Source organism: Artemia franciscana, chromosome 21 (genome assembly GCF_032884065.1).
Source record: "Artemia franciscana chromosome 21, ASM3288406v1, whole genome shotgun sequence".
Lineage (NCBI taxonomy): Eukaryota > Metazoa > Arthropoda > Branchiopoda > Anostraca > Artemiidae > Artemia > Artemia franciscana.
Genome location: NC_088883.1, coordinates 26,006,170 through 26,068,524, shown reverse-complemented (window position 1 = coordinate 26,068,524; position 62,355 = coordinate 26,006,170). Strand labels below are relative to the sequence as shown.

The window sequence follows — 62,355 nt, the reverse complement described above, 5'->3', positions numbered from 1 at the left end:
CTTACTAAGGATTTTTTGTCTGCAATGGATCCTTCAGCTTTCCTTTAAAGATATGGGGAAGACTGTTTGAGTTTCTTGTGGGAAAGAGTTTCATTAACTACATTTCAAAACCTTATATTCTGCCTCGCGTTTCTGCATGTTGCTAAAATTGGCTAATTAAACTGACAAGTAGTAATTATGCATCAGATTGCTTGGGAATATAGGGATCAAGAGCGAACATTTTTGATATTTATTTTTTTTCATCCAGTACTAAATATAGCCTACACCTTGCTGCAGTATTTAAGTTTTTCTGTTTTTTATGGCAAGTTCTTCTTGCCATAAAGTTTTTTTATGGCACTAGTTTTTTTTTCAGGCTATTATTTACTTGTTTTTTGTTTTTTTTTTTTTTTGTCAGGCTTGTTTTTATAGCACTTGGTATTAACTAAATGACATATAGCAATCGCAAATTCTGTCGGTCTGTCTGTCTATCGGAATGTCGGTCCTGGTACTTAAGGCACTTCCAGGTAAGCTAGGACGATGAAATTTAGCAGGTTTATCAGATATCAGACTTGATTAAATTAGAAATAGTCGTTTTCCCGATTTGACCATATGGGGAGGAGTGGGGGGCCGGTTAATTTGGAAAAAATAGAAAAAATGAAGTATTTTTAACTTACGAACGGTTGATCAGATCTTAATGAAATTTGATGTTTGGAAGGATATTGTGTCTTAGAGCGTTATTTTAAATCCCAACTGGATCTGGTGACATCAGGGGGGGGGTTGGTTGGGGAAACCTAAAATCTTTGAAAAAACTCAGAGCGGAGGGATCGGGATAAAACTTGGTGGGAAAAATAAGCACAAGTCCTAGATACGTGATTGACATAATCGAAAGGGATTCGCTCTCTTTGGTGTAGTTGGGGTAGAGGGTTAATTCTGAAAAAGTTGAAAAAATGAAATATTTTTAACTTACGAACGGGTGATCGGATCTCAATTAGATTTGACATTTAGAAGGATATCGTGTCTCAAAGCTCTCATTACAAATCCCAACTGGAACTGGTGACATTAGGGGGAGTCTGGGGGGGGGGCCTAAAATCATGGAAAACGCTTAGATTGGAGGGATCAGAATGAAACTTGACGGGAAAGATAAGCAGAAGTCTAAGATACGTGATTGACATAATTGGAACTGATCCGTTCTAATGGGGGGGGGGGGGGGGTAATTCTGAAAAATTGGAAAAATGACTTACTTTTAACTTACAAAGAATTGATCGGATCTTCATGAAACTTCATATTTAGAAGGACCTCGTAACTCAGATCTCTTATTTTAATTCTCAAACGGATCCAGTGTCATTAAGGTTGGGGGGGATTGGAAATCTTAGAAAATACTTAAAGTGGAGAGATCAGGATGAAACTGGATGGGAAGAATAAAAACCTTTCTAATATACGTGACTGAAATAACCGGATCTGCTCTCTTTGGTGGAGTTGGGGGAGGGGGGTAATTTGGAAAAATGAGGTATTTATAACTTACGAAAGGGTGACCAGATCTTAATGAAATTTGATATTTAGAAGGATCTTGTGCTTTAAAGCTCTAATTTTAAATTCCAACTAGATCCTTTGACATTGGGGAGAGTTTGAAGGGGAAGCCAGAATTCTTAGAAAACGTGAAAATTGGGGTATTATTGTCTTACGAATAGGTGATTGGATCTTAATGAAACTTGATATATATAGAAGGATCTTATGTCTCAGATGCTCTATTTTTTATTCGAATTGAATCCGGGAACATAGGGGGTTGGAGGAGGGAAAGAGAAATCTTGGAAAACGCTGAGAGTGGAGAGATCGGGATGAAACTTGATGGGAAGAATAAGTAACTTACTACTTAATCCTTACTGCCGATGGTGCCAGGTTGAGAGAGCAGGAAACCCTGTCTTTAGCAGACGCGGGAGCATCTTCAAAACTTATTCCTATCTTGTTTAGGAAATGGTGCTGACTATAAGACCATCCCATTCATGGACGGCCACATGATCTTTTCCTAAGCCATCAAGTGGTTGGTATATTAAAATTGGCAGTTGAATTAACCCCACCAGGGACTAATCTAGAGCAAAATCTTGGGGGGGATTTGCCAAGGGTGCCAATGAGCATATTTTTTGTGGGGAGGGGGGGGGGCTTAATGTGATAAACATGCCAATAATTGACCAAATTACCAGATTTACTCTAAAAAAGTGAAAATACGTGGAAAGAGGGTGCCAGAAAAATATTGGGGGTAGATGTTCTCAGCCTCCATGGATCCACGGGTGAATCTTTTTCTGTTATTTTTCTCTGTTGTCTGTTTACGAAAGTGTGTTACTCCTTGGAATTTAGTCCTAATTTCAGGATCTTAAAAGGTGTGTTGGCATTAAATATTACCCACAAAAAAAATACTTCAAGTATAGTAGACCAGGGCTTATCGCCGTTAAGGAGAACTCGAGCTGCAACGGCACTTTTGATTCTCATCTTTGTTTCTTGTTTGATGTTTGACCAGACTAGACATTATAATCAGACGAAAGCCGAAGAATGAGTGGTAGAATTGATGGACAGTGAGACTATTCTGGTTCTCCTTGAGCAGGGAGACTATTACCAGTCATTTTTATCCGCACTTTCTATGCTTCTTTCTGTTCTGATCCTCAACTGTTCTATTAGTCAAGGAGTCAGGATAGACTAGATTTGCTCAATGTTTTGCAGTGAATGTACAGTGTATTTCCAAAATATCTTTAAGGTTATATACGTCTATAAGAGCTGTATTAACAGGGTTAATAAATCTCTAATTGCTACCTCTCGTTTCTAATTGTTCTAACAGCTTTTGCTTCTCATTCTCTTATATATTGACTCATTAAAAATATTAGCAAAGATCTTTCAATATTATGTGGATTTCTATATTCAAAGTAGCTAAACTATGTAACAATTTTTTTTTCTTGTTTCAGGCATTCCGGTCATCTATTCATTTAGTTCAGAAATATTGAAAAAGAGGGATTTTGCAGCTTATATAGCCAGCAATACCAATTATCCTCTCATCCAAGTATGCACTGCAATGGACATGATTGTAGTTCCACCATTATATAAGGACCACGCTATTAAAAAGGTAAATTAGTTCAAACTGAGAATTGGTGAGACAATTTTTAAAAGACAATGAGTTTGCACATGATTTAAAATTCATTTTTTCCTTGTCCTCGCTGGTTTCTTTGACCCCTTTTTATTACCTATATCTTAGCTGTTCCAGACGTCGGGTGACCAGATCTAAATGAGATTTGATATTTTGAAGGAACTCCTGGCTCAGACCTTTTGTTTGAAATATTGACCAGATCTGTTGACATTGAGGGGAGTTGGGGAGGGAAACTGAAAATCTTGGAAGGCGCTTAGAGTGGAGAGATCGGGATGAACATTGGTGGGTGGTAGAACGAGCAAATGTCGTAGATACGTAAGTGACGTAACGGGACTGGATCCGCTTTCTTTTGGGGAGCTAAGGGGTGGGGTTCTATGCTGTATCGAGTTTGGTGCTTCTGGACGTGCTATGACAATGGAATTTGGTAGGTGTGTCAGGGAGCTGCAAAAATTGACTTGATTAAGTCATCTTATCCCCGATATGACCATCTGGGGGCTGAAGGGAGAGGAAAAATAAAAAAATGAAGTAATTTTAACTTAAAAGTGGGTGATCGGATCTAAATGGATTTTGATATTTAGAAGGACTTCGTGACTAAGAGCTCTTGTTTTAAATCCCGACCGGCATTAAGCCTCTGATTTTCCTTTTAGTTCAACCTATTGATTCTTAGAATTTTGCTAGAGCGAATGTTACTGAGAATATAAGGAATTTTTGGTTGAATCCAAAACTTCGCATAATTTAAGGAAAATTGTGGGATATCCTCCTCTCCTCCTCGTTCGAGTGCAAGACTGGAAGGATGAAGATGAATGGTAATAGAAAACTAATTAGAGGTCTGGGTTTTTAATGTCATAGTGGAACGTTATATTAAAACATCCTGTCTAAACCAGAACATTCAAGCTTGTGATTATATTTTACAAGAGCCTCTTCAACATTCTTTTATAATTAAGAAAAATTTTATTGTTTATTTAATTAAAAATTACTAACTAATTATTTTCCAATTAATATAACCTACTATTTTCTATCCACTTAACTTTTCGGTGGGATGATCCAGAAGATGATCCTGGCGAAGCTGGAGACAAAGGTTTTGAAATATTTTGTGCTGTGCATCCCATGCTTAATAAAGTCTAATAGGGTTAATTCTCTGTAAAGTATAAGTATTCTGGGTCTTCTGCTAAAATAAAATACTGAAACGGTGCCTGTTACTGCTGCTAGAACATTTCAGGTTGTCAACGTGCGGTTGCACGATCAGGGTGCTTGCTTGGCTAGTATACTCTAAAAATTTTACGTTAACACTATCATAAAAAGCAAAAGAGAGTGAGAAAGAGGATGATGATGAAGTGAGAAAGGGAAGTGAATCAATAACATAGCTCTTTTTAATGATTAGGACAAGAAACTACGTAGCTACCACCACTCCTTAAACAAATGGCTGAATTTGCATTTCGTGTCAAAAATAGAAAAAAAATTACTACCTAAAGAAATGTAAATTTCCGATTAATAGTATTATATATGCATGCATTTAAAAAAAGGAAAAAAAAATCGAATTGGCGGAGTGATGGAATATTATTAATGACCCTTCTTATACTAGCAGTATTATTCGCAGTGGTAAAGTCCGTAAGTAAAATTGTTGACCCAATTCTTTATTTAATGCCACAAAGGGGCGGATCTACAGCAAAGTCTTGGTTTAGGCCCAACGTGACAAGGACGCCAATGAGCAAAATCTCTGGGGGGGGAGGGATGCGACAAAGGTGCAGATAATTGACCAAATTGACAAATTTATTCAACAAAAAAAAGAGAGAAAATAGGAAAGAAGACGTCAGAAAAAATATTCCTGCTTCTTTAATTCTAACTTTATTTGTTTTTACGAGTTAAATGTTTCTGTCATCGCAAATTGCTGCATCTACGACAATTTTTTTTCCAGTATTTTCTTAATGCCTACGAGAGTGATGTGAGTTGCATTTTGTTTGACGATGTTGGTCCTACATACAAACCGTATGAGATGCTAAAATGTTATTTGAAGAAGAAACCTGAAGGAAAGAAATTGCTGGTTATTGGCACTACTAGCACAAGGTACTTGGGTTTTTCTTATTTCTCGAATGCGGAGACTATATGAAACTTGCAAGACTTCAAACTCTAGCCAGTTTCTCACAAAACTATTTTAGAGTAGTGTCTTTTTATACACGAACCTGACATGAATTTTTTAGGTTATTTTGCTTCTTCTTTCTTCTATTTTTCCCAAGATGACAAATTTGGAAATGACTAGTGCTAATTTACAGTTAAATGATAAGCAAAGAATTGAATAAATGTATTGAAATAAAATTTATCGAATTAATCAAATTAATTGCATTTATTATTATCTCTTTGGACTAAATTATTTGAAAGACCCTACTGAACGACCAGTGACTAGACTCGGACAGATTAAAAATAATTGTCGACAGTTAATGACTTACCCTGCCTCCAGTACCGACAGATATTGCAAAACATTTGTCTCTTATTTTATTTGGTATTTTGATAATATTACCATGACAAATATTTAATGTTCGGCGCAGTTTATTTCAGGTATTTGCCTATGAGTATTTTTGGATACACCAACTATTTATATACTTAATTATTTTGAAATATTCTACATGAAAGGTCGCTATTTTATTCGTAAAAATAGGTTCTTGACTTATTTTAAGTTTGTTTTACGACTCATTCCAATTTATTGACCTTGAATCAGCCCTTGTTTCCTTAATTTTTTGTGTTTTATGGTTTCAGGATTTAGCTCTATACCTTTTTTTTCAAAATGTTTTTAAATTCGTTTTTTATGGCACTTGGTATTAACCAGGTGACATAGCAATCGCAAATTCTGTCGGTCTGTCTGTCTGTCGGTCCCGGTTTTGCTACTTTAGGCACTTCCAGGTAAGCTAGGACGATGAAATTTGGCAAGTGTATCAGGGACCGGACCAGATTAAATTAGAAATAATCGTTTCCCCGATTTGACCATCTGGGGGGAGTGGGGGCCCGGTTAATTCGCAGAAAATAGAAAAAATGAAGTATCTTTAACTTATGAGGGAGTGATTGGATCTTAATGAAATGTGATGTTTGGAATGATATTGTGTCTCAGAAATCTTATTTTAAATCCCGACCGGATCTGATGACATTGGGGGGAGTTGGAGGGGAGAAACCCCTCCACTCTCTTTACTACTACTACTATGAAGAACTCACCGCAGCACCAAGCCACTGGAGTCCAACACAGCTACGCACGCTCCTCTACTTCCAATTTATTCAGAGCCTCCCTCTTTACACCCTCCCAGGAATTTTCTGTTCCCTTTTAATGACATCCTCCCACCTCAACTGCGGACGGCAGCACCAAGCCACTGGAGTCCAACACAGCTACGCACGCTCCTCTATCCCAATTTATTCAGAGCCTCCCTCTTTACACCCTCCCAGGAAGTTTCTATTCCCTTTAACTCTTTCTTTATGACATCCTCTCACCTCAACTGCGGACAGCCTGCTTTCTGTTTACCCCTAGACAGTTGGCTGAAAAGGACATTTTTTGGTAATCTGTCATCCTTTATCCGCATATTGTGCCCCAGCTATATCTACCTTTCTCTCATTACAGCCCTACAAAGCGGTATTTACCTACGATATTTGCACCACCTACTGTTGAAATACGGTCTGTCAGAGGGTTTCATTAGTTTATTTATAATGATTTATTTACGTTTTAAGCATGACTTTTTTTTTCACTACTTCTGCTCCCCTTTGGTTTAAATTAGTTCTGTACTTATTTTAAAAAACTTCTTTTGTTGAAACATCTTCTGTTTGTTAAGTTAAATTAGTAAAGTTAAGTAATTAGTTAAGTAAAAAAATTAATTTCTCTAAGTTTTGTTGATATTTTTTTTATTGATGAATAAAAGCAAAAAGATTTTGGGTTGCTCTTCATATTCTGGACAAAATTTTGCTAGGAATTCTAAAAATAGCTATATTATAGAACTACAAATGGTTGGGTACGGTTACTAGTATTTTAAAAAATGTGAACAATTTTGGGAATTTTTGGGGGGTGAAGCTGTTCCGTCGTATCTACTGTTACAACCTTTGATATAGACGAATAATGATCAAACACTTCGTTGTAGGAATTTGTGTGTGTGTGTTATATTTTGCTTTAATAGCTTGGTTGTTTACATTTATGCATTTTGAGCTAGTATATTAGCTAATATAGTTCCAATTTGTTGTAAAAAAAAAAAAAAGGTGATGAAGAATCCCTGACAAGATTTGTTTCCAGTTGCGATTCCCTTGGTTCTGAAACTTTTATTGAGGCGTCTTCAAGTCCTGAAATTTTAATGAGATCAATAAAAGAGATCACACTAAGAATATAAAAACACTAATAACACACACTTTCAAACTAAGAATCAATACAACCATTTTTTTTCAAAGATTCTTTGTCGCTGATGAGCTCCCTTCGGTCAACAAATCAAAATTTAGTATCTACTTGTCCTTTCCGTCCAATATTCCCTCACAGTTTCAGCTAGGTCGCTTAAGGCGTTAATCTATACCATTAACCGTATATGAACTATTGAAGACGTCTTGTTCTGATATCCTGGATGGAGATAGTGTCATTTGATCTAGCTGAACATCGCCTTCAGTATTTACAGAAAGTTTCAATTATCTTAGCCGTTCCTGCCGTATTGCAGATGAACCATTTTGACACCCTGGATGCATACAGTTCACCGATTTAGTTCAATATTAAACAAAAGAACAAGTTTTTTGAAATGAAAGTAAGGAGCGACATTAAAACTTAAAACGAACAGAAATTACTCCGTATATGAAAGGGGCTTTTCCTCCTCGACACCCCGCTCCTTACGCTAAAGTCCTTTATTGTTTTAAAAAGTAGAGTTGTGTCAAAGAATCAAAAGGAGGAAAAGCCCCTTTCATATACGGAGTAATTTCTTTTCGTTTTAAGTTTTAATGTCGCTCCTTACTTTCATTTCAAAAAACAGGTTTTTTTTTTATTTAATTTCTGAAAGTTTTTGAATTAATGCATGTCTGATTTTGGCTCTCCGTACATAAATTATTAAAATGAAATTTGCATATTAATTCTTTTTTTTTGGCTAAATGGCTTTCTCTTAGTTTTGATCAGACGATTTTGAGAAATAAGGAGGGGAGGCGGCCTAGTTGCCCTCCAATTATTTGGTTACTTAAAAAGGCAACTAGATCTTTTAATTTTTAACGAACGTTTTTATTAGTAAACAAAATACGTAACTTAAGAATTAACTTACGTAACAAACTTTTATATTCTTATATTTTTTGATTATATATATGAGAGGGTTTCGCTTTTTATGCTAAAGTATTTTTAGAAACCCTCATATGCGTAATAATCTCTGTTGTTTTAAGTTTTAATGATTCTCCTTACTTTCAATTGAAAAAAAACTTTTTCATGTTTATATTTTCATTGTTTTTTTTTTATAGTAATTCTAGAAAGTCCTGCGCCCTTTTCATTGAATTTCTCTTCGCCCATGAAATATTCCTCCAAGGAAAGATCCTCCCATATAGCCCCCTCCCCTGAACCCCACACCCAAACCAAAAAAATCCCCTTGATAACGTCGGTACACTTCCCAGTAACTATTACTGTATGTAAACATTGGTCAAAGTTTGTAACTTGCAGTCCCTCCCCCAGGAACTGTGGGGGGTAAGTCATCCCCAAATACATAGTTATTATTGTTTTCGACTATGTGGAACAAAATGGCTATCTCAAAATTTTGATCCGTTGACTTTGGGAAAAAAATGAGCGTGGGAGGGGGCCTAGGTGCCCTGTTTTATCGCTCGTATAGTTGTGTTATTTTCAAATTATACTCCATAATTGAGAGGCTCCGAACACCCAGCATTGTATATTAAACTCTGAATTTGATGTTTTTTTCTAACGTGACCAGATTCGTCCTGCGCCCTTTTCATTGAATTTTTCTTCCCCCATGACATATTTCTCCAAGGAAAGATCCTCCCACATAGCCCCCTCCCTTCAACCCTACCCCCAAAACCAAAAAAATCCCCCTGAAAACGTCTGTACACTTCCCAATAACCATTATTATATTTAAACACTGGTCGAAGTTTGTAACTTGCAGCCCCTCCCCCAGGGACTGTGAGGGAATAAGTCATCCCCAAAGACATGGTTATTATGGTTTTCGACTATGTTGAACAAAATGGCCATCTCAAAATTTTGATCCGTTGACTTTGGGAAAAAAATTAGCGTGGGAGGGGGCCTAGATGCCCTCCAATTTTTTTGGTCACTTAAAAAGGGCACTAGAACTTTTCATTTCCGTTAGAATGAGCCCTCTTGCAACATTCTAGGACCACTTGGTCGATACGATGACCCCTGGAGAAAAGAAAAAAAAAAAAAAAACAAAAAAAAACAAACAAATAAACACGCACCCGTGATTTGTCTTCTGGCAAAAAATACAAAATTCCACATTTTTGTAGATAGGAGCTTGAAACTTCTACAGTAGGGTTCTCTGATACGCTGAATCTGATGGTGTCATTTTCGTTAAGATCCTGCTACTTTTAGGGGGTGTTTCCACCTATTTTCCTAAATAAGGCAAATTTTCTCAGGCTCGTAACTTTTGACGGGTAAGACTAAACTTGATGAAATTTATATATTTAAAATCAGCATTAAAATGCAATTCTTTTGATGTAGCTATTGATATCAAAATTCAATTTTTTAGGGTTTTGGTTACTATTGAGCTGGATCGCTCCTTACTACAGTTCGTTACCACGAACTGTTTGATCCCCATCGGCATTCCCTCAAGACAGAGTGTTTTTTGATTTAGTTTAACATTTCTCTCAACTTTCGGTGAAAGTTTCCACTTAATACTCTTAAATGTTGCCGAGTTATTGCATATATGCCATATTGACATTCATAATGCGTTTAATGTCTCCTGAATTAGTTCAATATACCTCTCGATATTCACTCGAAATTTTTACTTAATGCTGTTAGTTGTTCTTGAAATGTTATAAATGCGCCTTTTTTTTACCTTTATGTTCACAGTTGCTTTTGACTTTGTTGTACAATGTTTGTTTATTCCCTGAAAGTTTCTACTGTGGTCCATGGAACTTCCTGAGATACTGTCAATATGTCTTTTTGGCAACTTTGATGCCATAGTGCGTTTTGATTTTGATCAGTAGCATCTGTACAATTATCTAAAAGTCGCCTTAATACGCTAGGAAGTTGCTGAGATATTTTTGATATGCCCTTTTTTCAACCTGAATGCAGGTAGTATTTTATCGTTGAATTCAATTTGCTCTCTGATCTTTCCTTGAAAGTTAAACTTGATATCAAAAGCTGTTCGTGACATGTTGCGGATACTGTCTTTTGACAATTTCTTCGGGATTTATCTCAACATGCACCGAAGGTTTCAGCTTTATACTTTATACTAAAAGCGATTCTTGTTATATTATAGGTTCATCATTTTGACGAAATGGATGCACATAGTGTCTTTCGATTTTGTTTAGAATCCTCCCCCAGCATCCTCTGAAAGCTTCTACTAAATACTCTTAGCCGCTTTTGATATTTTGCAGGCGCGCCCTTTCGACTACTTAGGTGTATATAGTATACTTTGATTTTGTTCGACACCCTCCTCAGCAATGATTGAAGGTTCCAACTTAATACCCTTAGAAATTACTAAGATATTGGAGATGTGCTCTTTTGACTACCTGGATGCACATATATTCTTATGATTCAGTTCGATTTTCTTCTCAACCTTCTCCTTAAAGTTTAAACTTAAAACCCCTAGCTGCTCAGTTATTGTATACTAGCCATTTTGACAATCATGATATTAGTCTACTTTTAGTCTACTTTCATGTTTAATTCCTGGTCTGACATGTTGAGAGCCAAAGTAATTGGACAATATCAACGCGGTAGCTCCCGAAAATGTCTGGGACAGCACTGCAACGCAACTGTGACCATGACTGGGGTCTCATTCGTAACCGGTTTTAGACTGATTGGAAACCAGTAACATCTGGATTGCCTCGTGGGTTGGACCTCACTTCCTCAAGGCCATTGTCACACAACAGTTGCATGCGCAATCAGTTAGCAATTATAGTCTCAAAATAGTTGCCCCATGGCCGCTGGGCCTTAGTCGCTCCTGAGCCGTTCTTGATAGTGCAAATGTGTCTTTCTTACGACCTTGTTACACGTAGTACACCTTCCTGACTCTCATACAGTTCACCACCCTTCTCACCATCCCCCAAGACCTGACTAAATTGGATTTCAAAGGATTTCAATAAAAGGGGTGCCAGAATTGATAATAAGTAAAATACGCTTAGCTACATATATATATATATATATATATGTATATATATATATATATATATATATATATATATATATATATATATATATATCGTATAATATATTAGTTTTTCATCACTTATTCGATGGTTTTATCTCCGTGGGGCTCTTAGAAAATGTAAATTTTTAAATCACACCTTATCTACCCATGAAAGTTTTTGCCCATAAAATTTCTTTTCCGCCAAAAACTAATCCATGATACCCCCGCCCCTCCTTAGGTAGTGCTCATTTTCACATTTAGTATTTATCTTGTATTGACTAATTCAGTATTCAGGAACATATTTGTATCTGTGCTTTTCCTATATCACAAAATGTTCCAGGAAAGTCTAAAAGGATTTGTTAATAGCAAGCATAATTACATGTGAAGAAAAAAGGTTTTCTTCACATGGTCTTGAGGTTTTCGCTCTTGTAATGTATTTAGCCAGTGTTCAAAATTTATCCTTTTATAAATTTGTTAGTTCGGAAATATTTATTGTCTATTGTCTGCAAATGATTGACTTTTCTTTTCTTTTCTAGATAATGAAGTAGTTGGGCAGTAAATTTCGGAAAGTAAATTTCTCTGTATAAGCCTGTTCTCTGTTGCATTCGTCTTTTTGTGTATAGACGCTTATATTTACATAAAAAGACAGTGCAGCAGAACTGGTTTCTTATAATTTTAAAGTTTAAATAAAAAAAACAAGGGTTCTAAACCTCAAGTTAAATGGAATCTCAGTAAAATTTGCGTATATTTTTTTTGCTCCTCTTTTTATATTTTACTAAAAAAAAATAGAACCCTCAAAAAAATTTTAATCAATTTTGCTTCAATTTTTTACTCATCCTTCACCTAACGAATTTACTGCTCATTGAAGCTGTGCAATTATGTGGCCTCTGCTCCTGCCAAAGAACCTCTTCCTGACTCAACATACAAAAACATTTTTTTATTTTATATTTTAATATAAATTTAATCAATAAAATATTGTTTCTTTGTATTCTTGCAAACTGCTTGTTGTTCTTAGAGCTAGGGATAGTTCATAGGGACGGAGTACAAGATAGAGAAAATTAAAATAAATACATTAACTGCCGATTATTGCATATAATGTTGCCGAGTTATTGCATATATGCCATATTGACATTCATAATGCACTTAATGTCTCCTGAATTAGTTCAATATACCTCTCGATATTCACTCGAAATTTTTACTTAATACTGTTAGTTGTTCCTGAAATATTATAAATGCGCCCTTTTTTTACCTTTATGTTCACAGTTGCTTTTGACTTTGTTGTACAATGTTTGTTTATTCCCTGAAAGTTTCTACTGTGGTCCATGGAACTTCCTGAGATACTGTCAATATGTCTTTTTGGCAATCTTGATGCACATAGTGCGTTTTGATTTTGATCAGTACCATCTGTACAATTATCTGAAAGTCGCCTTAATACCCTAAGAAGTTGCTGAGATATTTTTGATATGCCCTTTTTTCAACCTGAATGCAGGTAGTATTTTATCGTTGAATTCAATTTGCTCTCTGATCATTCCTTGAAAGTTAAACTTGATATCAAAAGCTGTTCGTGGCATGTTACGGATACTGTCTTTTGACAGTTTGTTCGGGATTTATCTCAACATGCACCGAAGGTTTCAGCTTTATACTTTAAGCAATTCTTGTTATATTATATCAACTTTATGCGATTCTTGTTATATTATAGGTTCATCATTTTGACGAAATGGATGCACATAGTGTCTTTCGATTTAGTTTAGAATCCTCCCCCAGCATCCTCTGAAAGCGTCTACTAAATACTCTTAGCCGCTCTTGATATTTTGCAGACGCGCCCTTTCGACTACTTAGGTGTATATAGTATACTTTGATTTTGTTCGACACCATCCTCACCAATGATTGAAGCTTTCAACTTAATACCCTTAGAAATTACTAAGATATTGCAGATGTGCTCTTTTGACTACCTGGATACACATATATTCTTATGATTCAGTTCGATTTTCTTCTCAACCTTCTCCTTAAAGTTTAAACTTAAAACCCCTAGCTGCTCAGTTATTGTATACTAGCCATTTTGACAATCATGATATTAGTCTACTTTTAGTCTACTTTCCGGTTTTAGACTGATTGGAAACCAGTAACATCTAGTTTGCCTCGTGGGTTGGACCTCACTTCCTCAAGGCCATGGTCACACAACAGTTGCATACCCAATCAGTTAGCAATGCTAGTCTCAAAACAGTTGCCCCGTGGCCGCTGGGCCATAGTCGCTTCTGAGCCGTTCTTGATAGTGCAAATGCGTCTTTCTTACGACCTTGTTACGCGTAGTACACCTTCCTGACTCTCATACAGTTCACCACCCTTCTCACCATCCCCGAAGACCTCACTAAATTTGATTTCCAAGGATTTCAGTAAAAGGGGTGCCAGAATTGATAATAAGTAAAATACGCTTAGCTACATATATATATATATATATATATATATATATATATATATATATATATATATATATATATATATATATATATATTGTATAATATATTAGTTCTTCGTCACTTTTTCGATGGTTTTTATCTCCGTGGGGCTCTTAGAAAATGTAAATTTTTTAAATCACACCTTATCTACCCATATAAGTTTTTGCCCAGAAAATTTCTTTTCCGCCAAAAACTAATCCATGCTACCCCCGCCCCTCCTTAGGTAGTGCTCATTTTCACATTTAGCATTTATCTTTTATTGACTAATTCAGTTTTTAGGAACAAATTTGTATCTGTGCTTTTCCTATATCACAAAATGTTCCAGGAAAGTCTAAAAGGATTTGTTAATAGCAAGCATAATTATGTGAAGAAAAAAGGTCTTGACCAGACATCGCAACCACCTCGAGGTTTTCGCTCTTGTAATGTATTTAGCCAGTCTTCAAAATTTATCCTTTTATAAATTTTTTAGTTCGGAAAAACATATTGTCTATTGTCTGCAAATGATTGACTTTTCTTTTCTTTTCTAGATAATGAAGTAGCTGGGCAGTAAATTTCGGAAAGTAAATTTCTCTGTATAAGCCTGTTCTCTGTTGCATTCGTCTTTTTGTGTATAGACGCTTATATTTACGTAAAAAGACAGTGCAGCAGAACTGGTTTCTTATAATTTTAAAGTTTAAATAAAAAAAAAAACAAGGGTTCTAAACCTCAAGTTAAATAGAATCTCAGTAAAATTCGCGTATATTTTTTTTGCTCCCCTTTTTATATTTTACTAAAAAAAATAGAACCCTCAAAAAATTTTTAATCAATTTTGCTTCAATTTTTTGCTCATCCTTCACCTAACGAATTTACTGCTCATTGAAACTGCAATTATGTGGGCTCTGCTCCTGCCAAAGAACCTCTTCCTGACTCAACATACAACAACGTTTTTTTATTTTATATTTTAATATAAATTTAATCTAAAATACTGTTTCTTTGTATTCTTGCAAACTGCTTTTTGTTCTTAGAGCTAGGGATAGTTCATAGGGACGGAGTACAAGATAGAGAAAATTAAAATAAATACATAACTATGTTTATCAAAACAATTTATGAAGAGCACTTATTATACACGAACAACTATTGTATACTTTCAACTTTAAGCATCCCCTTTTAAGAAGGGGATGCCATGAAGGAAAAGTGATATTGTGGCTATGTTTCAAAAACAGTTTCGACAGATTTATTTTGGGCCCGCCATTTTATATTTGCGGATTAATGCTAAACTTAAAAAATGTAGCTAGGACTTTTTTATATATAGAGTGAACCTGATAAAAGTAGGAAAGGGGATCTTGCTTGTCCAAAAACCCCATTGCCAGGGTTTACTGTATCTATATGCTTACTAATGGCGAAGTAATAATAATCATAAAATGACTAAAATAATTAATTCTTTCAAATATATTGACCATCGGGTAAAGAATAATTTCAATTGAAAATATATTGCGTATTCATTGAAGAGGCAATGCTACTAATTGTTTTGGGGAGTTAAATGAGGGTTCCACAACTCATATTAATGGCCTTTTCCGTTTCTTTTTGTGCTGGATTTCTTCATTCAATTTAGTCTGTTTGGTTTAAGATTGTTAACTTAGAGGATTCGACTTATGCCCGCTCTGATCTCTAAAATTGTGTCTTTTCTTTCGCGAAAATGCATCGTTTTCATGCATTGAATTTTTAAATCAAATAACAGTGTATACAGTACTTTTGCGTTGACGATAGCTTCTGGTCTATGGATGTGCATCCTAACCCCAAAAAACCCTTGGGCGTTTTCATGAGTATCTAGGCTTGTATGAGAAGCCTAGAGGAAACTTTTAAGAACCTAATAAAATTATTGAAGAAGAATTTTTATCGTCCTTCAATAGAACTATACAGTAAGGTCGTGGAAATATGGCATATATTTTATGACATTTTACAAAATGTTGAAGATTAGCAAAAAAATATATATAAAACGCCTTTTAAACCGTCGATTGTTGAAAAGACGCTATACTTTTGACTGTGGGGGAGACCTGTACTTAACGTTTTCGGTCTCTAAAACTCATGAAAATTTGGTTATAATAGATTTTGAGTTGTTTGTAAATCGAAAGTAACCCTAGAACAAAAGAGGTATAGCATTAAGCGTTAATTATTTATAGCATAAGTGCAACAGCATTTTTCATAAACTTGCTCTTTGGGAAACAAGTTCTTTCTGCTGTTGTAATTGAAAACGTTTCCTGATTATGCTCCCTGGGAATCTTGGTCTACTAAACAATCCATGAGAGCCTCTAGCTGATCCAACAACCAAGACCGAACATAGCTGCTTTTTCGACCTGTGAACATAAGCTAATTTACAAATATTAAGGGCTTTGTCCCTGGGACTGTTAGGGTGATGTACACCCCGGAGTTCTTTTCATTAGACCTCGGTTTGTTTCTTGATAAAATAATCGTATCAGAATTTTCATCCGATACTATGGGGGCTACGTGGGCCAGAGTAGCAGTAAAACGGCACAGAAAGGAGGCTGGCTACCTTCCTATTATTTTTGCCCCTTTAAAAAGGGCACTAGAGCCCCCAATTTCTAATTAAATGGTTCCGTCCGAAGTTTCTGCATCCATTCAAAGTGGCCAGTGGGAAAAATAGTACATGGAAGGCACACGGTTCTTCACGTAGGCACTGCTACAGAGCTAACTTCTATCCGCCCGTTATTTAATTGTATTTCGTTGAAAGGTCTGAATATTTATAAGATAGATTTGGGTTTTGCCTTCATGATCCAAGTGCTAGAATGACTGACGTATGGAAAAAACCGGACGGTAACTTCTTGGATTTGTTTTCCTCAGATTAAGATACTGAAGCTGAACCCCCTACTTCGGGTTGATTTCATAAAGGCCATCAGACAGTTGCTGAATCGCTCTGCAACAGTGGCAGTTTTAGCAGGGGCAAAGAGGGCACTTACCCCGGGCGCAGAAATTTTAGAGGCACGAAATTCCAAAAAAATAATTTAACGGGTATAATGATTTTGCAATTTTCGCAATTTTATTTTTATTAAAATAAAGTAGAGGGCGCAATTCTCGGTAAGTATAAGCAAATTGATTCCAACATTCTTATTTTTCTCACATCTTCATCATTATACCTTGAAAACCAAAGAAAGTAACACAATAAAAGTATAAATATAGCAATGATAAGAATCCCTTTCAGTTGTTCCATGAGTTCTAAGAAAGGAAGAAAATAATTCAACACCGACACATTTCCTTAAAGAAAGATGGTGTTAGATGTGTTAGAATTAGCAGTGCAATGCAGAGATGAAGGGGTTTTCACATAAGTAAGAGTTGCCTATTATAAATTATGTCATTAGCGATTGCAGTGTCGTTGGTCAATACTAAGAGGTCGTTTACCATAGATTGTAGATATTCTAGAGCCGGAAATGGCGCGTAGGGCATCTACGAAACCTCACAAGACATCACGGAGCTGAACTGCAGCCCTGGCGTCCTTCCACTGTGGCTGAAGAAGTATCTCTCCTCTTCTCAGATCCTGTTCATACTGTTGTTGGAAGGCTTGTCTTGGAGGACCTCTTTCGTGCCTCCCTTCAGGGTACCACTCATAAAATATTACATAGGAGTCGATCCTCTGGCATATGAAGGACATAGCTAAGGTACGTCCATCTCCTACGTTTCAGAAGGTCAGTAACTAATGATTGACAGGTTTACTGGCTAACTCTTATGTCCGTATCCTTTTCCTGTCACGATATGTTCAGTATTCTTCGAAGGCATGTGTTTTCATAGGCTAGGGTGCGTTTCTCCTCTTGGATGTTTAGTATCCAGAATTCACTTGTATTGAGGAGAATGGACATTGCTATTTATGAGGTGGAGCTTCAATTGCATAGAGTATTTTTTACTGCGTCAGATTGGTTTCTACCTGTTAAAGCCAATATAGCTTGTCTAATCCTCCTCTTTATTTCATTGGCTATTTCACCATTGTAGTTATTCCAACTCTCGAGACACTTAAATTCATTGACCTGTTCAGTTGCTCTATCTTTGTATTTCAGTTTCAGTGGAAAGTCAGATGTGTCCATGCTGTTTGTCTTACTGATATTACTGATATTCCGCTGATATTATTGATATTACTGATACTGATATGATATTACTGATACAGAGATTACTGATATTCACTGTAAACCCTACTTTTTGGATCTTTTCATCTCTAGCGTCGAGTAGCCGCTGCAGTCGCTGTTTCGCTTCTTCGAGAGGAACAACAAAGTCAGCGAAGTTCCGGTCAGAGATCGATCGGTTGCAAATCTTCACTCCAGAGTCTGAAGACTAGAATGTAGTCCATAACAATTATAAATAGGAATTGGGATAGGACACATCCCTGTTTGACACAATACTTTATCTTGAAGAACAAAAACATTCATAGATTAGTGTATAACCCCCTTGAAGAGTTTGACCAATATGCCCCTGTTTCTATCTATTGAGAGTGTTTCGCTATTCCATGTCCCCAGTAGGAGAGCAGTCCAAGCAGTTATGGTGGGTCGAAGGGATGTCTTCGGGACATCTGTCGTAATCCCATGGATTGCAGATGAAAGTCCTTTTTTCAACTCTCTCACATCTGTCGTTACTTCTTTGGTTGCGGGGGGGGGGGCATCACTTATATGAATTAATAAGAAAGGTCAGGTCGACTATGGGCCAGGAGTGACTGAAGGATTTATGGTTAAAGACTGTAGAACTTAAAGAACTAGAAACAATCATTGGGACGAGGTAATTAATGATTTTGCAGAGGCTAAGTAATGAAAGCTAAATGTAAATGGAAAGAGTCAATGTAAAAATTTGTTAATAAACAAAAATTTTGGCGTGAAAATTTTGGGAGACAGAGAAGGGGGCGCTAATCTAAATTTTGGCTCGGGTGCCACTGCTCTGCCATCATAGGTACACTAAAATTGCTGTGTAAGAGCTAGCTGAGAGCTATCAGCCTAAAAAAGCTAGGTTTACAGTTGCAATGAAAGGAAGATTTTTTCAGCACCTCTGAACACGTATCGAAATATCTCAAATAGCTCTTTAATATGAGCTTAGTAAACAAACACAAGAAAAATTTTCTGTTTTATAGGAATGTTGCGGTAACGGTACGTGTAAAATGGACTGGTTTGTTCTGATACTGAGCGATCCATCTCTAACGATCCCCCCCCCTAAAAAGTTGGAAAGGTCTCGGGAATAGTTCGAACTATAATCGGATCATGTTCCGTGCAATCGACTTTTTTTAATTTTTGGTTGTCGACATTTATTTTTTGTTTGTTAATCGTCATTCATTTTTTGCAGGTTGAATCAGACCTTGAAGTTACAAGAGACCGAGTTGAAGATTTAGAAGATTTAGATTTAGAGTTCATGTTAACGGAGAAGTGTAAACTAGTGGAAGAACTTCCCGAAAAAATACACAAGAAGGAAAAAGGAGTGCAGACAATGAAAAAAGAAAAACATCTGATGGAGCAAATACATAAAGATTCAGAAGCACAAATAATGGAAGTAAGTTTTCAAGCGCCTCTGAACACGGTTTTTAATTTTTGGTTGTCGACATTTATTTTTTGTTTGTAAAGCACGGGGAAAATAATGGTGACAGAAAGTACGTCGAACGGATGCTCTAAAGCATCTTTACGAGCGCCCGAAGTACTAAGAAATTCGCAAGTTTCCCAGCATCTTTACAGAAGCCTCAAAACCTCTGAAAATATATTTTAAGATATGGTGATCCCAATGATGGCTATATAGAAAGTAAGGGATCGCTATGAAACGCGCAATAGAGCGCTAAAAAAGCACGTAAAGCAAAAATAGGAGCGCCTATCCCGTGTAATACCAAAACAGGCACAAACGTAGTTTAGAGTCCAAGTCCGAAGACTACAAGCAGCACCTCGATTCAGCGCAACACAGTGCTAATTTGCGTGCTCAAAAGTGCGCAAAAAGCGCAAAACTGATGGAAAGGTTAAAGAAACTCCGGAAAAACTGGTAATGTAGCACATAGTATGGGGAATCACAGGTAGAAAGTCGAGCGATCGCTTTATCGCATCTTTGCAATCGCTGGAAAGTGCGCTAAAAGCGCAAATCTCATCTGCTTGTTACAGAAAGTTTAGATTTGGTAGAAACACGATTTGAAATACCAAGAGTTTGGGGGTTTTGATAAGAAAGTAAATCCGTAAGCCAGAACTCGGTTCTGGCATGGCTTAATGCCCGCTTCAGGTGTAAAAATAGAAAAATTTACAAAACATCAGTTTCTTAAAACAAGCGATAATTCGATATGACATCGAACCTGCAAAATGAAGCGCGATTTAGAGCGTCCAGCAGACCCCATGACGCTTAATAACACGAAGAGAATGAAGGTTTTCGAACAGAGACTTACATGGCACTTTATTGGAGATGCGCAACCAAATAAGTCATTTCCGTTTGCTACTTTAGCTAACTCGTCATGATTGTCACTGTTTTTGGAAAATGGAATACAAAATAAGGCAATAATTATCACATAATATGGTACTTTGCTAAGATATCACATCACATGTTCAACAATCGAGATTCTAAGTTAGGCTTAAGCCTTAAAAGGGACATCAGATACATAATACATACAAATTCATTACCTATGGCAGGACCTGTTGCAAGAACATAGCTCGTTGTACTCAACTAAACTGCTCTTGCAGTTGCAGCGCCCAGAACATTGCTTTTTGCAACTGCAGCGTATAAGCTATCGACAGGTGACAGAAGCTTATGGCAGGGTTGACTATCGGGGAGTCCAAAGCCCATTGCTAGTCTGCTTTTTGCGCTTTTTCAGCGCTTCGGGTGGGCTTAACCGCTTGACTTCCTACTCATCATCATTGACGCACTTTGACGCGCATACTCGAACTGCTTTTTGTAATTGTTGGAATTCTAGTACTCTAAACTATGTTTTCGTCAGTTTTTGTATTCCATGGATTTTGCGCTTCCATGTGTGCTTTACGCGCTTTTATTAGCGCTCTACCACGTGCTTCAGAGCGATCTTTTTCTTTTTGTAATGCCACCGTTGGTATCACCATATCTTAGAATGTTTTTTCAGAAGTTTTGATGCTTCTATAGAGAGGGTGGTAAACTTACGCTTTTTTAGCGCTTCGGGTTTTTTATAGGGTGCTATAGAGCATTCGCTTGACTTCATACCTATCACCATTGGGTTCCCTGTATTTCATACTATATTTCCACTTTTTCCAGAGTTTCTCATAACTTTTCATCAGTTTTGCGCTTTTGAGCACGCAAATACGCGCTTGGACAGACGAACTCGAGCTGCTTCTTGTAAAAGTCGAAATTCTAGTACTCTAAACTATATTTTTGCCAGTTTTTGTATTCTATGGAATAGGCGCTTCCATTTTGTGCTTAACGCACTTTTTAGTGCTCTATTACGCACTTTTTTTGGGGTTTTTTGGTGCATCGTGCTCTCGTAAAGGTGCTTTCGAGCGTCCGCTTGACGTGCTTCCCGTCACCGTTTGATTTCTCGTGCTTTAATCTATATCCTCGCCAATTTTGGTGCTTTATACCAGAGGGGCATGATTCTAGTGATTTTTTCCGCCCCACTATAGCAACAATAGCAGTGATAAAAAAAACCTCATTAATATAATCATTCAAGTTATGGTAATCTTAAAATTTGTTTTTAGGTCCTTTTATCGGATTAAACGGATGTTCCTTTTTGCGGATTAAAACGGATATGAGGGTTTCAGACAGTAAAATTCCAGTACGACGTGGGGTCCGGCAAGGTGCTGTCCTCTCCCCCTCTATTTTCAAATTTTGTATATCATCTGTCCTATATTTCTTATTTTGCCTATGCGGATGATATTCTTTTGATCAGTAGGAATAAAAAAAGGGCTCTCTTTGTCTGTTTCAACAGTAGCATCTAAACTTCATGCGATTGGACTTTCTCTTAATCTTAATCTCTTATTCAAAGTGTGAATATCTTTCATTTAATAGTAATATTACTACTCCTCTAATCTGTAGATCTTTTTCCATCCCGTCGGTCTCTTCATTTCTATGGCTGGGAATTAACGTTAGTAAAACAATAAAATCCTTATGGACTCTCGCTGTTGCTGATTGCAAGAAGAACATCCAATTAAGTTACTCTAAAATTGTTGCTAACCGAGGTAGATACAATAGAAAGTCTCATGCTAAAATTATACTCGGTTTTTACAGATTATTCGGTTTTGTTTCTTTCTTGTATTTACCTTATTTTTCATAAGAAGATATCAATTCAATTCGTTCTTATTATTTCCGGTTTTCCCGTTTTCTATTGTATCTGCCCCCATGGTATAGGAATAAGAGCCTCATATCTGTTTATAGTTTCCCAGATATTGGGTCGAAGCTCACGGAGCTTGCTGGCAAATTACCCCAGTCTACTTATAAGTATCTGCCCGCCTACAGAGGCCTTACTCGTTTGCTTTAGTTTCTTGTTTTTTCTGTTTTCTGTATTGTTTGTTTTTGTTCCTTTTATTGATACTCCGCTTTGATTTTTTGTAGCGGGTCAAAATTATATTATTATTATTATTATTCAAATTTAAGTTATTTCCAAGTAAAAGTTATTAAGTTATTGAATGAAAGGTTAGAACCTTTCGTTTGCATACGCCATATATCCATGCAACCGTGTTTTATGATTCTGATTCCATTATACTCCCACCCAAGAGAGAGAGAAAGAGAGAGAGAGAGAGAGAGAGAGAGAGAGAGAGAGAGAGAGAGAGAGAGAGATTTTTAATCATAGTTAACATTGTATCGAGCTTTTGGCCGTATAATATTGAACGATAGCTGATTAGGATGGGAATTATAAGCTTTAGTGTCTCTTGTATATAACCAGAGAGACTGCACAACAGCAAAGCATTAACTCGCATGGTGAAGAGCCGATGTCTTATCGAGCAAAAAAAACCTTGTTAAAGCCAATCGGTTCATAACTATCAAAAGTTAGTGACAAAGCTTCCCAGTTTAAGTTGCTAAATTGTCGGGCAGTGGCAAATTCGTCCCTAGCCAAATACAAACTGAACAGCCAAAGCACAAAATGAACAGTCATTACGATAAGACATTAACAGAAGTGATACAGCATTAATAGTTGCGCAACCACAATCAGAGGAAAGGATAGTTGATCTTTTTGTAGAGATTTTACCCATCCAAAGTTACGACCCTGGGAAAAGTTTCCTTATTTTCGAAAAAAGGGGGAAACAACTACTAAATTTATAGGAGATTCAACGTATCAGAGGTTTTAAGCTCCTCTACCCTACTGTAGAGGTTTCAAGCTCCCTATCTGCAAAAATCTGGAGTTTTGTATTTGTTTGCCAGAAGAAAGATAACGGATGCGTGTGTAATTTTTTTTTTTTTTTTTTTTTGCAATAGCAACAAATATATATTAATACTATGGTTTTTTGGTAAACAAGACGAGATTCTATAGTTAAAATTAAGTGTGTAAAATATGACCACCCTGCCATTTTTTTTTTTCAAAAGTGACAAGTCCACTAGTATTTTTGTCAATATTTTACTAGCTTATAATATGTATGGATGAATTGAGTGTCAACTACATTTGACTGCTACTACTATGAAATTATTTTGCCAAAGAATTGTTATCCCCATCATTGAATTTGTATTGTCAGAATTAGAACTATTTTTTTACGGAGTTTTTTGGGTTTTTACGGAGTCGGTGCTTGGAGCTTAAAAACTATTAAAATAGTTGTTCCATTGAAGAATTCCACTAAATTAGGGGTATTATCTTCTACTAAGGGCCTGCAATGGTGTTAATTCATGGAAATTTAGTAGGGAGGATATATTTTCTAAAATCTAGGGATTAGGAAACATGTCTTATTGCAATGAAGACACCAAAAACAAAGGATTTTTGAATGAAAATATCCCCTCAAAAAGGTAATTTCAAAGTATTGCGGGGCCAAATTATCACTGCCCCTCCAATTGACGCCAAAGAACGTCTTATCTACCAAAGACCCTTCAAAAATTTTTAGAAAAACCAACGCTGTGATTGGCTACTAACCCAAACCATACACATAGAAAATGTATTAAGAAGTCGTTGCAATACTTTTACGAAGTTTTCCAAATACATTTTGATTCAAAAAGCTGTTTTTATCTCCATCTCTATCTTTTATCTCCAATCGATTAACGTCCTTTTTCTTTTCTAGGTTGAAAATTAAGCTGCAGCAGTAAATTTTGGAACTAAAGCTGTGAGGTCTGTGTACTGTTGCCGTCTTTTTGTGTGATAGCATTTATTTTCACAGAAAAAGGCGTTGCAGCAGACGTGGCCCCTTTTAATTATAAAGTTTAAATAAATACCAAGGGTTCTCAACCTTAAGTAAAGTTAATTTTCAGTAAAACCGTTGTTTATTCTTTTTATCTCTCCTTTTCATGTTTTAAAAGAAATGGGACCCTTAACATTTTCAAATCTATTATATTTTTTGCTCATCCTTTGCTAAACGAATTTACTGCTCATCTAAGCTCTTCTGCTCCCTGTGTGGCCTCCATCTAAGCTCTTCTACTCCTTGTGTGGCCTCTCCTCCTCGGCCAAGGAGCCGCATCCTGAGTCAAGAAACCATAAAAAAAAAGATTTTTTTTTTGTTTGTTTTTTCATCTTAATAAAAATGTTCGCTTTGTTAAGTGAAACTTTCTTATTTTTTATATTACTAGATTATCGTATACTTGCTACTTGCCGATCCTAAAGAAAGGAATTATTTAATTAACCCTGATAAAATGATTGAGTCAATTGGAAAAGTGATGTTGCTCAAAATGATAGTCCTGGAAGGTTTTTTTTTATATTACAAAAAGAAGTACCGCATCTTTGCGCTAAATTAATAGAATGTTACTTACAAACTGATAAAATAGACCAATACTCAAATATAACTATTGAAGCAATCAATTAGTGAAGCGATTCTCAGTAAACTTCAGTTTTAAGTTTATTAACTTAGAGGAGTGGATTTATGCTCCGGAAGTGAGTTCAAAGCTCGAAAACCGGTCACTTCTAATTGGAATATTTTGTGGTAATCTAAGAATATTCTAAAACAAACTCTTGGATAAAAAGGATGTACTAAAAAAGACCATTAAAACAGGGTGCTGTTAAAAGTTTGGCATCAAAAGAGTAAGACCATTTAACGACTGAAAAAAGGGTCGAACAAACATGTATTGTACCATTAGTTAGCTATATCAAATAGTAACAAAGATGTGAAATATCATTTTTGGGAATATGATGTAAATCGGTAACTTGGTGGTAAGCCATCAGCCAGCAATGACGCATGTTCAAAGTTGACTGACGAAGTTGAAAACTTGGACTGTGAGAGAGGGGAGAGGGGTGTAATTATTACAGTATTGATAATAGCATTATCAATGGCTGCAAAATTTTCTTTGTAATTCATATGATTTTTTCTATTAATTTTTTTAAGCCTTTTTTATTAACATTTGTAAAAATTATTTTTCGAATGGGTGATAGTAATACAGAAGAGGGCCCAATAAATTATATTCAAGTGTTTTGGAGCAATAAGTATAAGTGTGTCCTTGGGAGGGGGTATATTTTCACATATAATATATATTGTTATGTGTATATTTTTATTTGTTGTACGCAACAAATAAGAATTTTTAACATCTCGGTACTTCGACGTTACATTGTCCCAAAGACTCTTCCCCCTTCATGCATACATACCTGATTTAAAACACATCGCCTTGAGACAATCGATTTCACCACATAGAGTATATTGAAAGATTGGGTACACTTTAAATTAGCAAGGTCATCAAAACAGAAATACTTTTTTGCTTGTTCAATCCAGCTTAGCTGGCCAACAACAAGGATTCTCTTCTATTTTCTTTTGGTTGTTTCAGGCTGTGAAATTTTTAGTACAATAAATTTTTGTCTATGTACCCACATTGAGCCAAATAAATGAATAAGCGAAGCGAAGTAGTTAAGTTTTACAAAGCTTTTTGATACATTAAATGTTAGAGAGAGTAAGGAAGTGGCATAATGTCAGGAATGAAATTGCCTGCTCAAAATTGAAAAGCCTACTTAGACCTGCCAAGATTTTTCTACCCTAATCCATGCCTACTTGGTGAAGCCGTCCTGGCTAAGTGGTTGGTGCGCTGGTGTTGGAATTCTTTGTCCAAGGGGTACGGGTTCAATCCCAGTTGTGGCCAGTTATTTAGTTTGGGACGGGGGTTAGTGGCGTGACTTTAAGCTCAGCCAGGGTCGACCCAGCTCTAAATGGGTACCTGGAGAAATCTAGGGAAGGTAAGCAGGAAGTGTGTGTCAAAGCAGAGGACAGTTGACCCCCAGCCCCCCATTGCACTTCGTGGCTGAAGAGTCATGAAACGGAGATCAGCACCGCCGGTTTGGACCTTACGAGTCTAGTGAACCTTAAGGACCTTAAGAGTCTCTCCCATCCCAAATTAATTCAAAGCTTCCCTCTTTACACCCTCCCAGGTATTCTCCATTTTCTTTAAATATTTCCTTATGACATCCTCCCATTCCAAACGACTTGAAATAATTTTAAAAAATAATGCCGATTAGATATTACTTCAAGAGAAATTTCAGCTTTGGTCCTGTAACACTACTAATTAGTTCTGTCAATTATCCAGCTGGCTTTGATTTTTTTTTTTATTCTTGTAAAGATGTCGCCAGACGCAGCAATGTTAGTGGTGCTAGGGAATTTTCACCATGTTAAATTACCTAAGATCTAACTCTAATGAGTTTCCCAGTCTCTTTGGTACAATTAAATAAAAAAAGTTTTTTTTTAACTGAATGTAAGGAGTGACATTAAAACTTAACACGGACAGAAATTACTCCGTATATAAAAGGGGCTTTTCCTCCTCAACGCCCTACTCTTTACACTAAAGTTTGACTCTTTCTCTTAACTCCACTTTTTAAAACAGTAATAACTTGTAAAAAAAAAAGTCGGTTAGTGTGTCAACACGTGGTTTACTGACAGTAAAATTTATTACTTTCCTCAATTTTCTTCTGTAGTTTCCATAATTGTGATAATGAAGTATTATTTTTTCATCCTTTTTTTGTATATTTCACCTAACTTCACTTCTTGAATGGGGTCGCTATAATACATAAGTACCTATGTCTTTAGGGACAAAATAATCCCCCAATGTCCTTGGGCAGAGGGCTGTAAGTTCAGAAATTTGCCCATTGTTAACGTATGGTATTTGTTATTTGGAAGTTAATACATTTTTTTGGGTGGGGGATGGGGTGATTGGAGTTGGTTTCCATATGGAAAATTTTCAGTGGAGAGAGAAATTCACAGGGGTTTAACTTTTCAGGCGAAAATTTACATTAGAGAAGTTTGACAGAATTCCTGTACGAAATTCTTTTTAATTGTCTTATTTTCTTTTTACCAACTAAATTGTGCATGTGGAGATGATATGGGAATTATCTGGGGTATCCTCAGAGTGTTTCAATTTCTGGGAAAATATTTCCGTGGAGGGGGATGGGGATTTCCGAAGTGATCGAGAAAACGGTTATTAGTCAAGGTATATATCCAAAGGAAGTAAGTTCAGGTGAATTTTTCTCGCTGAAATGTCCACACAAAATTTTCGGCGAGGATGGAACTGTCTCGAAGGAATTTTGCAGAGGGGTGGGGGTGTATTTTACCACGAGAGAATTTCCCGTGAGGGAGAAGGGAATTTTTCATGAAGAGTGAGCCAGATTGGCTGGCCTTATTTGAAAAACGATCACTATATAGATTCAAATTATCAAGTTGTTTTTTTTAATAGGAAGGAGTAACATTAAAACTCAAATCGAATAGAAATTGCTCTGTATATGAATGGATTGCGTCCCTTTTCAATGCCTTGCTGTTAAGGCTAAAGTTTGACTGTTGTCCCAATTTTTTTTGGAACAGATACTGAAACGCAAGGGCAGTTTAATTAGATTAGGAAGATTTTTTAAATTTGCTAAAACTTAGTGTAAAGAGCTATGTATTGAAGGGGGCAACCTCTTATAATGCAGAATGATTTCTGTTCATTTTGAGTTTTAACGTTGCTCCTTACTTTCAGTAATTTTTTTCTTTTAATTCAGTTTCTTATGACGAGTATCCAAGGCAAATTCAAGAAAAACATACTTTCAAATTTAATTGCCAACGGTAAAATTTCTTGGAAGCGTTATTATTCGGAATGGTGGAGGGATATCACGTAATATTGCAATTAGTGAGCCCATTTCTAGGGAAGCCGAAGGGTAAATGGAACTGCATGCTTTGCTTCAAAAAAAATGTATTCCAGCATTAATTTTTGTATACTGCACATATAAATTAAAACTCGTGAATTTATACTTATATGTACTGTATATTACGTTGATGTACCTTGCGGTCCTTATCATAAACTTTCTATTCAGGCTAGGTTAATACCCTGGTAAGGTTTACCTCAAAATTACCGACAAATTTATTTTTAATTTAGTTGTTTATATATCCATAGTATCCGGCTACCCCCCTCCCACATATTTTACAAGCATATTCTAAATCTTACAAAGAGTACCCTGGCTGAACCCAAAGAAAAAATAATAATAATGGCCTACAATTCAAACAGCGTCTATTTAAAGAGGAACCATAATCATTTTTATCAAGTTCAGATGCAGCTTAAGTATTGCGACCTCGACCTAAAATTTTTGTTGTTTACTTTGGCAAAGGTGATATCCACAAGGAAAATTCAAGCGCCACAAATATTTCTTTTGTTCTAATATGCCCTGTTAAGTCAGTCAGCCTTTTAGTCCCCAGGTACAGTTGACATTGTTAGATGTGTAAAGGACAGTATTGCAGTGGACTTGCCAGGCAGAAAAAAAAAAATGCTTGGTAAAACAAACATCAGATAAGGAAAGAGTTCATTCAAACGAAAACTAAAGGTCTAATGCCCTTTCTATGTAACCAAAAGGATTTGAGGACAGCTCCCCATGGGCCTATGTCATATATATATATATATATATATATATATATATATATATATATATATATATATATATATATATATATATATACATGTATGTGCGATTAATAGCCCCCAGACACAGTTGATATTTCTTAAAGGTGTAAAGGATAGTTTTGTAATGGACACATCAGGCAATAAAAAAAAAAACATGCTTGGTAAAATAAACAGACAGGGAAAGGGTGCATTAAACTGGAAACTCAAGGTCACTTAGTCCTTAGTAATCTAAATTTTGTGACCTAAGATAAGAACTAGAATATTTGCTACAGACAACTGACGAGAAAAAAACTGTTAGCTATAGAGGAAAAATATAAAGATAACAAAAAGAGGTCAATGAACGGATAAAACCCGTCGAAAGCATTACAGAACAGGCTAGCTTATCTCTTACTTTACTAAAGCTCATTTCTAAATTTAGATTCTCATTTAGCATCAGAGGGTTGAGGTACATCTTACTTCACTTTCGACCTCTTTTAGGGGGGAAGTTAAATAACTTAATATTTTTGAATTATATATAATAATGATATTGTACAATAATTCGTTTTTACTCGAAATACTGGAGGGATATCACGTAATATGGTAATCTGTGAGCCATGTCTAGCCCAAGTCAAAGGCAAACACCAAAAACAAGAAGAACATTAGGGAATTTCTCAAGACAGTAGGAAACAAATTAGAATGAATATTTCGGCCCTATGTCCAAGGGCCTTCCTCAGCAATACAAAAATATATAACAAGAAACAACTTACAACAGATAATATCAATAAAACTAGAATGAAAAGTTTTTCAAAACAATCCTATTATCCTAACCTCAGCGAAGTTATCCTTACCTTAGTGAAACAATCCTTAGCAAAGATAAAAAACCGCGTGCTCTACTGAAAAAAAAATAATGTATTCCAGCATTAGTTTTTAAATATTGCACGCATAAAAAAAATCGTAAATTTATACTTATATATGTTTCTACTGTGTATTGTGTTAGTGTTTTTTGTGGTCTTTATCAACTTTTTCTATTTAGGCTAGGCTAAGACCCTGGTAAGGTTTACTTCAAAATTACCGACAAATTATTTTTTTAATTTTATTGTTTATATATCCATAGTATCTGGCTACCCCCCCTCAAATTTTTCAAAAACATTCTAAATTTTTGAAAGAGTGCCCCGGCTGAACCCAAAGAAAAAAAAAAACGGCTTACAATTTAACAGCATCTATTTAAAGAGGAACCGTAATCATTTTTATCAAGTTCAGATGCAGCTTAAGCATTGTGACCTCGACCTAAAATTTTTGTTGTTTGCTTTTACAAAGGTGATATCCATCTGGAAAAAAATCAACCGCCAATAAAAATTTCTATTGTTCTAATCTGTTCAGACGTAAAGAGACGTTTTTGTTGAAATTCTGTAGCGAATCCTGGTGACGGCTCTGGTGCTTTGAGGTAAATTAATGGTAGTTTGTTTCAGGGTCATTTTTTAGTAAAATTAAATGATCCATAATAATGTAAGGCTTAAAGGGGCTTTGATGATATAATATATATTTTATTAAAAAGGTAATAACCAGAACTGTCTTTTTCCCGTATTTATAGTATCTATTTCTTCTAATGTTTTCTATATATATATTTCAGGTCTATTTCCATCAATTTTCTAATAGCCTATTAATTTGCTAATTTCTGCTTATATTAATTTGGTAATTTTCTAATAACAACTCACTGCAGCACCAAGCTCCCTGAGACCAGCACTGCTGCATACACCCCTCTTACATACCAATTTACTCAAAGCTTAACTCTTTACCCCGCTTCTGATTTCCTATTTTAGTCAAATTGTTCTATATTTCAGCGTTTACTTTAAAAAGGTATTTCTGCGAAAATTATAGATGGCATCAAGCACATTTCATAGTTGAAAATCTCTGAATATTCATTCTCGGCAACCATGGAAGAATATAAACCTTTGCCATACTTCAGACAAAAAAAAATTAAAGATGCGTATAAATAGTCATTTAATAGTTCAGTTCATAGTACATTTGGTTAACAAGGTAAAAAAAAGACCCCCTCCGCACCACGTATTTTCCCAAAATATATCTGATAGAAATTTTAAGATGTCTATTTGTTGTCGTAGAAACTTCAAAAAAGGCTCATTTGATTGAAAATTGAAAGGGGGGCAACTAACGCCCCCTCACGGACAAGTTTTTACTTCTCGGGGTGGCTATTATTACTGTTTTGTATTTTTTTAATAATAAATGTTTTTTCACTCTCTCACACCCACCATTTCCCCAAACACATCCAATCAAAATTTTAAAAGGGCTATTGCCCTTTTCAATATTAGAAAGTGATTGGAGGGCATCTAACTCCTCCTCCCACGCCTATCATTTCCCCAAATACATCCAATTGCAAATTTGAGGTAAAATTTTGTTCAACGTAGTTGAAAGGTCCGACAAACCACCTCACAGCCCTTAGGGCGAGGGTTGTATGCTATGCCCTGGGGGTATATAAGGTTTATATAGAAAGGATGTTCCAGCTTCCTTTTTAAGATTGAGAGTGATCGAGGGGTGGATACCCCCGTCACCACTTGTGAGTATATATGCTATGCCCTGGGGCATATAAGGTTTACATAGAAAGGGTGATCATGTATATTTTGGAGGGGGTTCTTTGGATTGGTAATCAGAAGTTCTAGTGTTCTTTTCAAGACTGAGAGTGTTTGAAGGGTGTATATCCCCCAATCCTCGTATTTTTGTGAAATGCATTGGATAAAAATTTTGAGATGGCCATTTGTTGTCGTAGAAACTTCGAAAAAGCCTCTTTCGATTGGAAATTGAAAGGGCTAGTGCCCTTTTTATTAGTAAAAGTGATTGAAGAGCAACAACAACAACCCTCCCCCCTCCCTCGTACGCCCATTAATTCCCAAAGCGCATCAAATCAAAATTTTAAGATAGCTATTTTGTTCAGCCTATTTAAAAGGTCAGGAAATTATGTCTTTGACAACCCCCATACCTTCTCAAGACTAGAGCATGATTTGCACTTTGCTGTACAAAAAAATGGATGTGGATTATCAGTTTAGTATGCATAAACTAATATATATTCCTTAAAGTTTGAATAATTTTTGTTTATTAAAGTTGAAAAAGCAAAAACATTTTAAATATCTTTTGTTGTTCGATTTTGTAGGATGGTTGTTGAGTCTTCAACGGGAAAGTGAACGCAAAACAGATATTTTTGTTTTAAAAAAAATATGACAAGTTTGTTCTAAAATAAGATTTATGACTGATCATTATATTACTAGTAATATCAATACTACTACTGTGACTATTATTACAACTATACCTCAGGGCATGAAGGTGAAAATTTCAAGAAATTGTGAGGGGGAAAGAAAAACTGAATCAGATCTGGCCCTCGGTATGCAGGTTGTCAAAAAGGATGTAACAGATATATCTTAGGAACAGTTAGGTGTCTGAAGTTGAAACTAACATGGCTTGTTGTGAGGAATTTTAACTAACCGAAAGAAAATATTTGCATCCTAATGCTTCTGTATCTACTCGTTCTATTATTACTGTTTATACCTCTTTAACTGCTACTGACACTACAGTTTAGGCTACTAGAATTAATTCTACAGTTACCAATAATATTGCTATTAAAACTAAGGATATTAAGCCGATAGATTTGGAATATATAGAAGCTGTATGGAACTACATCGAAACACGCTATGCCCACACAGATTGTCAAGCGGATGAATCAGAATTGCATTGGAATGGTTGATGGTATGTATTAAGCTGAAACTTTCTGTGTGTGTTGAAGGGGATGTTGAAGAAACTAAAGGTGCTATTCCCATACTGCTTCTAATGCTGCTACAACTATTGCTGCTGCGAAAGCTAAGGGTATTAAGGTGAACATTTTTAGGAGTATTTAGGCGGATCTTGAACTAAAAAAAGCAATAAGCATGTGTACTTTCAAAAAGGTAACAAGGCTATACCTGAAGAACGACTTATATTATTAATTTAGACCTTTAAGGGTAGGTTTTGGGGGATTTTGAACTAGCCAGAAGGCACTATATTTATACTTTAAATACTACCACTACAGGTAATGCAACTAATGATGCTAATGGTATTAAGATGAAATTATTAGGGAACATTAAGGAGTTTCAATTAAAGGATAAAAATATAGACATGCAGGTTTTCAAAAGGGTACATAAGCAATATCATGGGCAGCACTGATCATTAATAGCTAGAAATATCATTGAAACATTTAAAGGAGCTAAATCAATTCAAAATTAAAAGTTCTGGTGCCTTTTTTAAGAGTTTAAAGAGATTGGACGGGAAGCAGCCCTTCCTTCAAGCCCTTTCATTTTCCTAAGGTTTCTTCAACATACAAATAGCAAACCGTACAATGGATTCTTATAGAACAAAAAAAAATAAAAAGATACAAAATATTTTTTTTCCAATATTTTTGCAAAATATTTATTAACCATGTCAATAAAAATGAACAAAAATTATCTTAAAAAATTTTCGCCTCAAAGAAAGTTTTTCAAGAAAAAAGCAAAGAGCTTCATTTAGCCAAGAATGAGCAAAACTAAAGTCAAATAATCTTCCAAGCGTAAAACTATAACCAATCACTATTAATAAATAAATCAAACTGAAATCGAACGGAAATTACAATAAAGAGCCAAGTCAAGCCCAAAACAAGCAAAAATTAACATGATTAGGGCTGACAACGAAATACTTTTGAATTTTTTTTAATTTTCTTGCTTTCATATATAAAAACGTATCAACATCTTTAAGGAATAAATAACAGTATATGTCAATTAAACTGGTAATCCACGGTAATTTATTTTTTCGTTGTTTTTTTTTTTTTTTTTTTTTTTTTTTTTTTTTTTTTTTTTTTTTTTTTTTTTTTTTTAGTAAAAGTGAAAATTGTGTTCTTGTCTTGAGAAGGCATGAGGGTTATCGCGTCTGCAGGTTAGTGTCATTACCGCTTCGTAATCTAGTCTTACAATTGTGACGAAAAACAACAGCAAAAAACACACTAGAAGATCGAATACGAGTTAAAATAAAACTCTAGTCATTTTCTGATCTACATTACCCATAACAAGTTAGCATAAAATCTTGGTGAAGATTGCACTGTTTTCTATCAAAGTATAGGTGAAATTTTGGATAAGACATAGAGGCATCGAACCAAAACAATTTACTACCAACATGCATGAAACATGAAACAAAGTATAAGCAAAATTCAAAGATGGCGCTGTTTTCTATCAGCGTATAGGTGCAATTTTGGATAAGAAGTTGTGGTATCGAGGCAAAACAATTTGCTACCTACATATATAAAACCTGAAACAAAGTATAAGCAAAATCTAAAATTCAAAGATGGCACTGTTTTCTATCAGCGTATAGGTGAAATTTTGGATAAGACGCTGAGGCATCGAACCAAACAATTTGCTACCAACATGCATGAAACCTGAAACAAAGTATAAGCAAGATCCAAAATTCAAAGATGACATAATTTTCAATTAACGTATCGGTGAAATTTTGGATAAGACGTTGAGGCATCGAGCCAAAGTAATTTACTGCCAACCTGGCACGCCCTCCGAAATTTTGTGAAATGTTTAATTTCCCCATGGTTTCTTGGGATTTCTGGCTAAAGTAGGACATTTATTAAGAATCTAGATACATGTGTGAAGCCTTTTTTGGGGGACTTTACAGCATGCAATTATCCGGTCAAGTCACTGCCAATTATTAACCATTATCTGTTAAAATTTTTACCCTCTTTAAAGTAATTAGCAATTGTACTGTTATTTTGTTTTGTAAAGGGAGTTTGCTTTCCGCAGCAAAATAGAATTATCCTTGATATTAGGACGTTTATCCCCCCTTTTCAGGATAAAGCACAGCTTTTAATGGATCAATTTTGGAAACTATTATTTTTCATTAAAATCTACGTTTTTGCAATAGAAGAACTACCCCCCACAGCACCCATATTGCACTGTTAACCATAAAATTTCCCTTTCAGTGGGATATAACAGATTATTTACTGGTTCTTAATCGCTATGAACATAACGTGAGTCTATAACGTACTTTTGAGGCTTCAGTCTTCTTCCCCCAGTCCGCTATAATACTACAGATTAAAGTTAATATGTATTTTACGATATACGTGCTTTTTTCATTACTGAATAAAAAAAAGTGCTACTTTATATCTGCTGTTTCGAAGGTTTTGGGCCCTCCCCGAAAAAAATTCCTGCTTACGTGCCTGCTACCAACACACATGAAACCTGAAACAAAGTATAAGCGAAAACCGAAATCCAAAGACGGCACTGTTTTCAATCAACGTGTACGTGAAATATTGGAAAAGACGTTGAGGCATCGAACCACAACAATTCGCTACCAGCACACATGAAATCAGAAACAAAATATAAGTAAAATCCAAAATGAACGGACAAAAATTGGTAATCATATCGAACATACAGATAACTAATTCCGCTATAGAGGAATAAGCAAATCATAAACCAAACTGAAATTAAACGAAGATTCATGTCATATTCAAAACAAACAGAATAAATGATCCTACAGTAAGCTGAAATGAAATAAATGTTCAGGTCGAACTTATACTGAACAAAGGTAAAAATATTAGTTCAAAGAAATATCGTATCAATTGAAATTAATGATAAAAGTTCTGGGCCTTTTTACTTCTGACGTTCCAAAGTATGTACGCATAATTTGTTCTTTTTTTTAAGTGGGAAGGGGCTTATAATAATTTCTTTTTATATAATTTGAATACAAAGTAGGGCAGCCAGGAACTCCGAAAATATAGGATTTCAAGGGGTGGAGCTCTTACTTTACGGACGTTCCTTGGGTATCGGCAACATTTACCTCAGAGACAAATCACTACGATATTCGGCAGAAACACTTCTTTCCGATTTTCAAAAGGAAGTATTTTGAAAATTTGAAAATCAAAGAGACTAAATTAGCCATATTTTCTACCCAACTGTATCCAAAATTTAATTTATGAAGGGTGGGAAGCTCTTTCGTATTGAGGATAACCCAAGATACATAATCGAAGAAACAAAAATTAAATTACATGGAAACAGGAAACCAACCCATTTTTACTCGTTTTTTACGTTTCTACAGTTTTTCACTTTTAAAATTTAAAAACACACTTTACGATTCAGTTCAATTCAAGATTCAAAAGGCTTACTGATACGCATTTGTTTAAAACATCGATGACGATATCATTTTGCATATGAACATTTTCATTAAGAAGTAGTTTTAGAAGTTTGTGTATCGAGTTGAGCTTCAAGTGTCAGACAAACAAGACTGTGAAACTAAATGACACCTTACGAACTGCAAAGTCTCGTATTGATTGACACCATTCACCTTGATAGCAGCATTTTTGGGGATTGGATTATTTTGAGACATCCTTCTATGATTGGACAGCCAATACAACTGCACAGCCTTCGAAAATTTCGAAGGCTATCATTGGCAGTCTAATCAAAGCTGACCATGCTTCTGGCAGGGTATATATTGTTAACCCAGACGAGGCTTAAGGGTTTTGGTTCTTAGTGGCTGTACAGCTAGCTTGACGTTTACCCTTAACACTTATAATTATAGCAAGGACTCGACAACTGACTCTGGTAGCATGTGAAGTGGGGCTAGCATGAGGAGGGAGGGGGGATATGCCCTATGTCGGGTTTCATGTATGATTGTAACATCTCCTGATGAGACAGGTGTTTTGTTTTCTTGTTCAGATTAACAATATCGATTTATATTCGATTCAAATTTGGCGGTCTTTTAGGAACACCCTGTATATTTTGTCAACATTTGTGAACCGATTGCAATCTCTTCGAAAAATAATGAGCTCGAACTCGGAAAATTAACATCCTAGTCTACAGGGCCATATCAAGAATTTTATCTCAGGGGGAGAGGGTATTTTGGATAAGGGTGGGGTAATAACTTAAACTTCAAAAATCACAGCAAATGTTTAGTTTACATATATTTTTATTACTTTTTTTATTTGGACACAAAATTTGGAGGGTGGGGTTCAAACCTGGGACCCCCTCCCCCTTGATACGGCCCTGCCAGTCTAACGAAATTGGGATAATTTGTTGTAAATCAAAAAGACACAAATTGAAATAAGTTATAGATTGAATGCATCCAACTTTCCAAAAACTTATTATAATATTCAAACCGTTACATAGATTAGAACATTTCATACCATTTGTAATAAGCCATTAAAAGTGCAATTAAACAGAAAATAATTAAAAAATTACACATCAAGTAGGCAAGGTAAAGAGAAAGATTATGTTCTAATAATTAGAATTCAAATTGAGCCGGTTCAATTCGAAATTTAAACTATTGCCGCACACCAATACCGGAATAATCTATGGTTAACACAAAAGGCTAAACTTAAAATGACTGAGATTTTAAATGTGTACAAGCTTCAAAAAAACAAACAAAAAAACTGATTACAGCATGCGAACCGGTGCAAAAAAAAAACAAAAAAAAAACATTTTAATGCAGAATCACTCTCAGTGTTGCCACGACAAATTTTCAAAACTTATAAAAAGTGCCAAAAAAACTGTCAAATTGGTCTAAAACCTGTGACCACTATTAGCACAGGGTCATACCTTCTTATTGCAGTTCACTTTTAGTCTAGTTTTTATTGACAGATTCTGAAGTCTCATTTTTGACAGATCTGCAAAGAAAACAACTGTTTTCACTGGTTTGGTTTTCAGAATGTCGTACCAGAATCTGTCAATGAAGACTTTTACTATTCCAGACTAATTGCCCTCCAACAGCTTTTGACTCTTAAAAAGGGTTCTAGAACCTTTAGTTTCCAATCCAATTAGCTCCTTTAAAACATCAATGATATCAATAGCTATAATAGAGCAGCACTGCCTACGATATTGCTTATTTAGCCCTTTTAATACCAGCATGCATATAGTTTTTTCGTTTAATTGAAACTTCCCTCAAAGGCTTTCAAAAGGTCATTAGTTCTCAAGGGCTCCCTTTGCGTCATTAGTTATAGCAACCATAGACCTAGTATTAAAAGAATACACATAGTGTCCTCTGGCTAAGTCAAAGTCCGGCATAACTTACCCTCAAACGTCTAACTCAATAATTTAAGCTGTTGTTGTGACATTTCTTTGTCACCCTTTTGACAATCTACATGATCATAGTTTGTTTTGATTTAGCTCAACATTTGCCTAAATATTCCTTGAAAGCTTTACCTTAAAACCCTTCACTTGTGTAGTGGCAATAATTGTGGTAGCAGTAGTACCATTAGTAGTAGTATATGCAAATAAATCCTTTGGTTTTTTCAATCCTTTCAGTACACGATAAAAGTTTCAACTTAATATCATCAACCTATTTTGACATAACGTATTTGGATTTAGTTAAGTAGGAACAGTAACAGTGTGTTATTATTTGTAGTAATAACAGTAGTAGCAGCAGTATTAATACCAGTATTAGCAGTTACATTTTGCCTTTTGGTCAACTGAACATCCCACTCACGATGCCCATGAATTTTCCACTTGATACAATAAACCGTTCCAAAAATAATGCTAATACGCCCGTGTCAGCAATCTGTATGCAAATAGTATGTTTTGATTTGGTTCAACTTTTCCCGCCAGATTTCTTCAGATGTTTACTTCAATGTCCTCATCATTAGTAGCACTCACTACAGAAGTTGTAGTTTTAGTTATAGTAGTTGTAGCAGCAGTAGTTGTGGTAGTAGTAGTGTGCAAATACGAACTTTTTGGTCAATTGATCACCTCCATTATCATTTTCGGAAAGTTCAAAATTAATGTACTCAGTCATTCTTGACTTACGTCCTTTTGACAACCCATATTCACATAACATGGTTTGATATAGTTCAAAACTCTCCTTTACGTTCCCTGAAACACTCTCCTTAATGCCCTTCGCATTTTGGGAAAGTATAAGTTAAATATGCATACCTTTTCTCAATAGCATATACCATGTGTAAACAATGAACAAATTGCTTAGCTTACGGAACTTGCCCTGAGGCCTCGGGGAGAGGGAATCGATACCTCCAAACGCATAATTACTTAACTTTTCAACAAAGCTGGAAAAATAGATGTCTCAAAACTTTTCTGGCATATTTTTTTAAACGATGGGTGTGGGGGAGGGGGAGGGCTGGCTGCTCTCAAATCACTTTTTGGCTCTTAAAAAGGGCATTATGACTTCCAATGTCTATGAGTCCCATTTGAAGTTTATATGATCACCCATTCCTTAAAAACCTTATATGCCCCATGGCATAACTTACAGCCTTTGGCCCAGTGTTCTGGCGGACTATGTCAACACTAGAGGCGTTTTTATACGTTTTTGGACTATTTTGAGCAAAATGACTATTTAATAATTTCATTTTGATACATTCGTTGAAGAAAGAGGTAGCCCATGGCGTAACTTACAGCCCTTGGCCCAGGGCTCTGGCAGATTATCCCAACACTGCAGGCATTTTCACATGTTTTTTGGACTATTTTGAATAAAAAGGCTATCTCACAATTTCAATTTGACACATTTGGTGAAGGAAGAGTTAGCTATGTGGGCATGGCTTACAACCTTGCCTCCCGGCTCTGAAGGTTTTGTCAACCCCAAACACCTTATTACATGATCTTTAGAATGTGTTGACTAAAATAACTATCTCAATTTTCTACTGGACAAATTTTGGGAAAAAACAGAGTGTGTGTTGGGGGAGGTACATACTCCATATAGTATGTACTATGTTGTATATATTATACACTATATACTAGTAGTAACAATAACCGGAACGCATCCGCTCTCTTTGGGGTAGTTGGGGGGGGGGGGGTTAATTCTGAAAAATTAGAAAAAATGAGGTATTTTTAACTTACGAACGTGTGCTCGAATCTCAATGAAATTTGATATTTAGAAGGATATCGTGTCTCAGAGCTCTTATTTTAAATCTCGACCAGATCTGGTGACATTGGGGGGGGCCTAAAATCATGGATAATGCTTAGATTAGAGGGATCGGGATGAAACTTGGTGGGAAAAATAAGCAGAAGTCTTAGATACATGATTTACATAATTGGATCGGATCCACTCTATTGGAAGGGGGGCGGGTTAATTCTGAAAATTAGAAAAAATGACGTATTTTTAACTTACGAAGGAGTGATCGGATCTTCATGAAACTTCATATTTAGAAGGACCTCGTAGCTCAGATCTCTCATTTTAAATCTCAACAGGATTCAGTGTCATTGGGGGGGGGCGGAAATCTTAGAAAATACTTAAAGCGGAGTGATCAGGATGAAACTGAATGGGAAGAATAAAAACCTGTCTAAAATACGTGACTGACATAACCGGACGGGATCTGCTCTCTTTGGTGGAGTTGGGGGGTGAGGGTAATTTGGTAAAATGTGGTATTTGTAACTTACGAAAGGGTGACCAGATCTTAACGAAATTTGATATTTAGAAGGATCTTCTGCTTTAAAGCTCTAATTTTAAATTCTGACCAGATTCTCTGACATTGGGGGGAGTTGGAGGGGGAAACCAGAATTCTTGGAAAACGTGAAAATTGGGGTATTTTTATCTTACGAATAGGTGATCGGAGCTCAATGAAATTTGATATTTAGAAGCAATTCATGTCTCAAAGCTTTTATTTCAAATCCCGACCAGATCTTTTGACATTGGGGGGGGATTTGGAGGGGGAAATCTTGGAAAACACTTGGAGTGGAGGAATCGGGATAAAGCTTGGTGGATAGAATAAGCAAATGTCCTTGATACGTGATTGACGTAACCGTACTGGATTCACTCTCTTTGGGGGAGTTGGGGGGAGGCGTTCAGTGATTTGGCGAGTTTGGTGCTTCTGGACGTGCTAGGACGATGAAAATTGGTAGGCGTGTCAGGGACCTACACAAATTGACTTGATAAAGTCGTTTTCCCCGATTCGACCATCTAGGGGACTAAAGGGAGAGGAAAGATTAGAAGAAATGAGGTATTTATAACTTACGAGTGGGTGATCGGGTCTTAATGAATTTTGATATTTAGAAGGACATCTTGACTCAGAGCTCTTATTTTAAATCCTGGCCGGCATTAAGCCTCTAATTTTCCTTTTAAATCAATCTATTGATTCTTAGAATTTTATTAGAGCTCATACCATATGACCTCTTGACTCTTAGCTCTTCTTGCCTCGTCACAATTGCCATATGAGCTCTTAGCTCTTGTTGTGATGGACTTTCGCTAATAAAATCTTTCTGACTGATTCTAGGTTTACCATACAACATTTCCTATTCTTCATTCGAAGTTTTTCGGCAAGGCAATAAAAATTTCATAAGCACTTTTAAAGGCGTATTGCAAGGGTAGGTGTCATTTCAGCCATTTTATTTTTGGATCCGATTGACAAAATCTGACATACATCAAATTAACATGGGCATTGTATGGCAGCTTAGAGCAATAAATATAAAACTTACAAAATACAAGAATACAAAACTAGAAAAACATGGTCATAAGTACAACAGTAAAAGCTCATTTTATGTTTATATGAATCAAAAGGCCCCTGAAAATGTCCTCGGACAAAGGTTTTTGATTAGAGGATTCATAAGGCCACAACAAGTAAGTTTTGGGAGAAGGCGAATAGGTCTTTGGCTTTGGACACGATGATGATAATCAAGAGTGAACGAGTTCTATCTAGATTAGTAGAACAGAATTTGGACATATCAGACATCGGACCTATTGAATACACTGAATTTATTTGAATTATGCCAAAAATACGAAAATGTGCAATTTTAATTAACCTTTTTTTCCCATCTTGAACGGGAAAATAGAGTTAGAATGTTTTCATCACTTTGATTTTCCATTTAAAGTTTTTTTTTTTAAGCTTGTTGGTTTTCTTTGCGCAAGAAAGGCTTAAAATAACGAAGAAAGATCTAATTTTTCAGAATTTACTGTCTTATGTGACCTTGTTCGCAACAATAAAAGACGTAATAAAATTTTTGAAAATTTGCAGTGGATGGGAAATTCAGCGTAAATTTATTAATACCAAAGAATTTTGCCGTACTATAAAAAGCTTGAAAGAAGGAAACATAAAAAAAATAGATGTCCATCTAAAAATTAAAAATGAATTGAAGTTATCTTATTACAAATATGTAATTTCTTCTTAAATATATTATTAATGACTGTTTAATTTGTCGGTGTTGGACAATAAAATAAGAAAGAAAAATCTTGGGGATACATGTTCTCGGTCATCTATTGAAGTAGTTGAAAGATATTTGGAAAGAGGAATTTGGGAATGGTGTGAACAAATCCCAACGATCATAGAAGAAGGAGATGAACTAATACAACTATTAACCTCTAATTCTGGTTCTATAGTATCTCTACTACTTGAGGGTGCGTCCCAAGCTGGGACAACAGCACTGGCTGCTCACATTGCCAGAAGGACCCACTTCCCTCTAATTCAAGTATGTACCGCAGAGGAAACGGTGGAACTTGTAACAATCGGAAAAGTCCAAGCCATTAAAAAGGTAAAAGTTCAAACTGAAAATTGGTGAGACAATTTTTAAAGGACAACAATGACTTTCCAGATGATTTAGAAGCCATTTTTTCCTTGTCCTCGCTGGTTTCTTCGACCCTTTTTTATTACCTTTATCTTAGTTGTTCCAGATGTCTAACATTAAGGAAATCAATTTACATAATTTAGGGGGGGTTGAGAATTTTCTCGATTTTCTTTATGTAAGCACAAAAAATTTTTTTTACCGAACGGTGTATAATTTTTCGAACAGAAGGTTACAAATATTAGAAATTGTTCCATTAAAAAAAAAAAAAAAAAAAAAAAAAAAAAAAAAAAAAAAAAAAAAAAAAAAGATTAAATAAATTCTGGATTATGACAATACACATATTAAGGACAATTGCAATGAAGGATAATGAGTCATACTAAAAAAAAATAGGGTAGCAGTAAACAGGTTCAATAGTCTAGTTTTCTCTCATTCCTTGGCATCTCCAGAATGCCCTCGTCTTCAAGTATGTCAATAAATCTTCTTGGTCAGTCTTCTGGTTCAGATAGACCGACGAAATCAAGGAGGGTTAGCAGCTTCTTGATCCCAACGCACAACCTAGAATCGAGCAGTTAATTAGGATGTAATTCTTAAGATTTGGAAAAAGCTATGGGAGGAACATGAGGAAACAAGATAAGAATCAAATACTACAATGGACAAAAAAGTTCTAGTTCATGAAAAATAAAAAGGGGAAAGAGAAGAGACCTTTACTGATATTTGTACATAATCAGTACAATTATGTAATAATACATATTCATACATAATTAGTGCGATTAGATGCAAGTACAAACATACAATTGAATGGACTGTAATCAGCCACACCCATCTTCAGAAATTAGCGGTGAGTGAGATGTATTTTTCAAAATGTTTTATTGATTCTTTATATATTATATATTTAAACGAATGTAATGTCGTTTACATTTTCGGTTGCAAACAAGCTTAACCCAAATACACGATTTACCCCCCTTCCCACACTCCCTAAATCTGACAGTAGTTCTTAAGAGTTTCGACTTTATTTTCCTTATTTTTTTATGATTTGTTTTTTACTTTTTTTTTACTAATGTTTTATTAACATATTCAATAATTATTTTACGATCTTAAATGAAGCGGAATTTTACATACCTGAATGGCTGAACACAAGTTCAGTCAGTCATCTAAATGTCTTCTAAATCATCTGCAAACTCATTGTTGTCCTTTAAAAATTGTCTCACCCATTATCAGTTTGAACTAGTTTTCCTTTTTAATGGCTTGACCTTTTTCGGTTGTTCCAAGTTCCACCATTTCTTCTGCGGTACACACTTGAATTAGAGGGAAGTGGGTCCTTCTGGCGATGTGAGCAGCCAGTGCCGTTGTCCCAGCTTGGGACGTACCCTCAAGTATTAGAGATACTATACAACCAGAATTAGAGGTTAAAAGTTGTATTAGCTCATCTCCTTCTTCTATGATCGTCGGGATTTGTTCACACCATTCCCAAATTCCTCTTTCTAAATATCTTTCAATTAACTCAATAGATGACCGGAATGCCTGAAATAAGAAAAAAAAGTTAGATACTTTAGCTATTAATTACAGAAATCCACAGAATATTGCAAGATCTTTGTTAATATTTGTAAGGAGTCAATATATAAAAGAATGAGAAGCAAAAGCTGTTAGAACAATTAAAAACGAGAGGTAACAATTAGAGATTTGTTGACCCTTTTAATACAACTCTAATAGACGTATATGACCTTAGAGATACTTTGGAAATACACTCTACGTTCACTGCAAAACATTTGGCAAATCTAGTCTGTCCTGACTAATAGAACAGTTGAGGATCATAAAGAAGTATCGAAAGGGCGGATAAAAATGACTGGTAATAGAACCAGAATAGTCTCACTGTCCATCAATTCTACCACTCATTCATCTGCTTTCATCTGATTCTAACTTCTAGTCTGGTCAAACATAAAACAAGAAACAAAGATGAAAATCAAAAGTGCCGTTGCAGCTCAAGTTCTCCTTAACGGCGATGAGCCCTGGTCTACTATACTTCAAATATTTTTTTATGGGTGATATTTAATGCCAATACACCTTTTAAGATCCTGAAATTAGGACTAAATTCCAAGGAGTAACAAACTTTCGCAAACATACAGCAGAAAAAATAACAGGAAAAGATTGAGCCGTGGATCCAGGGAGGAAGATTAACCCCCTTTTAATTCTATCAAATTAACCCCTCCCCCCACCACCAAAAAATTTTTATGCTCATTGGCACCCTTTTTAAACTCCCCCCCCAGATTTTGCTCTAGATTAGCCCTTGGTGAGATTCATTCAAATGTCGCTTTTAATATAACAAACATTTGATGGCTTAGGAAAAGATCATGTGGCCGTCCATGAATGGGATGGTCATACAGTCTGCACTATTTCCTAAACACGACAGGAATAAGTTTTGAAGATGCACCCTAGTCCGCTAAAGACCGGGTTTTCTGCTCTCTCGAGCTGGCACCATGTCGGCAGTAAGAATTAAGTAATAATTAACTAATCACTTGACGAAAAAATTTCTCATAATTTTTTATATTTACTCTCTTGCTTGAGCAAGAAGAATGCTGAAATGAATTCTAGAATGAATTTACTGAAAACTCCTTCACAACAAGAACTTACTATTATTGAGGTTTGGCTCAGACTAATGTGAGCCAATCAGATTTTTTAAAGAATTTTCTGAAAAAAACATATTAAATTTTCTGATTGGCTATTATTAGCAAACGCTAAATCTCAGTATTATCAAAATCTCATCGTGATTAGGCCTTAAGCTACTTCTAAACATCATTCAGTGCTCCATATTCAGCAAGTTTTTTTCGACCGTTTTTGTGGGATTACTTGAAGAAATATCGTTGTAACTCTAGAAAGATGAGAGTCGATCAACCGCTATTTACGCTAAAACATTATAATAAATAACAAGAGCTAAGAGCTTATATGGCACTTGTGACGAGGTCGGAAGAGCCAAGAGCTCATATGGTATGAGCTCTAGCAAAACTCTAAGAATCAATAGATTGCTTTAAAAGGAAAATCAGAGGCTTAATGCCGGTCTGGATTTAAAATAAGAGCTCTGAGTCACGAGGTCCTACTAAATCTTAAAATTCATTAAGATCCGATCACCCACTCGTAAGTTAAAAATACCTCAATTTTCCTCCCCTTCAGCCCCCCAGATGGTCAAATCGGGGAAAACGACTTAATCAAGTCAATTTCTAAAGCTCCCCGACACGCCTACCAATTTTCATCGTCCTAGCACGTCCAAAAGCACCAAACTCACCAAAGCACTGAACCCCACCAAAGAGAGCAGATCCAGTCCGGTCACGTCAATCACGTATCTACGACATTTATAAGCGTTTTCAAAGATTTCCGGTTTCCCACTCTAACTCCTCCAAAGTCAAAAGATCTGGTCGGGATTTGAAATAAGAGCTCTGAGACAGGATTTCTTTCTAAACATCAAATTTCATTAAGATCCGGTCACCCGTTCTTAAGTTTAAAATACCTCAATTTTTCTGATTTTTCCAAATTAACAACCCCCAACTCCCTCAAAGAGAACGGATCCGTACCACTTGTGTCAATCTAGTATCTATAACTTGTGCTTATTCTTCCCATCAAGTTTCATCCCAATCTCTCCACTCTAAGGGTTTTCCAAGATTTCTGTTTTCCCCTTCCAACCCTCTATGTACCCCGATCCGATTCGAATCGAAAATAGAGCATCAGAGACACAAGATTCTTCTATACATCAAATTTCATTAAGTTCCGATCACCCATTCGTAAGACACCTCGATTTTCACGTTTTCCAAGAATTCCTCTCCCCCTCAAACTTCCTTCAATGTCACCGGATCTGGTCGAGATTTAAGATAAGAGTTTTAAAGCACAAGATCCTTCTAGATATCAAATTTCATTAAGATCTGAGTACCCGTTCGTAAGTTACAAATACCTCATTTTTTCTAATTTTTCCCAATTACTCTCCCCCCCCCCCCGCCAACTCCCCAAAGAGAGCAGATCCGGTTATATCAGTTACCTATCTTGGACTTGGGCTTATTCTTTCCACTAAGTTTCATCCTGATCTCTCCGCTAAAAGCGTTTTCCAAGATTTTCAGTCGCTCCTCCCTAATGACACTGAATCCGGTGGGGATTTAAATAAGCAATCTGAGTTTCGAGGTCCTTCTAAATATGAAATTTCATTAAGATACGATCACTCTTTCGTAAGTCAATTATAACTCTTTTTCCTAATTTTTTAGAATTAACCCTCCCCCCAACTCCCCCAAGGAGATCAGATCCGTTTTGGTTATGTCAATCCCATATTTAGGACTTATGCTTATTTTTCCCACCAAGTTTCATCCCGATCCCTCGACTCTAAGAGTTTTCCAAGATTTTAGGTCCCCTTCCCAACTTCCCCTTTATCACATCCAATCGGAATTTAAGATAAGAGTTCTGAGACACGATATCCTTCTTAACATCAAATTTCATTAAGATCCGATCACTCCTTCGTAAGTTAAAAATACCTCATTTTTTAATTTTTCAGAACTAACGATCCTCCCCCAACTCCCCCAAAGAGAGCGGATCCGTTACGGTTATTTCAATAACGTATCTAGTACTCACGATAATTTTTACCACCAAGTTTCATCCCGATCCCTCCACTCTAAGCGTTTTCCAAGATTTTAGCCCCCCCCCCCCCCCGAGCTCTCCCCAATATTTCAGATCTGGTCGGGACTTAAAATAAGAGCTCAGAGACACAATATCCTTCCAAAAATCAAATTTCATTAAGATCCGATCACTCTTTCGTAAGTTAAAAATACCTGTTTTTTTCTAATTTTAAGAATTACCCCCCCCCCCAACACCCTCAAATTGAGCGAATTCATTCCGGTTATAACAATCACGTATCAAGGACTTCTGCTTATTTTTCCCACCAAGTTTCATCCCGATCCCTCAACTCTAAGCGTTTTCCGAGATTTTAGGTCCCCCCCCCTCAATGTCACCGGATCCAGTAGGGATTTAACATAAGAGCTTTGAGACACCATATTCTTCCAAACTTCTATAGATCCGATCACTCCTTTGTAAGTTAAAAATACCTCATTTTTTTCTAATTTTCAGAATTACCAACCCCCCCCCCCTCCTCCCACCTCCTTAAAATGCAATGAACCAGTTTATAAAATATAACAAAAGAAAACCTCCCATGTGGAGCTGTAGATCAGCTTTATGAAAGAACTGAGGGGTGCACACAGTCGACAACGTGTAGACCACTTCGACCATAGCAAAATTGTTAGCCCCGCTCATGGCAGATATTGCACCACAGATGGTACAGATGGTGCATAATTTTTCATATTTACTCTCTTGCTTGAGCAAGAAGAATGCTGAAATGAATTTGCTAAAAACTCCTTCACAACAAGAATTGTGAATTGTACACAACGCGTAGACCACTTCGACCATAGCAAAATTGTTAGCGCCACTCATGGCAGATATTGCACCACAGATGGCATACTTGCAACATGAGCGCCACCTGGTGCAAATGATTTTTGAGAAAACCTCTTCAAAGCAGCCTAGTGACTCCCTGATTCTGTTGCATAAATTGAAAATCTTTGTTCAACTCCAATATAACCACTGTTATAATTTCTTTTTATGTTGAAATAAATCTTAAAATAATTAAACGGCTTAAGGTACTGAGACAATTGGTTCAATGACTGTTGGTGATTTCTTAAATTATTTTTAAAGTCCTGCTCAAATAATATGGGAAGCTTACTAGAGTGGAAACTGATGCTACTGTAGCACAAATGAATGACATACGCCATCTAATCTTTTCATACCTTCCGTGAGCCATGGATTTTCACTTTTTGAACGATTTTTGAAAAAAAACAAAAAACTACAGATTAATTTTCACTTGCAGTAAGATTGTAGTTTTAAACGTATAAGATTACAGGTTTATTATATCAATAATCCTTTCTTTTTTTTCAATTCCTATTTTTCAATGCTTTATCATCGAAGATCAAACTCTTTTACACGGTTCCATGCAATTGGAATCCATTCAACTCACCCCAACTCACTCAAACCCAGTCCAAACTGCTGAAAAAAAAGATTTATAAATGATCCCGGTTCTTCGTCGACTTCGACACATGTACTACTGATGAAGTGCAAAGTAAAAATGGCAAGAAACCGTATTAACACTAATTATTCCCAAGAATTGTTTATGAATACTGTGCCTTTACATATTTTGTTAAATTCCTTTTGTAGTTAAGAAAACAACCAAATCCAAGCTTCTATGTCACTTAAATTTAAGAAATTTTTCCCTTTTATATTTTCTCTGATAAGGCAATCAATATATTAAACTAAGTTTAGCCTAACTCGCCAAAGTAAAACCAGTACAATTAGCTGGCACTAAGACCATGCATAATTGTGTGTTTTTCCACAGCCTTGACTTCAGTGTTTCGATATTACTCTAGGAGAATTGAGTAACAAAAGGGCTAAGATGCACGAGCTGACTGGATTCCAATTGCATGGAACCGTTTAAAAGAATTTGATCTTCGATGATAAAGCATTGAAAAATAGGAATTGAAAAAAAAGAAAGGATTATTGATATAATAAACCTGTAATCTTATATGTTTAAAACTACAATCGTACTGCAAGTGAAAATTAATCTGTAGTTTTTTGTTTTTTTTCAAAAATCGTTCAAAAAGTGAAAATCCAGTCTACAAAAGCTGGCCTGGATTAACTTGAGAAGATCTGGCCAGTTGAATTTAAGATGGTAGGTCTACTTATGACAATATTATGCTTTTTTTACGCTGTCCTACATTTTAAAATACCCCAAAAATGTACAATGGCTCACGGAAGGTATGAAAAGATTAGATGGCGTAAGTCATTCATTTGTGCTACAGTAGAATCAGTTTCCACTCTAGTAAGATTACCCTTAAAAGTGCGTACCCTTCATCTTCTATCCCCTTTAATCAACATTGTATCCGACCCGTCTCCTCCCCAGAGATAATTTTTCATGTTTTAACTAAATGAAACATTGCAAAATCGAATAATTTGTCCTGCTTTTCCTTAAAGAAAATGACAATTAAAATCTTTCTGTCACAAAAAATGACAATACATTTTACCGCAAGTTTGGGGAGCTTACTGCTAATTAGATTTCCAAGATTTGAATTTCGTATGCCAGGTGAGGCGGACGCCTGGTCTAAGAAGAAGATTTTCTTTTGAGATGTGCAGCAATAACCTTAGCAGTTATATTACACCGCTATTCCTACCTACCTCCTTAGATATTTAGCAACTAGACAAATTGAGGCTGTTCACTTTGCGTTTTCTCCGATTATCCTAGGTTTTAACTTTTCCACCACAGTCCACCACCTTAATTTTAATTCAAAATTCAACACTCTCAAAACTCTTATTGTTTGCTATTTCTATGGGTTTTTTTTAAAAGGTACATTTTTGCCAAGGTTGGGCTTAACTGATTGACAGAGACTTTAAATTTTCAATTTTCTACGTACTTGCTGCAAAAGCAAGCATTTCAATCAATTTTCTTCGCGTTCTTGTTTTATCCTGATTAAGTTGCTGGATTTTCGTTCGATTTTTCATTTGGACTAAGATAATTGATAAAATTATATGGCAGATTTACCAAACCAAGAAACGATGAAAATGTGGAATCTTGTGCTAGCTTTCAGAAGAATAGCAATTATTTGTTAAACTTGTGGCTTGTGTATTTATTTGTTAAAATTGTAGGCAAAGTATCAGACAATTTTTGATTGTCAGCAAGCTTGTGAATATTTGCTGACATAAAGGACGAGCTGGAACAGAGCCAAGCGGGTAAAATTACAGTTTATTTATTACTTCGCTAAGCAAAAACCAAGATATCACTTGATACATCTAAGAGCTGATTCCAAATATGCTAATCACCGTTTTTATTTGTTTGCAGAAGAAGTAGACATAAGCTTTCGCATAACAAACTTGGATATTTTGCTGGTTTTTGTGTTAGACTTTCACTTACAGTATCTTTCTGACACAGTCTTTAAGTTTACATGTAAGATTTCTTATTCTTTACGCTAGACAAATTTCATAAATATTTTTAAAGGCGCATTGCAAGGGTAGGTTTCATTTCAGCTATTTTATTTTTGGCAGATTAGAGCAATAAATACAAAACTTACAAAATACAAAACTTGAAAAACATGGTCATACGTAAAACCCAAATTTGGAGAAAACTGTCGATTATTAATTATTAGAAAGAGAAAGTTTTTATTTATAACATAGAATGTTGAATTCTCTCTTGACAAGAATTGCCGTATTCCTACAGTAAAAGCTCAATTTATGTTTTGATTTTAACCTTTTCTTTCCATCTTGAATGGGAAAATAGAGTTAGAATGTTCTCATCACTTTGATTTTCTGTTTAATGTTTTTTAAAACTTGTTGGCTTTCTTTGCGCAAGGAAGGCTTACAATAACGAAGAAGGATCTAATTTTTCAGAATTGCCTGTCTAATGTGACCTTGTCCGCAAGAATAAAAGACGTAATAACTATTTTCGAAAATTTGCAGCGAATGGAAAATTCAGCGTACAATTATTAATACCAAAGAATTTTGCAGAATATTAATACCAAAGAATTTTACACTGAATTTATATTTAATCATGCCAAAATTTCTTCTTACAATTTTTTTCAATTTCTTTTCTTCTCCTTCTTAAAATAAAAGCACAAATTAAATCAATTCTGGATAATGACAATACACATATTAAAGACAATTGCAATAAAGGATAGAATTATGCTAAAAACAAGAGTGTAGCGGTAACAAGGACACAACAGTCTAGTCTAACTCTAACTCTGACAGTCTCTCATTCCTGGGCCCATCTCCAGAATGCCCACGTTTTCAAGTATTCCAATCAATCTTCTTGGTCGGTGTTCTGGTTTAGCTTGACCAGCAAGATCTAGGTGGGTTAGCGGCTTCTTTATCCCAACAGAGAACCTAGAATCGAGCTGGTATTTAGGATGCAATTCTTAAGATTTGAAAAAAGCTATACGAGGAACATGAGGAAAAGAAAGAAAAAAATCAAATACTAGAATAGACAAAAAAATTTTAGTAAATGAAAAATAAAAAGGGGAAAGAGAAGTGATCTTTATTGATATTAGTACATAATTAGTACAATTAGATATTAGTACAAACATACAATTGAATAGACTGTAATGACACACCCATCTCCGGAAATTAGGGGCGATTGAGATTTATTTTCAAAATATTTTATTAATTCTTAATATTTTATAGATTTGAATGAATGTAATGTCGTATACCTTTTCGGTTGCAAACAAGTTCCATCCAATATGCGATTTACCCCCTTTCCGACACTACCTAATTCTGACAGTAGTTTTTAAGAATTTCGACTTTATTTCCTTATTTTTTATGATTTGTTTTTTACTTCTTTTTACTAATGTTTAATTAATGTATTCAATAATTTTTTTTAGGATCTTAAATGAAGCGGAATTTTACATACCTGATTGGCTGAACAAGAGTTCAGTCAGTGCGTCTTTTCACCTCTATAATTCAAAAAAAAGTTCTCCGAAATTTGTATTTCATTTCATTTATTTTTTTACTTGTTCTCCGGAGACATAATATCATCTACCTTTTTCATTACCTAGGACACGATTTCAGCCTCTCCCCTCGTTCTAATAATAGTTCTCACCAATATTTCATTCTATTTGACTTATTTTATCTTGTTTTGCTATAGATTTAAATGAAGTATACATTTAACCCAGTAAATTGTTTCATCCCAATAGTTTCAGCAATAGTTCTTAAACAATCTGATCTCATTTTATTTATTACATTTGGCATTTTTTCACTATTCTTGCTTAGTGACATACCTTCGCAGTCTTATTATCTAACTTGATTTTATTACGTCCGGTACTTGATATGGAAAAAAATTACTGCATTCAGCTAAAATTCAAAATGAGGACACAGCTTGTAGGGGAGGGTTTTTTTTCAGAGGGACAAATTCATATTAGGATTGGAGATTTCTTGCATGCAAAGGTCCACAAACAACAAAGGGGATGAAAATTTACCGAAATAAACAAAATAATACTGAATTATTTCCGTGAATTTTCTCAGATCAGGTTCACAGTCCGTTAGCACGATACCAATTAACACGATTCAAAAATCTTATTACTCCGATAATACGATACGAACTAATTCTGCTAAATACTCATTTTTTAAGTTTTGCTCGGTGCAGTGATTTTATAAACTTCATTGTTGAAAAAGGAACTCACAACAACAAGTTGTTTGAAATTTCGCCTTTCTTAAATTTGGGCACTATGAATGTGGCCCTAGTTTTCAAACACATTTGCAGATTTTAATTATTTGTGACACGTTTTTAGACTGTTCTCCTCTTAAAGTTTTAATAATTCCATTACATTTGGAATTACTATTTAGAACAACTTCAATTTCTGTCTCAAGGCATTATGATGATGCTGTTAAATGTGACGGCATAAAATTTTCATCGTATTCCCTTTATTTTCATTTTAATGAAAACGATTTTTATTTCAACGATTTTCTAGAGATTTTTTTTATAGCTGAATATGTAGAGTAATGTCGAAGCAGCTTTTCTTAAATTGGGTGCTTAGATTGTGGCATTAGTTTCCAAAACTCATTTCAAAACTGTGTTCCTCTTGAAGATTTGTTCAGTCCATTTTTTTCAACAATTCTCATTTAGAACAGCTCTTATTTTTTACCTCAAGAAATAATGATGGTATATTTCCATTATATTTCATTGATTTCCATTTAATGAAAATAAATTCTATTCCAATCAATTTCTATTCAATTTTTTTTATCGAGAGCCGCACTCAATCTTACAAAGAGCTTCAAGCGCCTCACAAGCCAAGATTTGGCTGTGTATAACAGTTTGCTTACTAGATTTTCTTACTGGGTAAACTCAGTAGAATTTATATAATACACTTTACTGTCTTGAATAATTTCCATTGTTTAAACAATAAAGATATGAGGCTTTGAAGATTTAATTTGAGAATTTAGGCAAGAAATTTTCGAAAATCCGTTAGACAAAAATTAAGCTAATCTAAGGTTCTTGGTAAGCATCTTAAGCCAAAGCTGCTTATTTCTTTCTTTTTTCTTAGTAGTAGACAAAGGAATTATGGAAACTAAAAAAATACACCGTCAATAGCGTCTTTATAGTTTAATAGCATGAATTATGCAGAGAAAAAGGCTCCTTTTTTTTTTAAATTAATTATGTCATGTGTTTGATCCTGAAAGATTTTCATATACATTCAAGTACCAATTTAATCAAACTGCCTCTTCTATATTTAACAGAGACTTCAATTCGTAGTAACAAACTATAAACTAAATAGTGACACTTATTTATAGATGTCAAAACTCTAAAAAACTGAATTTTGACTACTACACACGTACCATCAAAATCGAATTTTTATGTTGATTTCAATTACGCCAAATTCTTGCATTTTAGCTTTACTCCAAAACAAATTGTTAGTTGTTTGTTGGCCAAATTTGATTTTTATTTATCAAATTACTGTATGATTTATTTATTGTTAAAATCTGTACAAATAAAAGAAAAAAGACATTAATAACGTAAAAGAGTGAGAAAATTTTAACAGAAAAAAAATCCAAAGATATTCACGAAGCAAATTTTCAAACAAACTTTCAGAAACTCTCGAGTCCCTCAATATTATTTGATTTTATTTTTTTTTTAACAAAAGAGGTACTAATAAGTACATAAAAAATTATATAAAAAAAACTAAAAAAAAAAAATAATATTGAGGGACTCGAGAGTTAGTCAGAGCGCCATATTTTGTATCGTGCACCCACCCATGCCGGAAGGTACAAAAATGCTGAGGACGGATCCTAGGGTAGTCGACCGTGCTGAAAACGAATATCGTAGGGCGCATGTTCGCCGTTGGGGCGTTTCTGAGATATAGGCAAAAACCGCCAAATTTAGCCTATAACTAAGTGTGATGATTCAGGATTTTTTTGCAACTTATTGGGCTGAGGAATCTGGCGTAATGTTATATCAATCGAAAGAAGAGATCTAGATCTATAAGAATATGATTTTTAAATTGAAAAAAAAACACTATTTTTTTCTCTATTTACTGCAGTTTCAAAATTATTGCTGTAAAATTCAACAAATATCTCAAAGAAAGGCTAAAAACTCGAAATTTCTTCAAGTTAACAAATTTTTTTTCATATTCGAAAAGAAAGTGCATTCAATTCCGTACAATTTGAGCTTAAAACATATAAACTATTTTTATTTATAAAAGGTCTGCGGTTTTTATTTGTAGTGTCACTGAAACGATCACTAGCCGTATCGTGAAAAGGGACATGTTGTTTTTTTCTTAAAAGGGTAGGAATACTTCAAACTTCATAACTGTTTAAAATTTTTAACCTTTACTTAAAAATAAAAATAGGTTTAAAAAAAATATTGACTATTTTTTTTTTTTTTTTTTTTTTTTTTTTTTTTTTTTTTTTTTTTTTTTTTTTTTTTTATAGAATAGACGAATATGTTTTCTGGTGTACTAAAGCGTCTGCAATTACCTTTTTGGGACCTGATTTGCCAGTAATACGACTGAGCTATTTACTACGTAAAAGAATTCTGCCTCCCAGATGGATTGGCTTCATGGATTGGAGTTGTCTTACTCGGCCTGCCCGTAAAATTGGGTAATAGTAACTGATTAGGGACCTGTTTTAATTAAAAGTAAAAGGTATCAAATTAAATTTTCAGAAATATTTCTCATTTTCTTCTTCCGAGAATTCAGATGGGGCAAGGTCAGACTCCCTGCATGCCCTCCTCGTTCCGCGGCGAGAGCATAAGTTACAGCTTATGCTGTAGCTTATGAGCAGCTACAGCAGCTACCTTTCATTTTTGAGCAGCTACAGTCTTTCCTGCATCTTCCACTTTAACATCTGCAGTAAGATTCCAGGCTTGATGCTTCTTTACAGTTTGACACGACCGCATCTACTCCCCCTTCAGCCATCTTCTATCCAAGGAGAAGTGGATCTGGAATGCTCGGCCGAGCCAGTACTGTCGACAAGATTATCCATGTAGCGAATATGGCTCTTCGTATGCATGGCTCGAAGGTGTTGTCAGAAGGTGGAAGTCTTTTCACATCTTGTTTCTGGCACGGAATGTAAGCCCTTACACTGGCCAGTGAATTGAATCCGGCCTGTTTACCGTACTGTTTATAATGACCAGGAATTTTGATAGGTCGTAAAATTCTTGAAACGCGTCGACTGAAAGCTTCCCTTCTGCATCCTTGATCTGCTCCGTCACAGACAACATTTTTGAGGCAAAAGTTGGGGACACCGCGGTGTTTAAGAAAGAAGCTCTCCCGACACCGAAGAAAAAGTTCGTTGTGTCACAACCTGGCAGACAGTGCACGAACGGTAACATAATCTGCTCCTCTTTGGAAAAGTGGACTCCATCGCCGGCTCGTGTAGGCCTACTGAGATAATGTAAGTCGGGAACTTCAAGAAAAGTTCGCTCAGTCCTTCAGCTTGAAGCTCTTTAAAAAAACAAATACAGGCTACTGCCACGCCTGTGTCGTTGGCATGCACAACGATGCTACGATGCTACAAGCGTAACTGCTCGCGTAATTGGCATGTGTCATAAGGCATTGGTCAGCCTCTTCGTGGCTGGAGGACAAGCATTCCTCGTAGTAACAATGTTCTGGTAAAGTTGGACAGCAGCCACACTTAACCAGAGACACTTTGAGTCTCTCCTTGAACCCACCTGAGAGAAAAAGGTTGAGTGCGTTCGGAAGCTGATTACTCATCTGCTCCCAGGCTTCATACAAAATTTCGAGGAACCGGCTTTTAGACACTTAGCATGCAAGTACGGCATCCCATTCTTCAATTGTGCTAAGAGCGGAATTCTGGAGGTTTTTCCCTTTCCCTCGTCGGAGTGTGCATGTTGATTTCGTAGAGGTCGACTCTTCGGTGTCCGTGAGCTTCCCAAGCGGCCCGTTGTACCGATGTGCGACAATGTGGACTTCAGGAATACCCACTGGAAGATAATTCAGCAATGATAGAAGCAATTTTTCCGCGAAGGATTTGACAGTTTAAACCTGGCAGGCCAATATGACCTTATCTTGGACATTAGGTCAATGATGTGTACTGTAGCTGATGTTGTTTCTTTGGATTTCAAAGTGGCCGGCCAAGCTGAAAGTCCTCCTTTTTTCTTAGCCAGTTCAACAGCACAGCTTTGTTCCCCGCCCTCATTTTTCAGCCAGAGGATGTCTCGGTTGATTGTTGCGGAAGATGTTCAAAAATGGATGGAGGAAAAGGAAGATTCTCTTTTGTGAGGATCTTTGCATCGGCTTTCTCCTTTTCTTCGTCCTAGCTCAACTGAGCAGTAATGATTATCTCTAAGGTTGTTACTTCAGAGTTCAGGAGATCGGTTTAGGGACACCATTCACTTTCTGAGTTTTTCTCTCTGAAGGGAAAGTTCGGAGTACAACCTTTTTCACATCGTCTTTCGTGTTGCACAGAAAGTCCTCAACTACCTCTTTTCCTTTTGTGGCTACACAAGTAATATCAGAAACAATCTTCTCATTGTCCACAACTTCTGACGTCACAATATTCATTAGGTCGAAGTCCACTCTGCTGAACGGATTGCCACATGTAGTGAAAATGTCTCGAACTCTATCTCGTGAAAGTTGTAATCGCGTCGTCGTCGACTGATTGTCTTCGTGATATTTCAATGTCTCTGTGGATACGTTGACTACTTGCAGGAAACCATTGCTGATGGCAGCGGAAATCGGTAAGGTAAGAATCCAAGCTTCAGTCTGTCTCTCATCCATTTGTTCTCCTATTATTCCGGCCGTCGTCCTTGCATCCTTGTTCACTGTACATTCCAGTATCTGATCGGAACAGGTGGCCGTAAACCTGGTGTGCGTTTTCTTCACACCGAAATATCCTTTCATGAGCCTTCTTTGTACATCAGGAAAGGTTTGTGGTAAACTTCGCATGTCCATATAGGTACTGTATGAGACATCTTGTATACTGAGGATGGTCAGCCACCACCAAGTATGGCAATATCCGAGCAGTTGCTGTCAAATGAGACTCCCAGTCACAGTCTCGTTCAGCATGATTGAATTGCATCGCTATTTCACGTATTTCCAAGAACTGCCGCCTGAAAGGAAACGTGGGTGACGCATTTCTAAGGGTTTTGAAGGCATTCATTATGGGAGCCAAAGTGATCAAGGTATCGTTTGCCTTCTGAAGTGCAATTCTGAAGTGAAGTCTTCTTGTGCTTTGGAGTAATACTCTTCCAAGGACTCCCAGTAGAGGGCTAGCACGACCTCGTACATTATGCAGTAGGCATTAAAATCTTGGTAGTAGCCTTTCCCTTGAAATACGTTTTCGCATGTACCAGATAGCAGCAGCTTTGCCTGCACTATAATCTCTTTGAGTCCTGAGCTGTTCATTATCTTACCAACTGCCTTGAGTTAGTTGATCAGGAGGTGGAAGCCTCCCATCCGTAGGATTACGTTTTTGAAGTCATCCGGGTATTTACTTTTCACTCCCTGTGCTAGCTTGCGTGACCACCGTATTGTCACATCCGACAGCTTTACTTATCGCCGTGAAATTTCGCAGAGATTTTTTCGACTGTTGCATGGTAGTTTGGTGCTTCATGAAGGAAAAGCAAGATATTAGATTAAATATTGACAAATCAGTTTCAAATCACAGATGTTCCATTTGACAAGCATTTTCAATAGAATTAGAAGTTCCAATACTAAATCTGATTGATCAATGTAACATGCCTTTTTATCAGTCCTTATAAATCTAAATTAGTCAGTATCACCTAGTTTCTTGTGATATTTAATTTTGTAAATTACTTTCATTAAGTCTCTTACTTCGGCAAAAAAAAAATATTACACTCATTTTTCCAGCCAACTTTACAACACCAAAAGTGCTTTTAAAAATTGTTTTTTGATCTTCCAAATTTGTGTCATATTCTTCATTATCATCCATTAGCAAATCAGTATTTGCGTCAGAATCACATGTTGAATCAACCTGAAGTAACTGTTTTTTTTTTGTTTTTTTTTATCTTGGCCTACCTGACTCACTTTTCTTTTTCATCTTCTGCTGGTCAATTTTTTCTGCTTAGCTTATCAATCATCTTCCCGCTAGTTAGCAGGTTACTAAACAAAATTCATATTATCGGGTACACTCGCTAAAAAAGTTGCAGACCCCCCAGATATGATAATTTAAACTTTTTTTCGTAGCTCAATGTGTTCGGAATTAAACGGGCTTTCTTTTTTAATATAAAAAAAATACTTTATCTTGAAAAAATTTCGAGTTTTCAGCTTTTCTGTTAGAAATTTGTTGAAAAAATCTGACTTTTTTTAAAACTGCAGTAAAAAGTGTACTATTTTTTTTTTTTTTTTTTTTACAAACAAAAATCATATTCGTGTAGCCCCAAGTCTCTTCTTTCTATTGATGTAAGAGTATGCTGGATTTGACCAATCTTATCTGTAAAAAAAAAAATTAGAATCATCGAACCCCATTATAGGCCAAATTTGGTGTTTTTGGCCTATTTCTCAGAAACGCCCCAACGGCGAGCATGCGCCCAACGATATTCGTTTTCAGCATGGTCGACTACCATGGGATCCACCCTTAACATTTTTGTACCTTCCGGCATGGGTACTAATCGAAATAAGCGAGATACAGAATCTGGGGCTCTGACTATTTCTGAAAGTTTGTTTGAAAATTTGCTTCATGAATTTCCCGAAAAGGTAGAATATTTGAGATTCTTAATGGCTTGACTCCTCCATGACTTCTTGAGAACGCTGCTGAGACGGCTTAATTTTCCTTAGTTTGATGTGTGTGTATTTGAAGCTTTTTCAATCAACGACATAATTTATAGGACGAATTTTATTATAGAAGTGTGATTTTTTTTTTTTTTTTTTTTGTTCAAAAGAGGTACTAATAACTATATAAAAAAATGTACAAACAAATAAACAGTATTATTCCAAGCAGCTTCCCTAGTCTCAGATTAACATAAATTTTGTTTAACAGCTTTTTTGATCAATTATTCTTTAAATTCTTGAATTAAATATTCATAATTCTTGTTTTGAGTTTTAGTTCCTTAAGAAGTAGCTTACAAATTAGCTTACGTAACGAACTTCTGCATTCTCATGTTTTTATTACGTATATGGGGGGATTGACCAGCTCGTCAGTACCTCGCTCTTTACACTAAAGCTTAAATGTTGTCCCAATTTCATAAGAATGACCCCTGAATCACAAAAGCCGTAGAATACATAGTTGAAATTACTAAAAATACTTAAGCATAAAGAGCGAAGTATTAGGAGGAGGTGAGCCCCTCACATGCGTAATTTCTTTTCGTTTTCAGCTTTAATGCTGTCCCTTACTTCCAGTTGAAAAATCTTTTTCTTATTTATTTTTTCACTGTTTTTTTTTAAATAATGCTAGAAGATTCTGCGCTGCCTTCATGAAAACTTTCTTCCCCCATGGAAAGTTTCCCCAACATATCTCCCTCTTCTCAACCCCTCCCCCAACCGAAAAATCCCCCTGAAAACGTCTGTACACTTCCCAATCACCATTACTATATGTAAGCACTGGTCAAAGTTTATAACTTGTAGTCCTTCCCACGGGGACTGTGGGGGAGTAAGTCGCCCCAAAGACATAGTTAAAAGGTTTTTCGACTACGCTGAATAAAATGGATATCTCAGAATTTTGATTCGGTGACTTTAGAAAAATAATTAGCGTGGGAGGGGGCCTAGGTGCCCTTCAATTTTTTGGTCACTTAAAAAGGGCACTAGAACTTTTCATTCCCGTAGAATGAGCCCTCTCGCAAGATACTAGGACCACTGGGTCGACACGACCACCCCTGGAAAAAAAAAGAAGAAAAGAAATAAACACGCATCCATGATCTACCTTCTGGCAAAAAAATACAAAATTCCACATTTTTGTAGATAGGAGCTAGAAACTTCTACAATAGGGTTCTCTGATACGCTGAATCTGATGGTATGATTTTCGTTAAGATTTTATGACTTTTAGGGGGTTATTTCCCCCTATTTTCTAAAATAAGGCAAATTTTCTCAGGCTTGTAACTTTTGATGGGTAATACTAAACTTGATGAAACTTATAAATTTAAAATTCGCATTAAAATGTGATTCTTTTGATATATCTATTGGTATCAAAATCCCATTTTTTAGAGTTTTGATTACTATTGAGCCAGGTCGCTCCTTACTACACTTCGTTGCCCAAACTGTTTGAAAGTCCATATTACACCGTATGGAAAACATAACTTTCAGTAGAAAAAACTTTTCCTATTATTTTTTTAAATAATGCTAGAAAATCCTGCGCCCCCTTCACTGAAAGTCTCTTCTCCCATGAGAAGTTTTTGCATGGAAGATCCTCCCACGTAGCCCCCCCCCTCCACCCACCTCTCTCCCACCCCCCAAACCAAAAAAATCTCAGCCTCACGTCTGTTGTTGCAAATATCCTTGAGAGGATTGTTAATGATGCCCTTCTTCAATACCTTGTTACTAATGACATTATCTACAACAGGCAGCACAACTTTCTTCCAGGACAATCTATAGAGGTTATCTTCTTAACACTTAGTTCTGTCCTAGGGTGGGATTAACCGAGGTATAAACTGGAGACTTTCGTCTCCTAGTCATCCAATAGGGAGCGACAGTAAACTTAAAACGAATAGAAATTACTTCGAATATGAAAAGGGCTGCCTCCTCATAAACGCCAAACTCTTTACGCTAAAGTTTGACTCTTTCTCTTGACTCTACTTTTTAAAACAGTAAAAAACTTTAGCGTAAAGAGTGGGGCGTTGATCAGGAGGCAGCCCCTTTCATATAAGAAGTAATTTCTGTTCGTTTTAAGTTTTACTGTCGCTCCTTACTTTCAGATAAAAAACTTGTTTGTAATTTTGCTTAATTTCTGAAGGTTTTTGAATCAATGCGTGTTTTGATTTTGGCTCTCCGCAGATAAATAATTAAAACTAAATTTGCATCTATTTTTTGGCTAAATAGCTTTCTCATAGCTTTGATCGAAAGATTTTGAGAAAAAAAGGAGTGGGGGAGGTCCAATTCCCTCCGATTTCTTGGTTACTTAAAAAGGCAACTAGAACTTTAGTTTTTACGAATGTTTTATTAGTAAAAAATATACATAACTTACAAATTAGCTTACGTAACAAACTTCTGTATTATCATGTTTTTATTTTGTATACGGGGGGGGGGTTGACTCCCTCGTCAGTACCTCTCTCTTCACACTAAAGCTTAAATGTTGTCCTAATTTCTTAAGAATGACCCCCTGAATCACAAAAGCCGTAGAATAAATAGTTGAAATTACTAAAAATACTAGAGCGTAAAGAGCGAGATATTAGGAGGAGGTGAGCCCCTCATATGCGTAATAATTTTTTTTCGTTTTAAGTTTTAATGCTGCTCCTTAATACCAGTTGACAAAACTTTTTCATATTTATTTTTTCATTGTTTTTTTTTTTTAATAATGCTAGGAGATTCTGCGCTCCCTTCATGGAAATTTTCTTCTCCCATGACAAATTCCTCCATGGAAAGTTTCCCCAACATATCTCCCTCTTTTCAACCCTCCCACCAGCCAAAACCTCCCCCGGAAAACGTCTGTACACTTCCCAATCACCTTTACTATATGTAAGCACTGGTCAAAGCTTGTAACTTGTAGCCCCCCCCCCATGGGGACTGTGGGGGAGTAAGTCGTCCCAAAGACATAGTTATAAGGTTTTTCGACTACGTTGAATACAATGGCTATCTCAGAATTTTGATTCGGTAACCTTAGGAAATAATTAGCGTGGGAGTGGGCCAAGGTTCTCTTCAATTTTTTTGGTCACTTAAAAAGGGCACTAGAACTTTTTATGAATGAGCCCTCTCGCAAGATTCTAGGACCACTGGGTCAATACGATCACCCCTGGGGAAAAAAAAAAACAAATAAACACACATCCGTGATCTGCCTTCTGGCAAAAATACAAATTCCTACGTTTTTGTAGATAGAAGCCTGAAACTTCTACTATAGGGTCCTCTCATACGCTAAATCTGATGGCGTGATTTTCGTTAATATTATATGACTTTTAAGTGTCTCCCCTATTTTCTAAC

The 62,355-nt window shown here is 35.8% G+C and overlaps 1 protein-coding gene across 3 annotated transcripts; it reads left to right on the top strand.

Annotated features, from left to right (window-relative positions):
* The first annotated feature begins 2,155 nt into the window (after positions 1-2,155).
* Positions 2,156-24,488, top strand: LOC136040580 (vesicle-fusing ATPase-like). 3 transcript variants are annotated; one of them, XM_065724826.1, is made up of 4 exons: positions 2,156-3,088; positions 5,025-5,173; positions 19,167-19,370; positions 24,011-24,488. In XM_065724826.1, the coding sequence occupies exons 1-3, from the start codon at positions 3,038-3,040 to the stop codon at positions 19,210-19,212; spliced, it is 246 nt and encodes an 81-aa protein (XP_065580898.1). In that variant the 5' UTR covers positions 2,156-3,037; the 3' UTR covers positions 19,213-19,370; positions 24,011-24,488. The 3 variants fall into 3 exon arrangements, 1 of the variants encoding a protein (XP_065580898.1); XR_010620818.1 differs by lacking the exons at positions 19,167-19,370; positions 24,011-24,488 and adding an exon at positions 14,387-14,815 and having other exon boundaries at positions 2,167-3,088; XR_010620817.1 differs by lacking the exons at positions 19,167-19,370; positions 24,011-24,488 and adding an exon at positions 11,940-12,391 and having other exon boundaries at positions 2,169-3,088.
* Positions 24,489-62,355: the final 37,867 nt, after the last annotated feature.

Excerpts from the sequence above, each read along its gene's own strand:
- LOC136040580 (XM_065724826.1), top strand. The coding sequence starts at position 3,038 with ATGGACATGATTGTAGTTCCACCATTATATAAGGACCACGCTATTAAA. Across the intron at positions 3,089-5,024 it reads AGGACCACGCTATTAAAAAG|TATTTTCTTAATGCCTACGA; the intron begins GTAAATTAGTTC and ends TTTTTTTTCCAG. Across the intron at positions 5,174-19,166 it reads ATTGGCACTACTAGCACAAG|GTTGAATCAGACCTTGAAGT; the intron begins GTACTTGGGTTT and ends CATTTTTTGCAG.